This window comes from Nomascus leucogenys, chromosome 12 (assembly GCF_006542625.1).
Source record: "Nomascus leucogenys isolate Asia chromosome 12, Asia_NLE_v1, whole genome shotgun sequence".
Lineage (NCBI taxonomy): Eukaryota > Metazoa > Chordata > Mammalia > Primates > Hylobatidae > Nomascus > Nomascus leucogenys.
This window is the reverse complement of record NC_044392.1, coordinates 11,705,153-11,761,144: the sequence shown is the minus strand read 5'-3', so window position 1 is coordinate 11,761,144 and position 55,992 is coordinate 11,705,153. Positions and strand designations below refer to the sequence as shown.

The following is a 55,992-nucleotide window of genomic DNA, read 5'->3' as shown; positions in this document are numbered from 1 at the left end:
AGTTTTGGAGCCAAATGACCTGGGGTACCCAACTACCAGTTATCTTCTCTGAACTGCACTTTTCCTATCTACATAATGGAATATTTTCTTCCTCTCAGGAGTGTTGTTGAGAAATAATGTATGTAATAGATACTCAGTGTCTTAGTTCACTTTGTGCTGTTATAACAAAACCTCAGATTGGGTTTGGTTTTTGTGGGTTGGTTGGTTGGTTGGTTTTTTGAGATAGGGTCTGGCTCTGTTGCCCAGGCTAGAGTGCAGTGGCATGATCTCAACCCACTGCAACCTCTGCCCCTTTGCTTTCTGGCTCAAGCCATCCTCCCACCTCAGCCTCCTGGGTAGCTGGGACCACAGGCTTGCACCACCACACATACTAATTTTGTATGTTTTTTGTAGAGACAAGGTCTGACTTTGTTGCCCAGGCTGGTCTCAAACTCCTAGCTCAAGTGATCTACCCGCCTCAGCCTCGCAAAGTACTGGGATTACAGGGATGAGCCAACATACCTGGCCTAGACTGGGTAATTTATGAAGAACAGAGATTGGTTTCTTACAGTTCTGGAAGCTGGGATGTCCAAGGTGGAGGGGCCCACATCTGCTGAGGGCCATCTTGCTACATCATCCTGTGGCTGAAGGTGAAAGGGCAAGGGAGGAAGAAGGAGGCCAAACTTCAGCCTTTTATTAGGAACCCACTCCCAAGATAACTAGACTACTCCAGCAATAACAGACAGCATTAATCATTCATGATGGCAGAGCCCTCATAACCTAATCATCTCTTAAAGTTTCCACCTCTTAACACTGTTGCATTGGGGATTATTTCTAACACACGAACTTTGGGGGACATATTCAAACCATAGCATTCAGAAAATGTTACTTCCCTTCCCAGACACCTTTCAGATTGTTTCATGGGAAATGTTTTCAGATTTCACATAACCAGGAAAGACATGATCATTGTCTGGAAAGATTCTTAGTTGGGAACTGCTTGTATTAACATCGCTCAGCCTTGGATATATTCTTGTCGTGGAGAAACACTCTAGTAGGGCACAAGTGGTTGTAAAATCAGTTTAGTAAATTATGACCAGCTTTTCTTTTTAATGAAATAACAAATTAGAAAATACCACATGTGGGGCCGGGCACAGTGGCTCACGCCTGTAATCCCAGCATGTTGGGAGGCCGAGGCGGGCGGATCACGAGGTCAGGAAATCGAGACCATTCTGGCTAACGGTGAAACCCGGTCTCTAATAAAAATACAAAAAAAAAAAAAAAATTAGTCGGGCGTGGTAGTGGGTGCCTGTAGTCCTAGCTACTCAGGAGTGTTGGGAACAAGCCCCCCAAAATCTGGCCATAAACTGGCCCCAAAACTGGCCACAAACAAAATCTGCAGCACTGTGACATGTTATGATGGTTACAACACCCACGCTGGAAGGTTGTGGGTTTACCGGAATGAGGGCAAGGAACACCTGGCCCGCCCAGGGGTGGAAAACCGCTTAAAGGCATTCTTAAGCCACAAACAATAGCATGAGTGATCTGTGCCTTAAGGACATGCTCCTGCTGCAGTTAACTAGCCCAACCTATTCCTTTAATTCGGCCCATCCCTTCATTTCCTATAAGGGATACTGTTAGTTAATTTAATATCTATAGAAACAATGCTAATGACTGGCTTGCTGTTAATAAATACGTGGGTAAATCTCTGTTCGAGGCTGTCAGCTCTGAAGGCTGTGAGACCCCTGATTTCCCACTTCACACCTCTATATTTCTGTGTGTGTGTCTTTAATTCCTCTAGTGCCGCTGGGTTAGGGTCTCCCCGACCAAGCTGGTCTCAGCACAGGAGGCTGAGGCAGGAGAATGGCGTGAACTCGCGAGGTGGAATTTGCAGTGAGTGGAGATCGTGCCACCGCACTCCAGCCTGGGCGACAGAGCGAGACTCAAAACAAAACAACAAACAAAACTACCACATGGTAAGGATATTGTTTGGTGAAACTTTTGTTTTAGCCTTATATACACATGAATGTGTATACTGCATTTGATGTAAAAATTATTCCTTACTGTGGGTTGTGGTAAAAAAAAAAAAAAAAAAAAAATCGAGATACAAGAGGATGCCTGAACCAAGACAGCAATGGGTCATCTTTGTATTCCCCCTTCCTGTTCTTTTTTTTTCCACCTTTAAGTCAGGATCTTGCTCTGTCACCCAGGCTGGAGTGCAAGTGCTACAGTCGTGGCTCACTGCAGCCTTGAACTCCTGGGCTCAAGCAATCCTCCTACCTCAGCCTCCGGAGTAGCTAGGAATACAGATGTGTTCCACCACACCCAGCTAATTTTTTAAAATTTTTTTGTAAAGATGGGGAATTGCCACATTGCCTAGGCTGGTCTCAAACTCCTGGCCTCCCAAATGCTGGGATTACAGGCATGAGCCACCATACCTGGCCTTTTATTCACATTTTAGAAGGAAAAAGATTTATCTTCTACCTCTAAGAAATACCAGCGTAAGGGGTCCAGAGGCCATTGTGTCCATAATTGGAATAACACTGAATGCTAAGGGTCTTATAAGCATAGTCAAAGAAAACTAGGAACACATCATCTCTGCTTACCTGCCCAGAATTCCCTCATCCTGATGTGGTCCATCCCCAGTTTCTCAAAGGTACAGAGATATTTTTGAAGCTTTACATCTAAAACCAATAATGACAACACTGACTTTGGAAGTCAAGCTGTCTGGGTTTGACTCTAAGATCCACTACTTGGTGATTGTGTGGGCAAGTGTTAATCTCCCTAAGTCAATAATTTTTTTTTTTTTTTTTTTTTTGAGACGGAGTCTTGCTCTTTCACCCAGGCTGGAGTGCAGTGGCGCGATCTCGGCTCACTGCAAGCTCCACCTCCTGGGTTCACGCCATTCTCCTGCCTCAGCATCTCCGAGTAGCTGGGACTACAGGCGCCCGCCACCACGCCCGGCTAATTTTTTGTATTTTTAGTAGAGACGGGGTTTCACCGTGGTCTCGATCTCCTGACCTCGTGATCCGCCCGCCTCGGCCTCCCAAAGTGCTGGGATTACAAGCGTGAGCCACCGCGCCCGGCCTTTTTTTTTTTTGAGATGGAGTCTTGCTCTGTCACTCAGGCCAGAGTGCAGTGGTGCTATCTTGGCTCTGCCTCCTGGGTTCAAGCAATTCTCCTGTCTCAGCCTCGCGAGCAGCCGGGATTACAGGTGCCCGCCACCACGCCTGACTAATTTTTGTATTTTTAATAGATACAGGGTTTCACTATGTTGGTCAGGCTGGTCTCAAACTCCTGATCTTAAGTGATCCACCCACCTCAGCCTCCCAAAGTGCTGGAATTGCAGGTGCGAGCCACCGTGCCCGGCCCTTAAGTCAGTAATTCTTAAGTGTTTTGGTCTCAGAGCTCTTATATACTCTAAAAATTGTTGTATGTATCATATTTGCTTTATTAGAAGTTAAAAGTTTAAAAAATATTTACTAATTCATTTAAAAGTGATAACCCATAAAAAACATAAATAACATTTTTGTGAAAAAATTTCAAAAATAATCATTTAGTGAGAAGAGTGGCATCGTTTTACATTTTTGCAAATCTCTTTAATATCCAGCATAATGGGAAAAAGCTGAATTCTCATATCTGCTTCTGTATACTGGATTCTCATCTTGTTTTGGTTGAAATATATGAAGAAAATGCAGCCTCACATTGATACGCAGTTAGAAAAGGGAGGAGTATTTTAATAGCCTTTTATGATCATTGTAGATAATCTTTAATACTATACCAAAACTCAGCAAGTGGTGGTTTCTTAAAGGTTAGTTGCAATATAGAATCTGATAGCATGTCAGTGATCTTTTTGTACTTCATTAAAATCCTTTGGTCTTTGCATCTTTCCCTATGAACAGATCTTTCACCCATGCATGATTTTGTAACATCATGCACTGATCATTTAGAAAATGTTGGTTCACCGAGTTATACGGATTTTCCAAATGTTACCACATTGCATTACACAACGTCAGAAATATTTATTCATTAATATCCCCACTGATCTCACCAGAAAAGTCTGAGTATTGGAAAAGTGTCAAACGCACAGTGACAGTGAGTTTGGATACAAGTTTTCCAAAATTCTACTTTTCACTTGGAAGCTCAAATTTTATCCTTGGCAACAAAAACTATTTCTTGAAGCAACAGGCTCTCTCTGTTTATATTTTCAGAAAGACAAGTCTGAGCAACCCTAGTCTGTCAATCATCCCTTGGTGTTTCATAAGAAAAGAAGCGAGTTCAGCTCAAACTCAAACCAGTGCTTTTCCTCCAGAAAACCATCATCACTGCAGTATGCAGCAGGAATGTTCTATGTGTGCTTTCCATTTCATTCCACAGAATATTAAAAAGATGTGTACTTGGACAGGCACGGTGGCTCATGCCTGTAATCCTAGCACTTTGGGAGGCCAAGGCAGGTGGGTCACCTGAGGTCAGGAGTTCAAGCCCAGCCTGACCAACATGGTGAAACCCTGTCTCTACTAAAAATACAAAAAATTAGCTGGGTGTAGTGGCGGGCACCTGTAATCCCAGCTACTCAGGAGGCTGAGGCAGGAGAATCACTTGAACCCAGGAGGCGGAGGTTGCAGTGAGCCAAGATTACTCCATTGCATTCCAGCCTGCATGACAAGAGCAAAACTCCATCTAAAAAAAAAAAAGAAGTGTACTCAAGGGTAAAGGTGTAATAAAATTAATAATTTTTACTACTTCATCATGACATTCTTCAGTTTTTTGTTTTTTACTGTAAGCCTGCAGCAGTGAAAAGTACAATAACTAGCAGTACTGTTTAGGGCCACTGCCTTGATTCAAACCAGAATGTCAGGCATGTTGCCCACCATTGCTTTGCTCCATTAGCAAAAATGTCAACAGAGTGACATTTTAGTCCCAGTTTTAGGATTAAGAAAACACCGTGGCTCACGCCTGTAATCCCAGCACTTTGGGAGGCCGAGACAGGCGGATCACGAGGTCAGGAGATCAAGACCATCTTGGCTAACATGGTGAAACCCGTCTCTACTAAAAATACAACAACAAAAAAAAATTAGCCAGGCGTGGTGGCGGGCGCCTGTAGTCCCAGGTACTCGGGAGGCTGAGGCAGGAGAATTGCTTGAACCTGGGAGGCAGGGAGGCGGAGCTTGCAGTGAGCCGAGATCACGCCACTGCACTCTAGCCTGGGCGACAGTGTGAGACTCTGTCTCTAAAAAAAAAAACAAAAAAAACAGTTTTGACCCCGAAAGGGTCTCAGGAACCCCAGGGGTCCACAGACCACACTTTGAGAACTGCTGACCTAAAACCTGTGGTCACCTATCTCATTGGATTGTTTAGGGGATTATGTAAAATAGTAAAATTCAAGGAACGGTTCCTGACACATAGTAAGTTATATGGTATAATATAGTAAATGTTAATTATACATTTATTGTACATAGTAAATGTTAACTATTATTACTTTCTAAATTGAAATATGTATATATGGGAAGAGAAGAAGGCTAGAGGGGACAGAAAGCCATCTAACATTTATTTAACATATTTTACATGCCATTCATTATTCTAGGTGTTTTATGTTCATCCACATAAAACATCACGGTTGTTCAATCCACAAAACAACCCTGAAAGGAAGTAAATCCTCCATTTTACAGATAAGAAAATAGGCTTAGAGAGATTAAACGTTTTTTTGTTTTTTTTTTTGAGACGGAGTCTTGCTCTGTCCCCCAGGCTGGAGTGCAGTGGCGCGATCTCGGCTCACTGCAAGCTCCGCCTCCCGGGTTCACGCCATTCTCCTGCCTCAGCCTCCCGAGTAGCTGGGACTACAGGCGCCTGCCAACACGCCCGGCTAATTTTTTGTATTTTTAGTAGAGACGGGGTTTCACAGTGTTAGCCAGGATGGTCTCGATCACCTGACCTCGTGATCCGCCCGCCTCGGCCTCCCAAAGTGCTGGGATTACAGGCTTGAGCCACCGTGCCCGGCCGAGATTAAACGTTTTATTCAAGGTCACAGGGCTAAAAGAGTAGCAGAATTCTCAGTCACTTGACTCTGCTTATCAGACACAGAAGTAGGACTTCAGGTTAGGAAAAAGGGACTAGAAGTTGACCAGGAGGGAAATCTACACTCTCTATCAAGTTTAGGACAAAGAGAACTGCCTAAACCCCACTGGCTTCATGTATTCATTTGAGAAGTGCAGATTTTAAAGTCTTGGCCTTCTCCCTTGTTCCTAAGAGGAAGCCCAAGAAGAGACATTCTATTTTAGAAAACCACTATCTGAGGAAGCAAAGGCATTGAATGAGTAGCCTTAGTATCTGAGACCCTCAAGCCCATATAGAAGTATAATCATACTCTCAGAGAGATGCAAGGAAGTACAGATCCCTCTGTTAACTGGCTGTCAGCTGACCTATAACTATCCTAGTGTCATTAACCTACAAAAAAAACTGGAGGCAATTAAGTATGAATTATTGCCGTTACAATCAAGCCATAATTTACACATGCAAATGGGCATTTTACTTTTCAAAGCTGTCCTCCTGGGGGTCTGTATATTTAACTCTGCTGCTGTCACTTAAAATGGACATGGAAATTCTCTTTCAGAATTGCATCTTTTTCCTTTCAACATAGTTTCAAATTTTAGAAAGAGCCACAAGGCATTTGAGTCCAAATATGATATCTAATTTGATTTAAGAATATGACATAATTGGCTAATCTCAAATGTTAGGTTTTTGGAAAAAATTTAGTCAGTTCAGAATAAAACCTGTTTTTCGCTTTTTGGTGGTGGTGTTGTTGAGCACCTGTTTATTCAGGCATTGTTACAGCTGCTTGGTCCTTAAGAATTTATGTGAAGACCATTTTCAAATTGGAGTTCCTAAAATGCTTTGATTAAGGGGAGCATCACATTGAAATCAATGTATAGCATTGAAGGACATCGTATTGAAAGGTCTAAGCCTGTGTATATTTGTGGTAATTCTTACCACATTATAGAAACCTTGTATGTAACTCACTAGAATCCACAACTAAATCAATTCATATACAAAGTGAACATTTCTGAGTGTCAGGCACTATGGCAGATAGCAAAAATACAAAACTTAAACTGAAGGAGATATAAAGTCATGGGACACAGGCAAATCCATCTAACTAGGAACATATGAATGATTTAACAGGAAGGCACTATTCTGTTACAGCCAAATCTTACTTTGGGTTTTTATTTTTAAACATCTAATTTGAGAATAGATGTATATTTACCACATACATTGTTCTGGAAACTTAAAAATGTTATATCCAGGGTAGAAGGTGTTCTGGCACAGTCTCTGAGGGTGGAGCAGAACCAGCCATCAATCCTTTTTTCCACCATCTGGGAGGTGGAATGTCTATCTGCGCTGGGGGCTCAGTGGACCCGAGTTCTAGGTGAGGTACAACTTTGCCATACAGTACTGTTTATTTCTATTTGATTTGGATTTTAGAATATGAAATGGCATCTGAATAGCTAGAGTTTAGTAGTTTCCAGCATAGGAAAGAAAATTCACATGAGATCCTGCAAGCCAGATGATGCCCTGTGTCACCAATGTATCTAATTGCTAAACAAAGCAAAAGGCAGCAGCTTTGAACTATTAAAATACAGAATGTTGAAGTTACAAAATCCTACACACATTCAAACTGGGCAACAAGAGTCCTGTGATTAGCTCCATTCTCAGAGCCAGAGTCTGCAAGAGTAAGAAATGCTTCAGGAAGCCCCACCAGGCAGGGCTGAGGCCGAGGCCAATACCAGTTCTGAAGGCTCTCCTTTCCAAGGGATGGACCTTAGTAGCACACAGTCACCCGGCTGGTAATGGAGCTGGAACCCAAACCCAGCCCACACTGAGCTTGAGGCGGGGGGATATTCTGTTCTACATGACATAAACAAGTATTGTCCGCAAGGGAGTCAGAACCCTGAATAAAGAGAAGTGAAGGTCACTGACCCTGCTTTGGGTTTCTCACTTCATGGCAACAGACATACCATATATCTAGTATATGACAACACAGGTACATGCAAAACTTTAGTGCAGGCTTGACCCAATATGCTGACACAAACCCACAGAGGCCGGCAGAAGCTGGTAGAGCTGCTTAGCTTCCTCAGTGCTGTGGCGAAAGACAGGCTGCCTTGCCCCACAGAGCATCTGGAAAGAAGATGTACGAGAGCGACCACATCAGGCAGTAAAAAGCCGACAGAGACAATGGGGAGAAAAAGAGCATGATGACACCTGGAAGAAGAAAAAGTACAGACATTCAATTTCTAGGAAGCTGTCTTCTATGCTTTCTACCCTCTACTCTCCCATCGCCACCCTCCCATTCTTTATTTTTCACCCACAGTGCCTAAGAAACAAACAAAAAGAGACAGGAGCCCTGTCTTCAAGTTCAGTTTAATAGAGACAGGTAAGTAACTAGAGAAGTATGGCCCAATGCAGTCTCAGGTTCCATTGTGTCAAATTCACATCAGAAGTTCCAGCCAATAATAAATCTGAATTGCCTTTGTTAGGAAAAACAAAACAAAACAAGACAAAAACCAAAAACCCTTGTTAGGAAAAAAAAATCGTCCTCATTGTTTTAAATTTAACATGTGATAATGACCAATGCAATATGATATGTATGCAGAAAAGAGTTCACGTGCAGGCCTGAGACTGCTATCCTCAGAAAGGCCTTCTTGCAAGGCTGGCCCTGGGCTGATGCCTGGAAACTTGAATAGTAAACAGTTCCCTAGACCAACATAAAACTTTCCCCAACTGGTAAGAGTGTCTCACTGTTCCTAGACTGTCCGTATAAGCACAGTGGTAACATCTGCTTTCCTTCCGGGAGTCTGGAATTTTGGTACATGGTAGGCGCAGGGTGCTGACATGACCATCCCCCAGTAAAACTTGGGCACTGAGTCTCTGATCAGTTTCCCTGGTAGCCAACACTTTATTGTATTATCACAATTCAGTGCTGAGGAATTAAGTGCATCTCGTGTGACTACTGGGAGAGGACTCTCTGAAGCTTGCACCTGGTTTCCCCCGAACTTTGTCCCATGCACCTTTTCCCTTTGCTGATTTTGCTTTACATCCTTTTGCTGAAATCAATCTTAGCCATGAGTACAACAACAAGCTGAGTCCTGTGAGTCTTCTCAGGGGTGGTCTTGGGGACTCCCAACGCAATTTGCATCTCAGATTCACCACCAAAAGGCAAAAGAGCACTCACGTTTGTGGAATATCTATTTTGCACTAGACATTCCGCTAGATGTGTACATTTTTTTCATTTACACTTCACAATAATCCCGTGGTTTAGAACTAAGTCTGTTTTTCATAAGAAGAAACAGAAGTAACCCGTGCAAGGTCCTGATTCAAACCCACTTCTGCTTGACTCTTAAAAACTAGACACACTGCCTCAGGGAGCTCAAAAAGAGGACAAAGAGAGTGTGAGCCAGTGGTATTTCCATGGGAATGATCACCATGTATCCTGTAAGAGAAATCAGAACATATGATCTGATAGAAGACCACTTCTAAGAGTAAGAAGCAGTTAAGGATATGCATGGGCATTTTGGAATACTGCATTTCAAGAATAGTCATTGATCTGTTGAGGCAAAAAGACAATACTGAAAACCAGAGTTGTCTTGGAAAGTACATGGCTGGCGCGTTGGCTCATGCCTGTAATCTCAGTACTTTGGGAGGCCAAGGCAGGAGGATTGCTTGAGTCCAGGAATTTGAGACCAGCCTGGACAAAAGAGTGAGACCCCATCTCTACCATATATGTATGATATTGGGGTACTCTCTTTAAAAAAAAAAAAGTATACTATAAAAGGTCTCAGAGTGCTCGTCACACAGGCCAGTTCTCAGACATACGAAGCTCTGTGGGGTAGAAGGGACCTCAGTCTAAGAAGGTGACTGGCTGCACTCCAAATAAGAGGAATGTCCACAGAAGCCATTTTGAAATCTACCCAGTAGGGCTCTGGTATTAACTGTTGTCAAAATCTGTAAGGTGCAGTTTCCTCCCTTACTCACACAGCAGGACAATCTGAGGAAGGCTGAGGCCAAGTATGTGGTTTATTTTGAGAAGAGGGGGATCAGTAGTATCTACAGGAGCGAAGAACACTAAGCAATACTACTGTTAGGAGATAGGAGAAGGGGAGGTGGAGGAGAAGGTTGAGGCTAGAAATGGACACATCTGTGCCAGAGGATTTATATTTATAATCTCATTTAATCTCAGAAATCCTGCAAAGTAAGAATTAGTGGCTTCGTTTTACAGATGAATAAAATTGAGCTCAAAACAGTGAGGTATTAGCCCAAGTTCAACTAATATGTGCTAGAGTTAGAGCTTGGGCTCAGGTCTTCCTGAGAAGCTTCCAAACCCAGAAGCTTCTCACCACCATTCTGCCTCTACCACCTAAGGTGTAGGAGGAGCCTGGAACTTTGAAAGGGCTGTTGGTGCTAATGTTACAAAAGGTATAAACCTTAAGGGAAAGGTCAGGATGAAACTGAAGACCCTATAAACTAGAGTGGACTCACAGGGGAATAATGGAAGGAACTCTGCATCCCCATAGATGTTTGTCTTGTTTACAGGAGCACATTTTAAGAGAAGAAAAACTGATATTCCTTGAAGGAAGCCCTAAATCAGGGGAAGCTCTAGGGAGACTTCTGCAAGGCCCCAGTGTGACCAGGAACTCAGGGCCTGGAACCCAGTGCTCAGTTACTTCAAACCCAACCCGAAGAGTCATCCATGTCTCCTCTTCCTTCCTCAAGGTCAGTTCTATTTCCAACATTTATCTCAAATCCATTCACTTCTCTTTATCTCCACTGCCACCATCACCTCTCATCTGAAGAAAAAGTTTGTTTTCCTCCTTACATGCTCAGACCTACAATCTATTCTCCACATTGCAGTCAAAGTGATTATTGAAAACTGCTGCTCCAGCCATACCACTTCCCTGCATAAATCCCTTTAGAGGCTCCTCATTTGCCTTTGGTATCAAATGCCAAATCCTGCCAGGTCTGCTCACCTCATGGCCTCAGTCTGTGTCACTGGCTGTCTCGGCAAGTTTCAGCCACGTTGCTCCACTAATGTGTCCAGCTCCTGTGGCCTCAAAGCCATCACAACATACTGTTCCTCTGCCTGAACCTCCTGAGCCTCCCCACCCCCACCTGGCCACTCCTCTTGTAGGTCTCACTTAAGTGACACCTGCTTAAGGATCCTTTTCTTCCCTTCAGATCATCCCGGCCTGAAGTAGGTCACCCTCTGACACTCTCTCAGAGCACCCTGCACTTGCATAATACATACAGTAAAACTATATGTTTCTAGATATTTCTGCCATTATTTGTTTGATATCTGTCTCCCCTGTGATCAGGCTCTAGATTCAGAGGCAGGGACTGTTTACCTAGTTTACCAATTTGATTTCCAGTACCTGGCACACGGTGGGTGCTTCCTAAATCTCTATTGAACTTATTAACATTTAGCAAGTATATACTGAGCACCTACGATGTGATTGACACACTTCTAGGCACTGGGGATTATATTAATAGCATGAATAAAAGAGAGTCCTCTATTGGGGGTAGGTTTAGTGTTTATAGACAATAAGAAAACTAGTAAATATGTCAGATGATTATCAGTTCTATGGGGAAAAATAAAGCAGAGTAAGGGAGATAGAAAAATGCTGGGGTGAGGTACAGTGGCAATAAGCAACAGTGATAACAAACTGGCCATAGTGACATTTTCACTCACCTCCTATATAAACCAATTTTTTCCAGTTCTCAGACTCCAGGATTTTGTCATATGGATAGTAGCTCTGGTCCATCATGAAGAGAATCATGAGTGAGGCCATGCAGCAGAGGATGAACCTGTTGCCTTTGGTCAGAAGGGAGGTGGAAGCCAAGATGCAGGAAGCATAGGGGCAGGGTAGACCCTTGTATGCGAAGGGGACTCCTGCCAGGAAGAACACTGGAGATTAGCTGCTTCCCTCTGCTCTAAAGATACCAAAATGAAGCAAGCCCCTCTCTCTTTGGGTATTCCCCTACCCAGGATACAATATTCCCTTAAACTCAAAGGCAGTGGCAGGCTGAAAATCATTTATTCACAAAGATGATGCATGGGTTTTACATTGGGTTTCCAAGTGAAAGCAGGCAGCCAGCTAGGACCAGGGTGTGCCCTGGCTCCTAGGAAGTCTCTGCTGAAAGGGTCCTTTGAGACCTACTAGTCTAAGCCCTGTGCTGTATCTGCTCTCCCTCACTTTGTGACCTTAGGCAAGACAATTTCCCTCACTGGATCATGGTTTCTCCATCTGTTGTGAGGAACTGGAATACAACCTCCAGTTCTAGTCCAAGAATCAATGTGCTCCATCCAAAGGTCACAGGTCATGCATTGAGAAAGAGGCACAGCTGCTCCAAGAAACGAAGGCCCTTGCCTCCCAGCCCAGGGCTCTGCCAATGCAGCCTGCAGCCTCAGTGGGCGTGGGGCATGGGGCATGCAAGGAGGAAGGAAAAGGAGCTCCAAAAAAGGAGTAACTACACCCCAGGCTTCTGGCATCCGACAGCCCCCCGTTCTGTGCTCCCCTGCCCTCTGTTCTAAGGCAACCTTGGTTCCACTCACCAGGTGAATAAAAGCACAAGTGGAAAGAAGCAGCTGACACATAGATGATGGCCAGGATCCCACTCAGAAGTCCATCCACGCCTAGGAGCAGAGCGGAGGCCAAGCCGAAGGTGGTGAAGACGGCAAAGTCATTCAGCTCAGCTCCTGCCCCAGAGGGCCCAAGGTTAGAAGAACTTATACTCCCACATCTTGCACCTTAGCCCCCATCTAGTAGGGGAGCTGGGGTAGTGACAAGAGGGGTTCTGAGGCCCCAGAGAGCAACAGCTGCTCCCCTGGGGCAGTCTGTAGATCAAAGATCTGGATCTCCTCCTGGCTCTGCCTTGTGCTGGCCACTGGCCTTGGGCAAGTATTTCCCTCTCAGATCTTAGTTTTCCCATCCCTTAACATGCAAGGGTTGGACTACGATCAGATACAAACTGATAAGCTGTGGGACTTTTTTCAAGCTAAATCTTACATGGAAGCATTCTACTGTATTTTAAACCAGCTGCTCTGCTGGTTTAATTTTCATCTCCTCTCTGCCAACCTCCTCTCACCCCACCCCTACCCACTTCCACTCCAATACTTGGATGGGCCCAGAATAGGGAAGCAGGGCAGATGAGATAACTGAAAGCCAGGACAAGGACCGCCCAAAGGTCAATAAGTGAGCCAGCAGAGGAGCTGGAGCTGGACCGCGGGGCTCCCGAACTCCTGCTCCAGGGCTGCTGCTGCTGCTCTCAGTGGGGTGTGAACAGGGGTGGATGCCTGATGAAGGCCTGGGGGATGTTAGAGGATAGATGAAGGGGTGACCCCAGATGGATGCTACTGGGGGCAAGGATTAGGGGCCTGGGGCCTGAACTCACCCAATTTGGAGCACATGTTTATGTGGCTGGTCATTGCCCTGACTGCCATGTCTAACAGGAAGCTGACCAGGAGCATCCAGGAGGCATAGTGGTGTTTCCTAAAGTGCAGGCCAGCAAGCCCAAACAGGGAAGCACTTTCGCAGTTTCCACTGGAGACTCTCCCCCGTCCCCCATTAGTATATTAGTACACACTAATACACTTCCTACACACCTCCCACACTTGCACACATACACACATCTCTTCATGTCCCCCACACTCACATCCTTTCTGATATATGCTGCTTTTCGCACCACACATGCACACACACATGCCTACATCCCTCACAAACTCAATCTACAGTCTTAAAGGGGTGCCCCAAACCCCCTAGAACATCACTAAGATCCCTTCCAACTCTAACTTCCAGGCATTTTTGATGGCACAGGGGACCTAGGTTCTAGCCCAGCCTCTGCCACCATCTCCCTATGAATTCTTAGGTAAATCACTACCCCATCTCTAGGTCTGTTCCCCCATCTGTAAAATGAGGAGTGTGTGCTAAATGATTTGTTTAATAGATACAAACCTATTCAGATGACCTGTTTCTCCTTGTGTGAGTTTTGGTAACTTATGTCTTTTAAGGGATTATTTTCAGCTACGATATCAAATTTGTGGACATAGAGTTGTTCATAGCATTCTTTTATTATCCTTTTAATGTCTGTAGAATCAGTAGTAATGGCCCTTGTTTCATTTCTGATATTGGTCATTTCTGTCTTTTCATTTTTTTAACCTGGTTAGCCTGGCTAGAGGTTTATCGATTTTATTGATCTTCTCAAAGAACCAACTTTTGGTTTCACTGATTTTTCTCTATTAATTTCTTGTTTTCGATTTCTTTGATTGCCACTCTAATTTTTATTTTATTTTTTGAGATGAAGTCCCTCTGTCGCCCAGGCTGGAGTGCAGTGGCGCGATCTCCACTCACTGCAACCTCCACCTCACAGGTTCAAGCGATCATCCCTGCCTCAGCCTCCTAAGTAGCTGGGATTACAGGCATGTGCCACCACATCTGGCTAATTTTTGTCTTTTTAGTAGAGATGGTGTTTCACCATGTTGGCCAGGCTGGTCTCGAACTCCTGACTTCAAGTGATCCACTGGCCTCAGCTTCCCAAAGTGCTGGAACTACAGGCATGAGTCACTGCGCCCGGCCTAATTTTTACTTTTTACTTTTTATGCTTACTTTGGATTTAGTTTGCTTTTCTTTTTCTAGTTTCCTAAGGTTAAAGCTTAAATTATGGATTTTAAGTCTTTCTTTTTTTGAATATATGCATTCAATGCAATAAATTTCCCTCAAAGCAAAGCACTGCTTTCCCTGCATCCCATAAGTTTTGATAAATCGTGTTTTCATTTTTTTTAGTTCAAAACATTTTTAATGTTTCATGAAACTTCTTCTTTCATCCATGTGTCATTTAGAAGTGTGTAGTTTAATCTCCATATATTTCAGGATTTTTCAGCTACCTTTCTGTTATTGACTTCTAGTTCATTTCCATGTGGTCTGAGAGTATACTTTTTTGTTTTTGAGACAGTCTTGCTCTGTCGCCCAGGCTGGAGTGCAGTGGTGCAATCTCGGCTCACTGCAAGCCCCGCCTCCCAGGTTCATGCCATTCTCCTGCCTCAGCCTCCCGAGTAGCTGGGACTACAGGCGCCCGCCACCATGCCTGGCTAATTTTTTTTTTTTTTTTGTATTTTTAGTAGAGATGTGGTTTCACCATGTTAGCCAGGATGGTCTCGATCTCCTGACCTCGTGATCCACCCATCTCGGCCTCCCGAAGTGCTGGGATTACAAGCATGAGTCACTGTGCCCAGCCAAGAGTATACTTCTTTTAAATTTGTTAAGGTATGTTTTATGGCCCAGAATGTGGTCTGTCCAAGTGAGTCTGAGAAGACTGCATACTCTGCATGGTTGGATGAAGTACTCTATAGATGTCCATTTTATCTAGGTGACCAATAGTGCTGCTGACTTCAACTATGTCTTTGCTGATTTTCTGCCTGCTGGATCTGTCAGCTTCTGATAGAGGGGTGTGGAAATTTCCAACCTTGATAGTAGACTCATCAATTTGTCCTTGCAGTTCTGTTACTTTTGTCTCATGTATTTTGATGCTTTAAATGATTTCCATGAGCTCTTTTAGACCCCACATTCTTGATTCTGTGCCTCTGCCCAGCACATGCTCCCAGGTCCCTCTAAAAGCTGCCACCACAGCTGCAAGCAAACCTGCCCTGAGAGGCCCTGATTGCAATACTTGGGCAGCCCAGAAGTAGCAAAGGGCCTGACCTAGACCTCAGATGTCTCCAAACAACCACAGCGTTTCCTTTGTTTAGACCTAATCCTATGTATCTAAAGGGGACTGAAGCTAAATAAAAATACTCAGGGCACCATCATGGCATAAAAACAACACTCCCAGATAATTAGGCTGAACTAAGAAGATAGAAATTTTCTGGGCTAGGCACAGTGGCTCACGCTTGTAATCCCAGCACTTTAGGAGGCCTAGGCAGGTGGACCACTGGAGCCCAGGTGTTTGAGACCAGCCTGGGCAATATAGTGAGACCTCATCTCTAAAAAAAAAAAAAAAAGTTTCTTTAAAAAAGAGATTTTCTGCTGTAGGTATACCCTACCCTATTGTATTATACTCCAAAAACCAAGACTTAGAGAATTACAAAAATTTCCAGCTGGAAGGGAGCTTAAACATCATCAGGTAAAGTCATCTTATTTTATGGATGAGAAACAAATCCAAACAGAAGTCACTTGCTGATGGTTACAGACAATCAAGTAGATTAGGAGGATGTTACCTGCATCATAAAGGATTTATCTTTAAAGGACTGACATCCCAAAAACAGTGAAATGGGATTCAACTTACAGAAATAGAATTTGCTTACAACATTTTGAGGGAACATATACATGTCTTGGACCTCCCAGAACAGTGCTAATTTCAAATATTCTGCCAGGTCATATGATCTAAGAATTAGAAAATATGAACTGTGGCTTACTCAAAGATTGCATAAGGGCCACCAGAACAGAATCTATTGACTTTCTCATAAAAACCATTCTAGACTGCCATAGCTGGAATGAACTGGTACAGCTGAGTCTGGGACCTTGGCCCCTTGACTCCTAAGCCACTGCACTTTCCCCGGGTACACTGTGGATTCCTGTGCCTCAGTGCCTGCTCTCTAAACTCTCCCTCCCCTTCCCTCATGCCATTGGCTCCAGCTCTTGGCTAAGAGCTTGCTGGGCCCCAGACCTACCTGCTGAAGCTGAAGATGATGGAGAAGAGCCCCAGCACCATGTTGGCCAGAGATAAGGCACTGGTAACATCCTTCCAGGAAACCTCATTTATCTGGGAATGGCTCTGGTCATGGCTCAAGAAGAAACTGGTACCCTTACCTGGGGCTCGAGAGAGGGGCAAAGGGTTCCCAAGGTTAAGGAGTCCCAGAAGAGGCTCCCAGGGACCTGTTCCACTAGATCTCATCCCAGAATGGCACCCTCCCTACATTCTGCTTCACTGGCTGGACTAAGGGAGACAGGAGGTAGATGAAGGAGACTCAGGAGGTGAAGACAAAGGTGCTGAGGATCCAGCATCTTGGGAAAGCTCAATAGCAGAGTGGGTGAACCAACACAAGTGTAGTTTCCACTCCCTCTCTGACTGCACCTTTGCCCCACAGCGCAGACATCCCTCCAGTCCATATGCTGACTCTCCTGGAGCCCCATGGCCCAGAATGCAGGGGATATGGGCCCTTCTCCCATCTGAGAGGTGGGCCCTTGTCACTGACAAAGGGTTGGTTTGAGAGAGAAGTAGTGCCAGGAAGCCCTGTTGTCCCACAGTCCAAGCTCACTCCTTCTGAAGCACAGGGCTGCAGCCGAGGTGCCTCAAGGTCCTGGTTCTGACAGGCCCCAGTCAGAACAGCAGGCCTACTTCCCACAAGGGAAGAGACCGCAGATTAAAAATGAATGTGTAGCCGGACATGGTGGCTCATGCCTGTAATCCCAACACTGTGGGAGGCTGAGGCAAGTGGATCATCTGAGGCCAGGAGTTCGAGACCAGCCTGCCCAACATGTTGAAACCCCGTCTCTACTAAAAATACAAAAATTAGCCAGGTGTGGTGGTGCATGCCTGTAATCCCAGCTGCTCAGGAAGCTGAGGCAGGAGAATCGCTTGAACCTAGGAGGCAGAGGTTGCAGTGAGCCAAGATCACACCACTGCACTCCAGCCTGGGTGACCGAGCGAGACTCTATCTAAAAAAAAAAAAAGTGTACAACATTGAATAGTTCACAAAGATCTTTTCGCCATGTTCCCATCCCCATGTCTGCTTCTCAGATCCTGACAACCTCAGGAGATGGTGCTAGAATTCTCCCCTATTTTATGAATGAGGAAACTACGGTTAAAAGAAAGGAAGATACTTGCTCAAAGTCACACAGTAAGTAGAAACAAATCTCATCTGTTTGATTCTAAATCTGGTGTTTCTTCTGCTGGGGGCATAGATTTCAGCAGGAGGAGGTGTGTGGGATGTAGCAGTGGGGGAGCTCAATGGCCAGGCCTGCGAGGCAGCAGCAGCCTCCCTGTGTGTGCGGGACCGTGCAGCCCGGCCCCACAGTGCTCCCAGTCTCTCCCAGTCTCTCCCACAACAGGGAATTGGCTGGCCCCGCCCATCTTCACAGCCTGTCTTGTCTCTGTTTTCACTCTAAGGCCACATTTGTACACCTTACACTCAATCTGCTTGTGAAACTGAGTCTCTTGGAGAAAGAGCCCCATTCTTCCCCAAAACCGAGAAGCCCCACTGGTTGGGGCAAATGTACCAGCCACAAATAGATCCTGCACTTGAGTAAAATAAACAAGTTTCAAGGTGTTCCCAGATCTGTCTTCTCATTTAATCGTCACCCATTTCAGAGGTGAGGATTAATCTCACCTCCAGCTCTGCCTCCATCCATCCCCTCTGTTCAGCCCCAGGCCCATCTGGTCTGGACAAGAGCTGAGACAAACCATGGTCCTTTCTCATAAACCCACCACCAAGATGCCAGCAGCTGGGAGGGCTGACTTGGAGTTTGGGACTAGCGTTTATCAGGGCAGCACTGCTGGGCTCACTGCCTCCATGGGCCAGCCTCACTCACCAAAGGGGATCAGTAGCTACATGGCCAGAGCCATTGGGATTCCTAAGACCTTCTTATGCCAGAGCCCCTCCAAATCTAAAACAAGAAGCAATGCAAGCCAGGGAAATCTGGGAAGGGAAGGGAAGGGAAGGGAAGGGAAGGGAAGGGGGCAAAGGACTTGCTGCATACTCCCTCCCCATGAACCTGCTGCAGTGGTCTCTCCTGGGTCTCTGGGCTGACCCCAGCAAGATTAGACATCCCAGTGTCTGCTGCTCAGAGCCAGTTAGCAGGTGCCCAGGGTCTGTCTACCAGCTGTCAAGCATTGCTACTGCCTCTGTGCTACTTCACACTGGTTAATTTTTAATTAATGGTCAATTGTCTACTATATCATCTCTTTCATTATCTCCTCCATTCACAAACCACTTTCACATTTAGGATTTCCATTGGCCCTGTGAGCACTGTCAGGCAAGCGTTCTTATCCCTACTTTCCAGGTAAAGCAAGGAAGACTCAGAGATGGGAAGAATCTAGCTCAAGGTCACACCAGAAGTGGCAGAACAAAACTTACAATTTTGCCTTAAGTGTTCTTTCCCCTGTGCTCTGCTGTCTACTGACAAAGAGGACTGAACATTGCACTGGTTATATGCTCTGCCTGAGCTGGGTGCTGGTAGAAACCTTGGTCCCTGCCATCACAGAGTTTACAACCTATCCAAAGAAATGAGTCTCTTGCATACATGTGGAGACTTAAGACTATTCATAGTGGTACCTTATCTTACAGATGGGGAAACTGAGGTTTCAGGAGAGTTAAGTGACTTGTCCAGTAAATGGTGGAGCCAGGATTTGATTTGGGTCTCCTCTTTCCCAGTTAAATGCTGTTTGCAGCAGAATGCACGGGTCCCAGGTGTGAAAGGATGTGGAATTGAGAGTAAGGGCTGTAGAAGACAACAGAAATAAGGAACTACCCATTCATTCAGCAAATGTTTGGCTAGCGGCAAGATGTGGTGCCTGGTGCTTGGGACACAGAAAAGATTAAGACCAAGGGACACAGTTTAGCCACAGTACCTAACCCTGCACAGAAAAGAGGTGACTGGGCTACTAAAGGAGCACCAAAAAGGGGCTCAGCCTGCCACGGGGTGAGAAGGCTCCCAGGAGGGGCAAGGGCTGAGGCTTGGCACAGCATGAGCCTGCAGGTGATGTAGTCACTCCCCAGCTTCTTGAATGCCCTCAGGATGGAGTTCAACTCCTGCGTTTGGTATGCCAGCCCTGCTCAGCTCTCCCAGCTTCCTCTCAGCCTCCCCACCCTTCTCAGAACCTCCCTTTGGTCTTGGGTTGGGTGGTGCTCCTCTTTAGGAAGCCCCTCTGACATTTCCCCTGAGCACATTAGGTGCCCCTCATCTGTATGGTCTCGTCTTTTTGTGCTTACCATGTGACACTTGGCACTCTGTTTTGGCACCACCTACACTGGCTTTCCTACACGGAATGCAATTTGAGTGCTGGCCTAGGTCCCTGTGCCCAGTATGAGGCCTGACAATAGAAGTTGTTCTGTGTTTGTTAAATTAACATCACAGGTCACTCTGGTGCTTCCCTGACGCCCTCTCGCTGCACCAAATCTATTGACCCTCCATCTAACCCTGCCCAATGTGGCCTCTAAGAAGCCTCAGATGAACACTCAATAGTCCAGCCCCTTCCGCATACCCAGCAACTACCCAGTTCTTATGATCTTCCACTTACTCATTTTTTAAAATGCTGTTTATTTATTGCTGATGGCTGCTGTGTGCCAGGCCTTGTGTGTGTGGGGATGAGGAGAAGAACAACAGCCAGGCCGCACCCTCCAGCAGCTCAGAGTCTGGTAGAGGAGGCAGCTGTGTGTAGGGACAAGTGTAATGTTCAACAAGGGGATGTGCCAGCTGTTGTGGGGAGACTAAGTCTGGGGTGGGGCAGGGGAAGTTCCACTCCTGTGGTGACATTTATCAGGGTCTCTAAGGATGAACAAAGAATTAGGAGGGGCATTCTTGGCCCAGGGAATGAATCGCAGGTGTGGAAGCACGATAAGGAAGCTGGATCCTGGGAGAGAGGGGTGACCGGAGATGACACTGGCAGGTAGGCTGCCGGGGGTGGTCGTGCGGATGTGACCTTGAGTGGCAGCCCGTGGCGGGCACTGTGGTGTTCAGTAAGGGAGGAGAGTCTTGGTCAGACACGGGCAGGGAGCGCAGGGCGGCTTGGAGGGGACAAACAGCAGAAAAGGAAACCGGCCAGGAGACGCAGGGGGAGGGGGGATTGGGGGGAGAGGGTGGATGTGAGGAGAAAAGCAGGGCTGTGGCAGTGGGGCTGTGGCAGTGGGGCTGTGGCAGTGGGGCTGCAGAGGAGGGGAGAGTTGAGTATGGCTCTGAGGTTTCTAACTGAGTGGCGGGGCGGCGCCTCCGCGGAGTGAAACCATCCAGGCGGAGCTCTCCAGCAGGTGACACGCGTGGCACAGGCACGGCGACGACGCCACTCATGCCAGTTACAGACCCTCTCCCCTCCCAGCCTCCGCTCCTTTCCTGGAGACTGGAAACCCTCCGACGGAGGGCCGGCCTCTGGGGACGGGACGTGGTCCCCTGGCCCACTCTGGCTGTCCCGAGGCTGCCCAGGCCCGGCTCCAGCCGCGACCACATCGGGAAGGAGCCGGGCTGGTCGCCGACATCACCTGGGCAGCGGCGCTTCTCGCCCCTTCTACGCGGCCGCGGAGGCTCACCTGGGGGCTCACCCTGGGGACAAGGCATTCCTACATGAGATGGGGGTCTGCCCTCCTGCCCCGTTTCCTGTGCGGTGGAGGGGGCCAGCCCTGGCGAGAAGCGCCTCTCGCCCCCACCCTAGCTCTTAGCTCACAATCCCCAGAGCAGGGGAGGGGTTGCGGGTCTGTAGTCGGGGAGAAGGGCCTGTTTCCAGGGGAGCCCAGGTCTTGTAGTGGGGGCGGTGGGGAATGGAGGAGTCCCGGGGGAGGGGACGTCTCCTCTACCTGGGCCAGGCTGGGAAGGCTTCGTGGTGGAGACGGCCCGGGAAGGCTTCGTAGGTCCGGAGTGGGGCGGGAAGTGCGCTGGGGAGGCGAGGCTGTGCCGGGATGCTGGGCCCAGCCTCTGCTGGGCCTCTAGAAGGTAAGCTCCACGCGGGCAGGGCTGCTTGTACGTTTGCGTCGCTACTGTTCGCTGTGCCTATAAGAAGGGCATAGGCACATAGGAATACTATTTGGATGAATGACAAGCTAAGGAATTTGGACTCAATTCCTGAAGAAAAGTTTTTCAGTAGGAAGGTGACATGGTCAGGTTGTTTCAGGAAGACTAACCTGGCAGGCATTGTGGAGGAAGGATCTGCAATCCTGCAGGGCAGGAGGCAGGTAAGCAACAGACGGGATGGGAAGAAGGAGCCCCCTCAGGAGCCCATGTGAGATGGACTCCCAGGGGTGAGAGCAGCGAGAGGGAGGGGATAAGAGCATCTCAGAGGTGAGTTATCTTTGGCAGTTGGGCTGACAAAGTGCTACAGAAAGAAACTTTTTGGTATTGGGTAAGGATTTCAGGCACGGGTTCTCAGATAGGGCCCCATCCTCACCAGCCCACCGGAAGCAACACTGGAGCAGGGATCACTGTGAGGACCCCACAGAATATAAAAGGGCAAGGGAGCTAGGAGGTCAAGTGACACTTTGCCTCTCCTTGCAGCCAGCCCGGGAAAGAGGAGTATAAGACCGAGCATGTTCTGAGGAGAACAGCATGCAGCAAGTACTGGGCTACATGTTGTACAGACATTCTCATCATCTCACTGGAACTTCTCAGCTACCCTGAGGCTAGTGTTAGCATTCCCATCCTACAGAAGAGGAAATAGGGGATCAGAGAGCTGATTCTACTGAAGAATACACCATTAATAATTAGTGGAGCTGAGACCTGAAAACAGCGATACCAAGTCAGACCTAGGGTGTGTGAGAAACCGGGTGGAGGCAACAAAAGGTTTGCTACACACCCCAGCCTGAGTCAGGCCAGCTTCCTTTGATCATCCATGTGTTTCTCTTCATTGCTCCCTGCCATGTGGCAAGTGGCAAATTAGCCAGGCACGGTGGCTCACGCCTGTAATCCCAGCATTTTGGGAGGCCGAGGCAGGCAGATCACGAGGTCAGGAGATCAAGACCATCCTAGCCAACATGGTGAAACCCTGTCTCTACTAAAAATACACGAAAAAAAATTGGCCAGGTGTGGCAGTGCGTGCCTGTAATCCCAGCTACTCGGGAGGCTAAGGCAGAAGAATGCTTGAACCCGGGAGGCGGAGGCTGCAGTGAGCCGAGATTGAACCACTGCACTCCAGCCTGGGCAACAAAGCGAGACTCCATATCGGGGAAAAAAAAAAAAAAGAGTGGCAAATTAAAAATTGTAGCATAATGATTATACCAGCTGACCTTTAAACCAAGTTTACATTCCAGCATTAACACTTACCAGATATATAAATGTGAACAAGTTACTTTTTCTGAACCTGTTTACTAATCTGTAAAATGGGATTGTTGTCAAAATTAAATGAGATTATATGCTTGGCAGAGAGTAGAAGCTCAATTATTAGCATTATTAATCTAAGGATATGATCATACATCTATTAGCCCGGACATCCCCAAAGTTTCCTTCAGGAGAGGGGAAGGAAGCAGGGTAGCTGAGAAAGATACCCCCCTAACAGAAGTTTCTAGCTTCCCTCATTCGGGATCTCACAGAAGTACAGAACACAAACAGTAAGTGAGGCTACTTACGCTTGTGCTAATATGGTAGCCAGAAGCCACATGTGAAAGGTGGCCAGTCTGAATTGAGATGTGCTGTAAGTATAAAATACATACCAAAGTTTGAATGCTTAGTTTAAAAAAGAATGTACGATAATTTTTTTTTAGTAATTTGTTGAAATGCTAATAGTTTGGATATGTTGGGTTAGATAAGATGTATTTATTTTTTTGAGACAGGGTCTCACTCTGTCACCCACGCTGGAATGCAGTGACATGATCATGGCTCAAAGCAGCCTGGACCTCCCGGGCTCAAGCAATCCTCCCACCTCAGCCTCCCAAGTAGCTGGGACCACAGGCACATGCCACCATGCCTGGCTAATGTTTTCATTTTTTGTAGAGATGAGATCTCCCTATGTTGGCCAGGGAGACTCTTAGGCTCAAGCGATCCTCCTGCCTCAGAGTTCCAAAGTGCTGAGATTACAGGCATGAGCCACTGCACCCGGTGATAAAATGTATTCTTAAAGTTAATTTCACTTTTTACTTTTTGATGTAGCTACTGGAAAAATTTAGATCACACATGTAGCTCACATTATATTTCCATTAACTGCATTGACTTGGATCCTTTGCAGGATATAGGTGCAGAGCTGCAGATGTCCATCCATTGATTTATTCTTTTTTTTTTTTTTTCGAGATGGAGTCTCACTCTGTCGCCCAGGCTACAGTGCAGTGGCGCAATCTCGGTTCACTGCAACCTCCGCCTCCCAGGTTCAAGCAATTCCCGGGCTGAGTAGCTGGGATTACAGGTGCCCGCCACCACACTCAACTGATTTTTATATTTTTAGTAGAGATGGGGGTTTCACCATGGTGGCCAGGCTGGTCTTGAACTCCTGACCTCAAGTGATCTGCCTGCCTTGGCCTCCCAGAGTGCTGGGATTACAGGCATGAGCTACCATGCCTGGCCCACTTATTCATTATTAAGAGTATTTATCATGTGCCAGGCACTATTTTAGATGCTAGAGACAGCAGTAAACAAGACAAAGACAGTCTCCGTCCTCACAGAACTTATAATCACAGAACTTATAAACAGAAGCAAAACATAAATCATTTCTGGTTGTGCTAAGTGCTGTGGAAAACAAAGCAGAATCAGAACCACTTTAATGTGAGAAGGGCTGGTATTTCTGATAGGGTCATCGGGGAAGTGGTATTTCAGCAGGGACCTAAAGAATGAGAAGACACAAACCTGCAAAGATCTTGGAGGCCATGCTCCAAGCAGATGAGACAGCAAATGTAAATGAGCAGCAGTGAGCTTGGTGTGTGGGAAGAACAGCAAGATCAGCAAAGCAGGAACATGCTGAGTCCTGAGAGTGGCAGATCACACAGAATCTAGGGAAGAAATGAGAAATTCTGGGATTTTTTTCTTAACAGAGGTGTTGTGATCTGGCTTGTAGTTTTTTGTTTTGTTTTTTTTGAGATGGAGTCTCGCTCTGTCACCCAGGCTGGAGTGCAGTGGCGCGATCGCCACTCACTGCAAGCTCCACCTCCCGGGTTCATGCCATTCTCCTGCCTCAGCCTCCCAAGTAGCTGGGACTACAGATGCCCGCCACCACGCCCGGCTAATTTGTTGTATTTTTAGTAGAGACGAGGTTTCACTATGTTAGCCAGAATGGTCTCGATCTCCTGACCTCATGATCCACCCGCCTCAGCCGCCCAAAGTGCTGGGATTACAGGTGTGAGCCACTGCGCCCGGCTTGTTATGATTCTTTTATGTAGCTTTAAGAAAGAAAAAATGCCACTTAAACTGTGACATGCCACTGACTTTTAGAAGTGTCCAAGTTTGACAGACACCAAAATGTGTGTGGGAGGGGAAGTACACCTTGTAATTGGTGAAATACAGGCCCTCTCATTCTACCACTACTTAATTCAGACTCCCATCATCCCTTGCCTTGATTAGGGATGGAAGCTCCTGTCTTCCCTCTACCCAGCCTCTGCTGCCAATATTACCAACCTCCCCAAATCCTTCCATTAGTTCTTCTCCCATAGTCCCCAGTCCACATTCTCCTGTTTAACTGCCTGCGATTCCCCAAATGTCGTATCAATTCTGGTCAATGTCCCTTCCATGTTATTTTTTGTCTGGAATGTTTTTTCTTCCCCGTCTTCATCTATCTCCTAGCTTTTAGACACAAGGATTTTCTAGCCAGGACATATCTCACTCCACCCCTCCTCATTGCCAGGACTGTTTTGATTGATATGGCTTAAATGGATGTCACTTTCTTCATTCACAAATAAACTCCATCCAAAAATGAACTTCACCCCAACCCCCAAAAGACAAACTTCCTATGAAAGGGCAATTGGAGCCTCCAGAAAGTTCTTACTTGTATGGTTTTCAACACCAAGCAGGCATCAGCTCCTCCAAGAGTCTTCCCAAATTCTCCAAGCTCAATAAGGAACCCCTCCCCGGAGCTCCACAGTATTCCATGCATACCTCTATCACACCCCTTCTTAGAGCATCTTGTAATTGTTAACTTGTTTCCTTCCCTACTATACTGTGAGCTCCTTGGAAATCGTGATTTCTTATTCAGCTCTATTATTCACCAGAACCTGGAACCTGGAAGGTACTTAAAACTAATGAAATTATCAGGTGAACAGATGGATGGGTAAATGAAAAGTGATTACTGTATATAATCACTGGGTCCTAGTTTCGCATTCTGAGGTGCCCCAAATCACCTCACATTGCCACTAGCCCTTCCCAAGTGTGGTAACTGGCTTAACCAGGAAAGAGCAATGACACCCCTTGGTGGTCAGTGCAGGGAGGACATCTTACTGAATGGAAGGAAGTTTCTCTTTTCAATCACTGCTCTCCCACTCCTGAGGTTAGGAAATGTCAAGAGTGAGGGAGATTTGCATTTTCAAATGATCAAGCTGATGACTGCATGCAGAATGGATTGGAGAGGGGATAGAGGAGGAAGCAGGGATGCCAGCTGGGAGGCTGTCTTGTCAGAGTTGAGAGTCAAATGCAGATCTGTGACTTTGATACCATCACACTTAACCACTTTGTAATATTGCCTTTTTTACCTAGAATTTTCCTTTCTTCTTCTCAACTGAGCACTGTGGCAGATAGATTCTAGGATCTGTTCAATGATTCAGTGATGTCTGCCTTCTGGTATACATGCCTTTGTATAACTCCCTCCCTTGAACATGGGCTGGCCTAGTGACTTGCTTCCAACGAACAGATTACAGCAAAGGTGATGAAATGTCACTTCTGTGATCAGGCTACATGAGACTGTAACTTCCATCTGGCCAGCAGCCTCTAATCTTTGTTTACTTTGCTTAAGAAAGCTGCCATGTTATAGAGGCTCGTGTGGCAAGAAGTGAGGGCAACCTCCAGCCAACAGTCAGCTAGTGGAACCCCTGAAGCCAGCAACCCTTGAGGAACTGAAATTCTGCCAACAGGCCAGGTATGGTAGCTCAAACGCCAGCACTTTGGGAGGCTGAGGCAGGTGGATCATGAGGTCAAGAGATAGAGACCCTCCTGGCCAACATGGTAAAACCCTGTCTCTACTAAAAATAAAAAAATTAGCTGGGCATGGTGGCGTACGCCTGTAATCTCAGCTACTCAGGAGGCTGAGGCAGGAGAATCACTTGAACCAGGAGGCGGAGGTTGCGGTAAGCTGAGATTGAGCCACTGCACTCAGGCCTGGCAACACAGCGAGACTCTGTCTCAAAAAAAAAAAAAAAAAAAAAGAAAGAAAGAAAGAAAAGAAATTCTGCTAACAATACAAGTGAGCTTAGAAGCAGATCCTTCCCCAGTCAGGCCTTCAGATGAGAGCAGCCCTGACCAATAAGTTGATTTCAGCCTTACAGGGTTTCAGAGAAACCATGACGCAGAGGACCCAATGAAATGGTGCCTGAACTCCTAACCTGTAAGCTCTGAAATAAATAGGTGTTGCTTTAAACCATTAAGTTTGTAGTAATTTGTTTACCTGTAACTAATAAAGCACCTATTCAAAATGTGTCATCATCATGCAGGTCAGAACCTACTGAAAACCTGGGAAACTTTCTGTAGTCAGAATCCACTAGTGTACCACTAATGTCTCTTCCCTCTGGCTCTGCAGCACCTCAGCAAAAGACCTCTGCAGCTGAGTCCAAAGAGCATTCCCATGTGAACCGAGCAACCAAGTATCATCTAAGTGAGCTTGTTACATTCTAGCCCCATCCTGTGCTAGGCCTTAGGTGGACCATTTACAGCTCACAAGAAATGCAGTTTATGAGGAAAGATCATGAAAGGGGGGGGAGGGGGAGGGGGAGGGTATTACCAAGCACATCAGCATCAGGAACATCCATTCCCAGAGAGAAATTTGGCCAATTGTCAGTTCAAGTACACATCTCTCCCTCCTTTTACAGCATATTGCAATAGATTATAGCCATGCTAAATATTCCATAAACTTAGCTAATTCCACCAAACAGACAAGAAAGAAGGTAGAGTCCTACAAAAGCCTAGTTAGAATAAGAACTACAGTAATTTTGCCAAAACCCTGTTAAGTTCTTGAATAATTCTGGTCAAAATGAATTTCAATCTGAGTTAACTCACAGTCAACAATTTGGCTGTTCTTCTTGTTTCTCCTCTACTGCCTTAACTCTCTTCCACAGTGTTAAGTAGCCATTTAAGTGGGTTTGTTCTGCTGCAGGTGGCTGAGCCTGCGATCTCCTCCTTGGGAGACTACACAGTGGATTCTATAATGATTCGTGGCAGCATCTAATGTCTCTTCCAAGTCTAAAATTTGTGAGTTTCAAAGTTGACTCTCCCCAAACCTGGCCTTTGCTGCCTCAGATTCTTAGTCACTCTAGCAAGGCAGAGAGAGCAAAAGGTGCAAGACAAACCTCATCAACAGCACAGAAATCCCAGAATCACAACTCTCTGGTCCAGTCAAGCCAAGTGTTTTTTTGTTGTCATTGTTTTTTTTTTGTTTATTTGTTTTTTTAAATCACCCTCCATTACCCAACATTCTCGTTCCCAGATGAATTTTAAACTGGAGTTGCACCAACTGTGAGACAGCCTCAACCCCAATGTTAAATACTACCAGTTATATATAAAAAAAAAAAAAAAAAACAGTTCTCTCTGGAAAACGATCCACCAACCTTTTTATGGGAAGAAGGTCTTCTCTAACACTTTAACTTAAGGGAAGAAGTGATGGAGAGGAAGAAGGAAAGTACATTGGCCAATACTCTGAAACTGACTGACTTGGGTATCTGTGGTCCAAAGAGGATCCCGAAAGACAGTGACTCTGTCTCAATGATTATTACCATCCCAATTAAAAGTCATAATGACAGCATTTACATTCACACAGGGTCTCTTTTCAAGAAGTTTGTGATTCACCTACATGTCCTCAATTCTTAAGGCAACAATGGGGGCAACAAGGAAGTTGACAGCCAGGTCCTGTGAGAGCTGTTTGTCAGAGCCCACTCTCAATGAGTCAGTCCCTGGAAGTTGGGTTCAGTGCATGGAGGCAGGGCCACTGACTGGCTTAGCAACTTGTCCATCATGCCGATTTTAGCATCTTGCTTCTCAATGTCCTCATACGGAGTCCAGGACAAGTCATGCTGTAGTTTGTAGGCACCAAGGAAGTCATGTGGACAACTTGTCCCCCATTCCTAGAGAAGGCAAAGGAGGCAGTTCCCATCAGGGTGGGTTGTAAACAAACTGAGCTCATTTCCTAATCATGCCACAATCTCTTTTTTGGCTTTTCACTTCATACTAGTCAGAACAACCTTTGGAAAGCAGTTACCTTACACATCAGATCCCTCCCTTAATCAAGAAAATGAGTGAAATAATTTAAGCACAGGTATATTTTTTAGAGTCATGTCTGGGCTCACATCACCCCCAATTTTCTAAGAAACCATATACCAATCCACATGTCTACATTTTCACACATATACCAAGAATTTCTCAGAGGCTGGAGTGGATTTTTGGACAAACAATGTAGTTCTTACCTTTGGAGAAATGATGGAAAAATACTGCTGACCACTCTCCCGTTTATAGAGGTAGTAAATGTTGCCAGGTTTTTTCACTATATTACAAGCTACATGGTGCAGGCTGGCATCTCTGTGAGCATCTTCCAGTACCTATGAATCACAGATATGTAACAAATTAGGTATTGGAGATAACAGGCACTCACATTTGGTGATCATCCAATTAAAATTTGGAAACCATTCAATGCTTAGGATCTTGCTCCCCCATAGCAATGAATCACTTCTGAGATCCAGATTATTCTGAAGAAACAAAAATTAGACTAGGATGCTATGCTGTAAAGATGCCTTTAGAAAAATTATATTTTAAGCCAGGCACAGTGATTCATGCCTGTAATCCTAGCACTTTGGAAGGCCATGGCAGGCGGATCACTTGAGTTCAGGAGACCAGCTTGGGCAACATGGCAAAACCCTGTCTCTACTAAATATACAAAAAATTAGCCAGGTGTGGTGGCATATGCCTGTACTCCCAACTACTTGGGAGGCTGATGCTAGAGGATCACTTGAGCCCAGGGGGCAGAGTTTTGCAGTGAGCCGAGACTGCACCACTGCAGTCCAGCCTGGGTGATACAGTGATACCCTATCTCAAAAAAAAAGATATTTCAAAATGTTGAGCATTAATGACCCTGGGTAATTTTTAAGTTTCTTTCCTATTTTTCTGTGCTAAGTACATTTCTTTTATAAATGAAAACATATTCCCCTGTTAAAATGCTTTACCTCATGAAACCTTCTCCTGGAAAAAACAAAACAAGGGAGGCTGAGGCAGGCAGATCACCTGAGGTCAGGAGTTCAAGACAGGCCTGGCCAACATGGCGAAACCCCATCTCTACTAAAAATACAAAAGTTAGCCGGGTGTGGTGGCGGGCACCTGTAATCCCAGCTACTTGGGAGGCTGAGACAGGAGAATCGTTTGAACCTGGGAGGCGGAGGCTGCAGTGAGCTGAGACCGTGCCACTGCACTCCAGCCTGGGCAACAAGAGCAAAACTCTGTCTCAAAAACAAACAAACAAACAAACAAAAACTTATACTTAACCTCTTAAACTTATTCTTCTATTTTACTCAACACCTCTACATTTCTAGGAGGTATTAAAAACATAAAAAGTCATAATGATTATAAACAAGTTCAGCCAGTCCTGAGAACTAAATAAAGAAGATGAAAGCCTGTCTAACAGTCATTCCTTACCTTCCTGGCTTGTTCTTGCAAATGCTGGATTTGCTCAGCTATGACTGTCAGCTTGTTGGTGGCATTTGCTCGGATGAATTCATCAGCCTACAGGTGAAAAAAAACTAAACTGTGGGTTGAAAGAGGAAAAGACTTCTATGATGTTCTTATCTTGATCTCAGGGTTATGTTAATATTTTGCTTCTGCCTGAAATATTTTTCCCATTCTCGCCACTGCCCCATAGCCTCCCACTCATCCGAAGCCCCACTCAGATAGCACTGTCATGAGAAGGCCATCCTGACATGACTCCACCACAGAGTTAAGTGCTCTCTTCTATTTCCCACAGCTTTCCACCCCTTCACTATGAACTGCAGTTACACTGAACTTCTTTGGTTCTCCAACATGCCTTCTCTCTCTCTCTCTCTCTCTCTCTCTCTCTCCTGCTACCAAATATACTGCATATATCCTCTCCTCCAACCAATCCATTTTTCCTCCTGCTCTTTACCTAACAAACACCACACATTTCTCAGGTCTCCATTTTCTCATGTTTAAACACTTGTGAAATCAGGGATGGATTTTAAATAATTAACAGGCACTTGTGATCTGGCCCTTATCATCTGCTAAGGTAGAAATCTAGATACACATAAAAAGTATTTGGGTTTTTCTGTGTGACCCCCACACCCCCAGAACTGAGAAAGTATGCGTTAATCTGACCGTTTCCTCCGTTATTTACATCACAACTACTTAAATTTTAACTTATATGTACATTTCTAATTATTACTGAAAACATATTTTAAAAGACTGCATTATGATGTGGACCTGAAACAGAGTTATAATGTACACACAAGACTGCCTGTCATGTGCCACAAAGTGCAACTGAAGGCAGTGGAAAATTTTTTTTTTTTTCAGACAGTTTTCATTCTTATTGTCCAGGCTGGAGTGCAATGGTGCAATCTCGGCTCACTGCAACTTCCGCCTCCTGGAGTCAAGTAATTCTCTAATCTCAGCCTCCCGAGTAGCTGGGATTACAGGTGCCCGCCACCATGCCCAGCTAATTTTTGTATTTTTAGTAGAGGCGGGGTTTCACCATGTCGTCCAGGCTGGTCTTGAACTTCTGACCTCAGGTGATCTGCCCACCTCGGCCTCCCAAAGGTCTAAGATTACAGGAGTGAGCCACTGAGCCCAGCCAGGGCATTTCTTAAAATAGATCAAATTCTCAAAGCTAGGAGAGACTAATGTGACGAATTCATGTGCTGGGAAGGATTACCACTCAGGCAACAGAAATCTGTCAAAAACTTCCACCTTACTTTTAAGAAAAGCTGATTATACACAATTAAGGTAAAGAAATGAGGAGATTAAACTAGAACTTGAACTAAGAAATATTAAAGAGAATTTGCTGGTTAGTTGAGGAGTCTTAAGGCAAAGTTCAGGTATAAACCAGTGTTATGAGTGAACAGAAACCATACAAGTAAACTGAGTCATTTATCTGTCCCACAGATGTATATTAGGCAGCTACTGTGTGTCAGACACCACACCAGGCACTGGGTGTACTGGCAAACAGGAAAGAGAAGTCCCTGCCTCTGTCAAGATGGCAAGTCAAGTCTAATACTGTTCAACAGAAATATGAGGCAAGTCGCATATAAAATTTTAAATTTTCTAGTAGCCACGTTAATAGTAAATTAATTCTAACAATACTTTTTTTTTTTTTTTGAGGCAGAGTCTCGCTCTGTCACAGAGGCTGGAGTGCAGTGGTGCAGTGGCTCACTGCAACCTCCACCTCCCGGGTTCAAGCGAATCTCGCACCTCAGCCTCCTGAGTAGCTGGGACCACAAGCATGCGTCACCATGCCCCGCTAATTTCTGTATTTTTAGTAGAGATGGGGTTTTGCCATGTTTGCCAGGCTGGCCTCGAACTCCTGGCCTCAAGTGATATGCTGCCTCAGCCTCCCAAAGTGCTGGGATTACAGGCATGAGCCACCATGCTCAGCTAATACATTTTACTTAATATATCAAAAACATTTTCATTTTAACATGTAATCACTATTTGTAAGTTGTTAATGAAATACTTTGCATTTTTGTTTGTTTTTGTTTCTTTTTTTGGTCCTTCTCAGTCTAATCCATATTTTGCATTGATATTAAGCCTTCAAAATATAGTGTTTATTTTGTACTCACAGCACATCTCAATTTAGATGCTAAATTTTCATCAGAAATACTTCATCTGTATTTAAAGTTAATAAAATTTATATGTGAAAAAGTTGATTCACATACTCAAATTGTTCTAATATACTTGAGTTCCAATAATTGAAGTAATTATCAGGTTTTTTAAATTCAAATTAATTAAAATCAAATAAAATACAAAATTCGGTTCCTCAGCCACACTAACAACATAACACAAGTGTTTAACAGACATAATGTTGCTAGTGGCTACCTAAAGCACAGCTCCAGTGAGTAATAGATACCAAAAAGTAAAGATGATTAAAGCTAATATTATATGTACTCATAACAATGCACTATTATGAAGGAAATAACCACAATTATGTCGTAGAAGCAGGTTAAAGATAACACATGAGTTAAGTAAAAAAGCTACTTCATTTTTATGAAGTTTAATAATAGGGAGTGGTGGGGAATTGGAAAGTGTATGTAGCCTAGAGGTATTTGAATTCAATTTAATAGTACTGTCATTTGGATGGGGTAGGGTACAGTCTTCTTCAGACGAGAAGGCCTCAGTAAGGATGTAACATTTGACTTGGGTCTAAATGAAAGGAGAAGACCGACCATGCAAAAAGCTGGAAAAAAAAAGTTCGCAGGCATTTGAGGCCAGTGCAGCTGAAGAGTAGTTAGTGATGGGCAATGTGTAGAACAGGGTTTAAAAAGAGAGCAGAGACCAGATTTTGCAGTCTTGTAGCCCTTGGTAAAAGAATTTGCGTTTTGTTCCAAGAATGAAAGGCATGGTGGCTCACACCTGTAATCCCAGCACTTTGGGAGGCCGTGGCGGGTGGATCACCTGAGGTCGGGAGTTTGAAACCAGCCTGACCAACATGGAGACACCCTGTTTCTACTAAAAATACAAAATTAGCCAGGCATGGTGGCACATGTCTATAATCCCAGCTACTTGGGAGGCTGAGACAGGAGAATTGCTTGAACTCGGTAGGCGGAGGTTGCGGTGAGCCAAGATGGCGCCATTGCACTCCAGCCTGGGCAACAAGAGTGAAACTCCATCTCAAAAAAAAAAAAAAAAAAAGAAAGAAAGGAAGAGCCATATATGGCCAAGGAGAGAGTAGGTATTTCTAGAGCTAAGGTAGTTCCAGGTTAGGGGTGGCCTTATAATAACCCTCCCTTTTCTTAAGGTGTTAGCAGTAAATCTCATAAACAAAATTTGAATTTATATTTTGAAGAGTTAATATAAAATGCAAAATATGGATTGGGCTGAGGAAAAAAGAAACAAAAAACACAAAAAAATGCAAAATATTTCATGAACAACTTAAAAACAAAAGAGCCTCATAAAAAAGAAAGGAAGGGAACAGTACCTACAACTACTAAGCACTAACCCTGGCCTCAACTACTCTGAGGCCCTTTACATTCATCTCATTTACTTCTCACAACACCTTTATGAAGTTGGAGATGATAACCTCACTTTCTCATTTTAGCAATTAAGACTCACAGACATGAGGCAACCTGTCCAAGGTTTCACAGATAATAAACAGCAAAGGATCTGAACACAGGTCAGATTCCAAAATTCATGCCTTAATACCAGGCCTCCTGAGCTTTCTGAACACACACTAATACCTGGGTCAGTCCTGCTAAAAAAAGTACTTTTTTTTTTTTTTTTTGAGATGGAGTCTCACTCTGTCACCCAGGTTGGAGTGAAGTGGCACAATCTCCACTCACTGCAACATCTGCCTCCCAGGTTCAAGTGATTCTCCTGCCTCAGCCTCATGAGTAGCTGGAATTACAGATGTCTGCCATCATGCCCGGCTAATTTTTTGTATTTTTAGTAGAGATATGGTTTCACTATGTTGGCCAGGCTGGTCTTGAATTCCTGATCTCGTGATCCGCCCGCCTTGGCCTCCCAAAGTGCTCGGATTACAAGCGTGAGCCACCGCACCCAGCCCACCACCCTTTTTTTTTTTTTTTAGACTTGCTCTGTCACCCAGGCTGGAGTGTAGTGGTGTGATCTTAGCTCACTGCAACCTCTGCCTCCCAGGTTCAAGCAATTCTCCTGCCTCAGCCTCCAGAGTAGCTTTGGACTATGGGCACACACTGCCATGCCCAGCTAATTTTTTGTATTTTAGTAGAGACAGGGTTTCACCATGTTGCCCAGGCTGGTCTCCAACTCCTGAGCTCAGGCAATCCTCCGGCCTTAGCCTCCCAAAGTGCTAAGATTACAGGCGTGAGCCACCACGCCCAGCCTCATTTTTTTTTTTTTTAAGAGTCTCACTCTGTCACCAATTCTGGAGTGCAGTGGTGCGATCTCAGCTCACTGCAACCTCTGTCTCCTGGGCTCAAGCGATTCTCATGCCTCAGCCTCCCAAGTAGCTGAGACTACAGGCATGAGCCACCACACCTTTTAGTAGAGATGGGGTTTCACCATGTTGGCCAGGCTGGTCTTTAACTCCTGACTTCAAATGATCCACCCACCCTGGCCTCCCAAAGTGCTGGGATTACAAGTGTGAGTCACGGCACTGGCCAAAAAGTACATTTTAGATAGTAAATATGTTTGATTCAATTTGTTTGTCTCTAAAGTTTTTTTTTCTTCAGCTTCTCAAATACAGATTGTATTGGGGCAAACAGAGGCAGCATCATAATGCATCCTCTGTATTTCACAAGATTATAGGATGAAAGACAAAAACTATGTTCTTTCTTCCATCTGTTCAGGCCATTGTAATAAACATGATAGTCATTCAATAGCACATGAATATGTTGTGTGCACAAGATTCTGTCCCTACCAACCTCCCTCCCAATAAGAGTAATCTGATTAACTAGATGCATATTCTCTTAATCCATAAAAGTTGCACTTTGCTCCCCAGCTCTTCAAAAAGAAGAAAGCCAAGTTTTGAATTAAAGGAGCTTTCCTGCGTATCTGAATTTTTCTTAATTTTAAAAGAAAAGGATTCGAAGGATTTCTAGGATTATTGAAAAAAAAAAGAGATGTGAGGGAATTTGAGCACATTAAATAATTTTGAGCAAAGCAAAGACCTTGGAACATAATCAAGGCCAAATCCGCTAGTGTATACAGGGATAAAGGGCCATCATAATCTTTAAAACAGCAGGATCCTCCATCTGTGCACACTGAAGAGGGTGTACAACTGGAAGTCTTGAGAAGAGATAAGAAGGAATCTGGTTTTTCATTGAACAACGACAAAACTTTAGATCTTGGAGCTCTCCTACTTCAAACCTTTCACTTCACGGATAAAACAGTTGAGGTCCAGAGAGAAGTAATCTGCCTTACGTCGCACTGCAAGTTAGTATCAAAAATGGGATTAATACTCATGTGTCCAAACTTCCAGTGTTTTTTCCATTATTTCACATTTCCTCCTTATTTGACTTATTTTGGCCATCCATATATAAACACTGGGCTTGGGAATACTGTTTAATGAGGACTAAACTTGGAGTCCTTGCCCTGCTAGAAGATGTTTAAACTCTCAGGTAACAAAGATCTTATGGGAAGCAGCTTAAAATAAGCGGACCTTGAAACTTCCCGGGGAACTTTTCTTTGTGTCAAATGGGAAGAATAACTCTGTACTGCCTACCTCACAAGGCTGTCCTAAAGTGCAAATGAAATAATGAACACGAAAGTGTTGTGTAAACCTTCCCACGAAGGAAGATTATGGGCACTCAAGTTGCAGTTAGAGGACCCTTTGGTCCCAGAAGGTCATTCGAATCAGGCCATCGACTCACAACGACAGTCGGCTTTACTCGTCTGCAAAATGGAGACAAGAGCAAATGCCACCCCCACCACAGGTGGTAGTGAGGTCTGAGCCGAAAGACGCAGAGCACAACGTGAACGAAGATGGTTATTCGCTGCCCCGGCCGCGCCTCCTCACCTTCTGCACCTGCTCTGCGAGCGCCACGAGGTCTAAGGGGTCCCCGGCCCGGTGGGTGTGGTAGGGGCTCACCAGGGCCAGGCCGCCGGGGGTCGGGGTGAGCTCCACCAGGGCTCCTGCGACACACATCCAGGAACACAAGCCGTGAGCTCCCACCGTCGGCCTCCCGCGGAGCCCCGAGACCGGCTGCCTCGCGAGGGCTGACTTCCCCCTGCTGACTCCCGCCCCGCATACCTCCCTGGCCTGCAGCTGGCGGCGCTCCTTGCCTTTCAAGGACCCCCTCGGTCCGCCCCGGCGCGGCGGCATCCTCCATGACAGCGCCTTATCCTCCCCACTCCCTGGCCTGTGCGAGTCGGAAGAGCCTGCGCATAAAGGCGCGTGGGCGGAGCTTCCGTCTTTCTTGTCTACTGGGCGTCAGTTCGACTGAGCAAGGCCTGAGCTCGGAGGCGGGGCTCCGGCTGACGCGCCGGGATTCGCTGAGGGCCGGTGGGTGGATCCGGGTTGACTGAAAGGAAAAGAGGCGGTGCAAGCCTCTTGGGCATGCGCCGCCCGGCTGGGGAGATGGGGCTTCGCGCGGGGACGGGCCTTCGCCGGGGGTGGGACTCCGGCCTCCGTGGCGGGTGGCTGGCGGTCCCGTTAGGTCTGAGGGAGCGATGGCGGCACGCGCGTTGAAGCTGCTGACCACACTGCTGGCTGTCGTGGCCACTGCCTCCCAAGCCGAGGTCGAGTCCGAGGCAGGATGGGGCATGGTGACGCCTGATCTGCTCTTCGCCGAGGGGACCGCAGCCTACGCGCGCGGAGACTGGCCCGGGGTGGTCCTGAGCATGGAACGGGCGCTGCGCTCCCGGGCAGCCCTCCGCGCCCTTCGCCTGCGCTGCCGCACCCAGTGTGCCGCCGACTTCCCGTGGGAGCTGGACCCCGACTGGTCCCCCAGCCCGGCCCAGGCCTCGGGCGCCGCCGCCCTGCGCGACCTGAGCTTCTTCGGGGGCCTCCTGCGCCGCGCCGCCTGCCTGCGTCGCTGCCTCGGGCCGCCGGCCGCCCACTCGCTCAGCGAAGAGATGGAGCTGGAGTTCCGCAAGCGGAGCCCCTACAACTACCTGCAGGTCGCCTACTTCAAGGTGCAGACCTGCCCGGAGCCGGGCGGCCGGGGTCCTTCTGGGGAGAGGAGTGTTGCAGGGGACCTGGGGAGCTTGGGGGATCGGGGAAGTGTCCGCAGGGAGGGGAAAGTGGCCTCCTGGCTAGGGAACTCTCCTCGGAGCCGGGGAGAGCTGCTTCCTGGCAGGAGACCTTCCTCGCCCAGTTCGCATGGGCAGATGCTAACCCCAAAGGTCCAGCCTGGGATTAGGGCACAGGCCAAGCAAAACTCATGGCCATTTTGTTCCCTGGGAAATCTGGAAGGAATTAAAGCGGCAGTTTGGGTCTCCCATCCTGATGTCATTGTAAGTGTCCGAGTGAGAAGCTAGTAGCGGTCTACAATATCTTCCTTCCGGTTGGTTTTCCAGTGGTGCTTTTCCTGCTGTTTGATTCAGCAGCTCTCTTTCAGGATGTGAGGTTGCCACGTCGCCGGCAGGGGCTGCCTGACCCTGCTTGTTGGGGGGGGGGCGGGGGGGACCTTCTGGCTAGTCTGTCAGGTTTACAAAGAAAATGAGTATTTTTAGGAATGCCAGAGTGCAATGTGTCCAAGTGTACAATTGGGCTTGGAGCGTTCCAGGCTTGTTTGGTGGTGGTGATGATGACGATGATGATGACGATAGCCAGCACGTACTTCCAGGCACTATTTTAAGCAGTTTGCATTTATTAATGCATTTGCCCTAATCTTCGCAATATCCTGTCAGGTAGATGCTGTTATTAGTCCCACTGTATTGGGAGTGGGGGGAGAAAGAGTTGTGCATTATATCTGTTATATCTGTAGTTTAAAAGACCTTCGATTCGACCTAAAGAGAGACTTAGAGATTCTTGGGGACCTCAGATTTCCACCCCCCCACAGCATTCTACCTACACAGTTCCCCTCATTTTTCCTAGTTACTCGGAAGAGCGCTGGACTTGAAATCAAAATAATTGCATTATGTCTTTGGTTATGTCGCTTCATCATAGCACTTTCTAAAACTATTTGACAAACATGTATTGCATACCTACTGCATTCCAGTTCTTGTACAAGTAATTAAATGCTCGACTAACGTCTTTGCTTTGTCTTGCTTTACGGTTAAGAGTTACTGTAGTAAGGGCTACTGCAAGGGCATATACTTAGGGCTGTGGGAGCACAAAGGAGGGAGACTCTAGCTTTATCTCAGAGAAATTAGACTTCAAAGAAGAGGTAATATTGAAGCCTGTCCTAAGTATTGCCAGGGGGAGAGGAAAGAAGGCTCCTCCAGCTAGAGGGAAAAGTAGAACCAAAGCATGATGTATTCAGGAAAAAAAAAAAATGAATTGTTGTGATTGCAATGTCGAGATGTGTGTGGGGAGTAGTAGGAGAAGAGGCTAGAAAGGTCAGTGAGGCCAGATTTGGAAGAGAATTCTGCGGACTGCAGGGAGCCATCCTCAGATTTGGGTTTTAAAATGCTTATTCTGGAAGCCATGGTGAATGAGCCTTGGAAGAAGGAGAAAGTGGTGGCACATGATTAGGAGACAGGCATTTGTCCCCAGAGAGGAGGTTAAGTACCTCAGTGCTTAGGGAGTAAAGAAGGCTGGGGGTGGAGAGAGGAGTGAGGACATGAGGGAGAACAGAGAAGGGCAGGGGCAGTGCTGAAAGACACGAGAGATAGAGTAATTGCATAAAAGGGACAGACCTGAGAAAATTTCTAATTTTACAGTTAAAGAAACTGAGGTACAGTGATGGGGAGTTATTTACCTTGGGTCACCTAACCAGGGCTGACTCTTTTAGTGTGACTTTACTAGTACCAATGGTAAGAAAATAAGTTTTCTTAGCATATTAATCATACCACCTAAAATTTATTGAGCGCTTAATCTGTGCCCAGCACCATGTATTACAGGCAGCACGTATATTATCTCGTTGAACTCTCAACAATGCTAGGAGATAGCTAGAGAACGCTATCTCCAGATGATAGAGTAGGGAAACTGAGTTTAGAAAGTAAACTTTAAGTATCTTGTCTACTGCCCAGCCAGTCAGTGAGTCATTAAGCCCAGATGTGCTGCTGGCTGGTCTCTTTTCTTTCTTTCTTTTTTTTTTTTTGAGATGGAGTCTCGCTGTTGCCAGGCTGGAGTGCAGTGGTGGCCTCGGTTCACTGCAACCTCTGACTTCTGGTTTTCTGGTTCAAGTGATTCTCCTGCCTCAGCCTCCCGAGTAGCTGGGATTACAGGCACGTGCCATCACACCTGGTTAACTTTTGTATTTTTAGTAGAGACGGGGCTTCACCATATTGGCCAGGATGGTCTCGATCTCCTGACCTTGTGATCCACCTGCCTTGGCCTCCCAAAGTGCTGGGATTACAGGCGTGAGCCACCACGCCGGCCCTCTTTTCTTTTTTTTTTTTTTGAGATGGAGTTTCGCTCTTGTTGCCCAAGCTAGAGTGCAATGGTGCGATCTCGGCTCACTGCAACCTCCACTGCCTGGGTTCAAGCGATTCTCCTGCTTCAGCCTCCCGAGTAGCTGGGATTACAGGCACACGCCACCATGCCCAGCTATTTTTTGTACTTTTAGTAGAGATGGGGTTTCACCATGTTGGTCAGGCTGGTCTCAAACTCCTGACCTCATGATCTGCCCGCCTCAGCCTCCCAAAGTGCTGGGATTACAGGCGTGAGCCCCCGTGCCCGGCCACGGCTGGTCTCTTTGATACCAGTGTCCACATAGTTAATTACTAGATCATCAGTGATTTACTTGGTTGGATTCTATATATGAAACCTGTGTTACTTTGACATGCTGGAGTCCATTGCTGTGGGCATTGAAATAGGTCTGTAGCCTATTTCTCCCCCTTGGATTTCTTTTTTTTTTTTTTTTTTTTTTGAGACAGAGTCTTGCTCTGTCACCCAGGCTGGAGTACAGCGCCGCGATCTTGGCTCACTGTAACTTCCGCCTCCCAGGTTCAAGCGATTCTCCTGCCTCAGCCTCCTAAGAAGCTGGGATTACGGGTGTGCGCCACAACGCCCAGCTAATTTTTGTATTTTTGGTAGAGATGGGGTTTCACCATGTTGTCCAGGCTGGTCTCAAACTCCTGACCTCAAGTAATCTGCCTGCTTCGGCCTCCCAAAGTGCTGGGATTATAGGCGTGAGCTACTGCCCCCGACCACCCCCTCTGATTTCTTGGAGCTATTTGTTTGAACCTCATGAGCCCTGAGCTTTGAGTCAGAAAATACTATGTCTGGACTTAGTAAAAGACCTTAGAATTTTTGGCCATCCACCTTTTCCCTAAATGTCTCAAAAATTCTTCATTTTATTTTATGCAAAAAAAAAATTTTTTTTTCTAGAAAAATTCTTAGGCATAGTCTGTTAGCTGCTCTTTTTTCTCTACCCCTAAATCCTTGAAGTCACAGAATTTCTTCAGCTCAGGCATTACATTTGAATCATGAAATATATATATATGTGTATTCTTTTTTTCTTTTTTTTTTTTTGAGTCAGGGTCCTGCTCTGTCACCCAAGCTGGAGTGCTGTGGCACCATCTTGGCTCACTGCAACCTCTGCCTCCCAGGCCCAAGCGATCCTTCCACCTCAGCCTGCAGAGTAGCTGGGACTACAGGCATACAGTACCATGTAATTTTTGTATTTTTTGTAAAGACAGGGTTTCACCATGTTGCCCAGACTGGTCTTGAACTCCTGAGCTCAAGTGATCCACCTGCCTTGGCCTCTGAAAATGCTGGGATTACAGACCTGAGCCACTGCGCCCGGCATGAAAACATATTATGTGGGCAGTCAGTCTTTCACAGCACTCCCCATACAGTATGACCTTTGTTTTAAAATAGAACATTGCTACTTCCTATAATCTGGGGAACCCCTAAATCTGACTTGGGAAAGAGCTACAAATCTGCCCAGGGCACTGTGCTCCTAATCTGTCGTGGGTAGTTCCTGCAATAGGTGTGCTTCCTGGGGCTGGCAGGGGCTGGGCATGCTGAGTGGAGGGCTCAGGGAGGCAGGGATTTCCTGTTTATGTGGACTGCTCATGTGGACACAAACGTTCAGAGTTTGGATGTGAGTACTACCTACCTTCTCATGCTTCATTCTTAGATCAACAAGTTGGAGAAAGCTGTCGCCGCAGCACACACCTTCTTCGTGGGCAATCCTGAGCACATGGAAATGCGGCAGAACCTAGACTATTACCAAACCATGTCTGGAGTGAAGGAGGCTGACTTCAAGGATCTTGAGACTCAACCCCATATGGTGAAAAAAACTTTATCCCCATCTTTCTCTCTTTCTTTTTAAATTTATTTTAGAGACAGTCTTGCTCTGTCACCCAGGCTGGAGTGCAGTGGCTTGATCATAGCTCACTGTAACCTCAAATTCCTGGATTCAAGCGACCCTCTAGTCTCGGCCTCCTGAGTAGTTGGGACTACAGGCATGCATTCTTTTGTTTTTTTTTAAATGACATTACTAAGGTTGTTTTCTAATTACATTACAGAAGTAATAAATGTTCATTGTATAACATTGTAGAAATGTAGGTAAGTATAAAACAAAAAGTAATCATTTGTAATACTGCCACCTTAAGAAAACCAGTTTATATTTTGCCCTATTTTTTAAGTCTTCCGTATATGATTTTTTTCATCTAATTTGGTGTTATATTGTGTATGCATTTTTTATCATCTTTTTTATTTTTTTTGAGGCAGGGTCTCACTTTGTCGTCCAGGCTGCAGTGCAATGGTGTGATCATGGCTCACTGCAGCCTTGACCTCCTGGGCTCAAGTGATCCTCCCACCTCAGCCTCACAAATAGCTGGGACTAGAGGCATGCACCACCACACCCAGCTATTGTTTTTATTTTTTGTAGAGACGGGGTCTCACTGTGTTGCCCAGGCTGATTTCAAACTCCTGGCCTCAAGCGATCCTACTGCCTTGGCCTCCCAAAGTGCTGGGATTACAGGTGTGAGCCACCATGGCCAGCCCCATCATCATTTTTTAACTAACATTATTATCATGAGTCTTTTCTCATGTCTTCAGTTTTATTTGAAAACATAATTGTTTATGGCTGCATGATAGCCCATCTTATGCAGAGACTATATTAATTCACTAGTCACATTTTTTTGTCATGTATGTTTTTGATTTTCACTACAATAAATGTTACAGTATCCCTCAATGTTCTTATTCTATTTGTTTAGCAGGAAAAGTCTGTTCCAAAGGAGAGACTGTCTGTGATGATATAGCATTTTATAGAGAGCTTACGGTTCCTTACATTTTAATTATGAAATAGGAATGTTAGAAACAATATAAGAATGACTTTTAGGCCAGGCGCAGTGGCTAACACCTGTAATCCCAGCACTTTGGGAGGCCGAGGTGGGTGGATCACTTGAGGTCAGGAGTTTGAGACCAGCCTGGCTAATATGGTGAAACCCCATCTCTACTAAAAATACAAAAATTAGCCAGGCATGGTGGCGCGCACCCGTAATCCCAGCTACTCGACACGGAGGCAGGAGAATAGCTTGAACCCGGAAGGTGGAGGTTGCAGTGGGCCAAGATTGTGCCACTGCACTCCAGCCTGGGTGACAGAGCAAGAGTCAAAAAAAAAAAAAAAAAAAAGAATGACTTTTAAAAGTAAGTTGTGGCCAGGTGCAGTAGATCACACCTGTCATCCCAGCACTTTGGAAGGCCAAGGAGGGTAGATCACAAGGTCAGGAGATCGAGACCATCCTGCCCAACATGGTGAATCCCTGTCTCTACTAAAAATACAAAAATTAGCTGAGCGTGGTGGTGTGTGCCTGTATTCCCAGCTACTCAGGAGCCTGAGGCAGGAGAATTGCTTGAACCCGGGAGGCGGAGGTTGCAGTGAGCTGAGATTGCGCCACTGCATTCCAGCCTGGGTGACAGAGCGAGACACCATCACAAAAAAAAAAAAAAAAGTAAGTTGTGTCGGCCGGGCATGGTGGCTCATGCCTGTAATCCCAGCACTTTGGGAGGCCAAGGTGAGTGGATCACTTGAGGCCAGAAGTTCAAGACCAGCCTGGCCAACGTGGTGAAATCCTGTCTCTACTACAAATACAAAAATTAACCAGGTGCGATGGTGTATGCCTGTAATCCCAGCTTCTCAGGAGGCTGAGGCGCTAGAATCACTTGAACCCAGGAGGTGGAGGTTGCAGTGAGCTGAGATCATGCCACTGCCCTCCAGCCTGGGCTGTCTGTCTCAAAAAAAAAAAAGACTCTGTCTCAAAACAAAACAAAACAAAAAGTAAGTTGTGTTTATTTGAAAACTGTTAGCCCTACAAAAAAGTGCAAGAACCTGGGCCAGGCACAGTGGCTCACGCCTGTAATCCCAGCACTTTGGGAGGCCGAAGCGGGCAGGTCACCTGAGGTCAGGAGTTCAAGACCAGCCAGACCAACATGACAAAACCCCATCTCTACTAAAAACACAAAATTAGCCAGGCATGGTGGCGCACACCTGTAATCCCAGCTACTCTGGAGGCTGAGGCAGGAGAATTGCTTGAACCCTGGAGGCGGAGGTTGCGGTGAGTCAAGATCGCACCATTGCACTCCAGCCTGGGCAACAAGAGTGAAACTCCAACTCAAAAAAAAAAAAAAAGTGCAAGAATCTATCACTAATGGGAGGGGGGGAGGGGCGGAGAAAAGTACAAGAAAATCATAATGAACTCCCAGATATCTTTCATCTAGATTAAGAGTTAAATGTTTTTTGGCCAGGCACAGTGGCTCACACCTGTAATCCCAGCACTTTAGGAGGCCAAGGTGGGAGGATTGCTTGAGGTTAGGAGTTCGAGACCAGCCTGGCCAACATGTTGAAACCCCGTCTTTACTAAAATACAAAAATTAGCTGGGCACAGTGTAATCCCAGCTACTAGAGAGGCTGAGGCAAGAGAATCGCTTGAACCCAGGAGGTGGAGGTTGCAGGTGAGCTGAGATTGTGCCACTGCAGTACAGCCTGGGCAACAGAGTGAGACTCTCTCAAAAAAAGAAAAAAAGAGCTAAATGTTTTTAAATTTCCAGAGCTAAATGTTTTGTAAAGACCATTTACAAAAGGCCTTCCTTCTGTAGTGGTACCCAGGTCACCCCTTTCCATCCATAACCTGAGGAACAGGAAATTAGGACCCCTGTGAAGGTGGCTGAGGGCAAGGAGAGAGGGTTCCTCCTCTGTGGCCTGCATTTGAGTGCCCCTTCTTCCCAGTAGCAAGAATTTCGACTGGGAGTGCGACTCTACTCAGAGGAACAGCCACAGGAAGCTGTGCCCCACCTAGAGGCAGCGCTGCAAGAATACTTTGTGGCCTATGAGGAGTGCCGTGCCCTCTGCGAAGGGCCCTATGACTACGATGGCTACAACTACCTTGAGTACAACGCTGACCTCTTCCAGGCCATCACAGGTGCGTGCATTTCAGAGCCAGACCTTCAGCCAGGCCTCCTGGGACTCTAAGGTCACCATCTGATAATATAAATGGGGAATTTTCACCCTCATTCCTCAATTTATTAAATCTGAGAAGCTGATGAAAAATTGCTTCCATTTGGATTTGTTCATCTTAACCAGAATTTGAGTCCTAAAGAGTGACCTCATAGTTATTCCTTCTCTTTGATTCCTTTCAGATCATTATATCCAGGTCCTCAGCTGTAAGCAGAACTGCGTCACTGAGCTTGCTTCCCACCCAAGTCGAGAGAAGCCCTTTGAAGACTTCCTCCCATCACATTATAATTATCTGCAGTTTGCCTACTATAACAGTAAGGCCTACTTTCCTTCCTCCTTCTCTGCTGGCTAACTAAGTAACTAAAGGCAAGGTGGGCAGGGATTACAGCCACTTACTTCCTCAAGGTGTTTGGCTTCTTTCAGTAGCTATGGGAGGCACCATGCCAAGTGATCCCTGGGTAGTTTGTTATAAACAACTGGCCTAGGAAGCCAATACCAGCAACCCAAAAAGCTGGGGGAGGGAGACTTAGGACCTCATCTCTTGTCCCTTCTATAACTTGTAATCTATTTTTGCTTTTGAATTAAAGTTAACAGCAAAATAAGGGTATGCCACTGTTTAAACTAGCTCAGAGGACATTTGCCAGCCCTGTCCCTGGTATAGCACTGATGCTTTTGTGGGGCTGCCAATTAATACCCAGAAAACCAACTCTTTGCAGAGTTCCTACTGTGTGCTAAGCATTACAAACATATTGATGAGTGTACAATATTTACAGTTGAGTTGAGGTGACTAACAAATATCAACAAGAACTATTTTGCCAAAGAGACAATCTGCTATTGTAATCTTCCCTGTCTTCTGAAAATCTATAGAAAAAAGAAGGTAGGAAGACAGGGAGATTGATCTAATGATTGACTGTATTGAGGCAAAATATTAAGGGGTATTGGAATTATTTGTGAATCTTAAAAGATGTAGGCATTCAGAGAATTCTGATTCTTTTCTCTTTCATTGTTAGGCAGCCCTGAGGACATTGACCACCTCACCTTAAAATTAATCACACATTCTATGTGTATTCCATAACTCCTGACCCTGAAATCAGGCCATCATGTTAAGTAGCAGGCACCACCTTGTCATATTGCCATTGCCTCAAGCTTTGTGGAGACTGAACACTAAGTGGTCCCTGGTGCCAGGATTTGATCCTTTCCTTTTGACTCTTTCCTCTCAGCCATTCTTCTTTCCACTTTGCAGTTGGGAATTATTCACAGGCTGTTGAATGTGCCAAGACCTATCTTCTCTTCTTCCCCAATGACGAGGTGATGAACCAAAATTTGGCCTATTATGCAGCTATGCTTGGAGAAGAACACACCAGATCCATCGGCCCCCGTGAGGTGAGAGACTTCCTTCTGTTATGACAGCTGCCAGCTGAACTCAGACCTGAGGGCAGAAGAGTGGGGTAGCAGAGAGGATTCAGTGCTGCACATGCAGGGCAGGGGCCAGGTGTCAGTGTCGGGGCCAGATGTGAGTTCACTCACTTGGCTTGTTATTCAGAGGAGAAGGGAGCACAGGGAGGGAGTGTGGGGAGTACATAGGAGCCTCAATTAGCGTTATCTGGGCCCAGAAGTCTATTCTCTGAGTCCCGCAGAACTGCGCAGCAGGCATATTCTTTCCCCTCTTGGCACCCCTAACTTGGACACTCGATATTATTTGGCCAAGATCTATCATTTTTCACTTAATACTGGGTTTGTTTTTTTTTCTGCTCACCTGTTTTCTGTCTCCATTTTCTTTCCCATCTCTTCTTCTTCCTGCATTGTTTGTTCTCTCCCATCTTTCAGCATTTTCCCTGTCTCTCTCCAAAACCAGGAGAAATATCTGTATAACACGAAGACTGCTGCGCTGAAGGGAGACACCCAGGCTCTTCCTTCAGAGCTCTGGAGCCTGAGTGCCTCCGGTAGAAACAGCCTCTTGCTGCCCGTCCCATGTGGGTTGTCATTGTAGTTGTCCTCTTTAGCCACTAGATGGTGACCATCTGGCTTTAAGATGGCACTTCCAGTCTCTTTTGTCTTGCTTGGTTAATACCTTTTCCCTGCCTTCCTTATGGCCATTAAGGGGAGTCTGAGGGGAGTGAGGAGAAATAAACCCATGTGGCCAATCTAGCATTTTTAACTAGAAGTCCCCTTTTGGAAAGAAGGTAACTAACATTTGTTGAGCCCCTGTCCAGGCAAAGCTCTGTGCGGGGTGGGCTGTATCCATCATCTCATTTAATCATCACAGCCGCCCTGCAAGGTCGGCACTCTTCTTTCCACTTTGGGGATGAGGACTGTTAGCATCTGAGAGATGAAGTAACTTGTGCAGTGGCTTGTGGCCAGTTAGTGGTGACCAGAATCTGTTCCCGGCTTGGCCCCAGTGCAGGCACAGCTCCAGACACATGGCTGACACTCAATAAATCAGCATTGAATGAATAAAGGATGGAAGTGGGGTTTGCTTCATAGCAGCTTTATAGGGTCATTGGAGAGTGTTAAATGAGATAACATAGCATTGGTGACAGAAGCCAGTAATGTAAACTCCTGAGGAGAAAACGTCTCTCCTCCTCTTAGGTAAATATAGTAGATGACATAGGATTCGTTGACTCCTTTAATTCCTCCTTGAACTGCCTCATGTTTTATTTCAACTGATGATGTCTTTTTCTCTTCCTTCCTCCTCCTGCTGCTTGGAGATTAGCAGGGCACCTAGGGAAAGATGTGACCCTGGAAGGTACTCAGTTTCCCTGCCCTGGGTAAGCCTTGCCCGGGAGTCCATGTGGGAAGGCCAGAGTGCCAGGCCCTCCCACTGCAGCTGCTCATCCTCAGGGAGGGGTGTGGTCTGGTTAGGGTCTGAGAGGAGGCAGGTGGCAGAGCAGGAAGCACATGGGCTTTAGGACTGTAAAGACCCGGCTTTGTCTGTCCAAATGCACGTTCTGCTATGAAAAAAAAAGAAAAAGATAATAGAAGACCTGGGTTTGACTGTAGGTCGCTGCTCTCCCGTGTCCTGTAGTGTCACCTTAGACAGTGGTACATCTCCTCTGTGCCTCAGATGCTTCCTCTGTAGAATGAGCGTACTAGTATCAACCTCAGATGTGGCTATGAAGATCAAATTAATAACGTGTCAGTTGCCTAATGCCTGATTCCTTTTCCTGCTTTGTGCACTCCTGTACAAGTCAAGAAGGAATTCTCCTTCTTTGAAGAATATTTCCACTTGTGAGAATCATCAGATTTTCTGTCCTAGAGACTAATGGGGGTTGGGATGGGGGAGGAGCAGGGCTTTTTCCCTTAAGGAAAGCCTGGTTATTCCAGTACCTCAGAGGTACTGTTGCTTGTGCCAGGCAGAGGAGCCCTTGGACACAGAAATTAGACTTTTGTCTCAAACTGGGGAACAGACAGAGAGCATTGGTAGGGAGAGGAGGCCTCAGGTCACATGGGAGCGTCAATGTGGGGTGCCAGGGAGGGGAACTCCCAGAGGTTAAAAGACAGGGCTGAGTTCTGGGGGATTTGTTTGCCTTTGTACCCTCAGAGTGCCAAGGAGTACCGACAGCGAAGCCTACTGGAGAAAGAACTGCTTTTCTTCGCTTATGATGTTTTTGGAATTCCCTTTGTGGATCCGGTGAGCTAGGATACAGGAGCCGGAAGGGAGCGGGGAAAGAGTGAGCGGGGGAGATGAATGGGGAGGAGGGGAACACTGTGCGATTCTGAGAGAAAACTTGTTGGAGGCTGAGCCTAGCTAGCCTGGGATCTGTGCAAGGCAGGGATGAGACACAGATGAAAGGGGAACACTGGGCAGCTAGAAGGGACTTAGATATGGAAACCTCCCATTTTGTCTCCTGAAAGGAAGAGGGTTTTAAGCTGGATTACTCCTGTGGGCCTTATTTTATGCACTGAGACACCTGGAAGATTAAGTAGATCATCTTACCTTTTTCATTTCTTCCTGACCTCCTTAGGATTCATGGACTCCAGAAGAAGTGATTCCCAAGAGATTGCAAGAGAAACAGAAGTGAGGACCTTGAAGAAACTGCATGGTTGGATCAGTCTGATGAAGCACTTGAGGCTTCCTGAGCCCAGGCAGATGTGAACTCCTGGCAAGGGGTGGGCAGGTCCAGTTTGGGAAGTCGGGGTGGAGCCCAGGGCTGGCCCTGGAATGCAGTCCTCAGAGCGGCTATGCTCATAGGTCAGAACGGGAAACAGCCATACGCATCTCTCAGGAGATTGGGAACCTTATGAAGGAAATCGAGACCCTTGTGGAAGAGAAGACCAAGGAGTCATTGGATGTGAGCAGACTGACCCGGGAAGGTGAGAGGACGGAGATAGGGGCATGTCTGGCTGTTGTCAGGGAGCCAAGCAGGTCACTCCACATTTGCCAGGCAGCACTCCACCCCAGCATTGCAGAGCTCACCATGAGCCAGCCTTAGAGTGCAAGTTCAGTGGGCATCCTTCCTAACTCACCAGCGGGACTTTCAGCTGGAAAGAGCACTGAGAATCATCCTTTGGTTTAGAAATCAGACTCCGGGATGTCATGGTGTACACTCGTAATCCCAGCTACTCAGCAGGCTGAGGCAGGAGGATCACTTGAGCCCAGGAGTTTGAATCCAGCCTGGGCAATATAGCAAGACCTCATCTTTAAAAAAAAAGAAAAGAAAGAAATGAGACTCCTGTGTCACAGAAACACGAGTGACTAGTGTCCACTTCCATAGGTATTAACTCATCCTGTCTCCCCACTCCCAAACTGTTTTCTCCCAGTTTTTACCATTTGTCCCGTTACTGAGACTCAACGCCTTCAGGCCTCCTTTGGCTCTTCTTCCTCCTGTGCCTGTTTTCTGCAAGCTGCTGGGAAGGCCTACTGATTATGGCTGTGCTCTGCAGTGCTTCTCAGCTGTCTCCCCAGACTTTTCCGTTTTTCATTGCCTCAGGCCTCCTTCAGGCCCTGGCACCTCCTATCTGCACCCACCCTCTCCTCGTCTGGCCTGTCCTTGCCCTTGCCCACACATGGTAGCTAGGCCAGTCTTCCAGACACTGGTCTCTGACCCATCCTCCGTTCCTGCCCCTTAACCGAATGTTCTGCTCTTGTCCTGTTTACACCTTCTCTTCACACGGGACTGCACCTTGTTCTGTGAGTCCGCCCACTGCCCACCAGTCTGTGTTTATGCCTGGCTGTCCTAGTACGCTTCCCACCATCCCTGCCCATGAGGACATCTGAGATACACCCTGCAAAGCCTTTCTTTTTTTTTTTTCGGAGACGGAGTCTCACTCTGTCGCCCAGGCTGGAGTGCAGTGGCGCGATCTTGGCTCTCTGCAACCTCCACATCCCGGGATCATCAAGCAATTCTCCTGCCTCAGCCTCCCAAGTAGCTGGGATTTCAGGCACGTGGCACCATGCCTGGCTAATTTTTTTGTATTTTTAGTAGAGACAGGGTTTCACCACGTTGGCCAGGCTGGTCTCAAACTCCTGACCTTATGATCTGCCTGCCCCGGCCTCCCGAAGTGCTGGGATTACAGGCGTGAGCCACTGTGCCCTGCCGTAAAGCCTTTCTTAACCTTCCAGATGATTGGAGTCCCCTCCTTTCTTTTGAACTTCTTAGGGCATTTATGGTCTGTCTTGTGCTAGTTATTGGCATAATTGTTAGAGAACAGGTACTGTCTTCTAGGATTCATCTCTCACCCTGTCTGGCACAGTTCCTGGTACACACTGAGGCTTCAGTTATTGAGTGGAGTTGAACTGAGTCTCTAGTGTTTGTATGTCCCTAGCACAGAGAAACACCATGAGAACTGTAAGAAAGAAATGTTGACCTTTACCCTATAGTTGCTTAAATTAACAGTGGTTAATTAAACAAGATTAGCGTATGAAAAGAATTTGTCCAGCATTCCTTTGTTTTCAGACCACATTCACTTTGTTATTTCTCTTGATTCTTATAACTGAGAGGTGAGTCATGCAGATTGCAAGATCCTTATTTTAAATGAATAATGATGATGATATCATGGTAGCCAAACTTTTGAGGACTTACCATGTGCCAAATATTGTGCTAAGCTTTTAACTTGCCTTCCTTGTTCTTAACATTATACTGGCATCAAACATGTAAGGTAGATGCTGTTTGATAGATGAGAACATTTTAATTAATTAAAATTAACCTCAGGGAGATTAAGTAACTTGCCAAGGTCACACAGCTAATCAATGGAGGATCTAGGAGTCAAAGTCAGTTCTTCCTCATTCTGGAGCTCATGTTTTAGGATTGTGTTTCTGATGTTTCCTCAACAGTGTGTCATGGCCCAAGAGCCAGCAGCTATTTGGTCATGGAGCTGGGACTGGGAATCTCATCTTTCAGCTCTATGTTCTGTCCTCTGGACCATTCTACCTTTGAAAATGACCTAGCAGGAGATTTTGCTGGTGAAGAGGAAACAGCTGGAATTTCTATTTGTGACAAGGAGGCAATATCCAATGGAGAGTCTTTGGTCTAGCTGCTGCTAGATTTAGCTAGAGTTTTGTCATTGCTTTGCAGGTGGCCCCCTGCTGTATGAAGGCATCAGTCTCACCATGAACTCCAAACTCCTGAATGGTTCCCAGCGGGTGGTGATGGATGGCGTAATCTCTGACCACGAGTGTCAGGAGCTGCAGAGGCTGACCAATGTAAGGGAAGCCCAGTGACTGCCCCTTCCCCTGAGGGTCCAGCATCCCCCCACCAAGTGCCCCTTGGGTGGTAGCCTTTGCCTTCCTCTTCCTGGCCACAGTTGACCACCTCTTCTCAAGCCCTCAGCTGCCCTGGCTAACATCACCTTGTGTTTTGGGCCTTGTAGGTGGCAGCAACCTCAGGAGATGGCTACCGGGGTCAGACCTCCCCACATACTCCCAATGAAAAGTTCTATGGTGTCACTGTCTTCAAAGCCCTCAAGGTAAGATCAACACCGGGCATTCTAGAGTGTGGAGAAAGGGGTGGGGAAGGGGGAAGCTCAGGCTTTGAGGAAGAGTTGGGGCTGGTGACAGGAAAGGTGAAGAGGGTCCCCCTGCCAACATTCCTGTTGCCAGGAAGCGAGGATGAGTTATGTTGAGTGAGGTTCACTTTTGAATCCTGTTAGACCGAGTGTAATCAAAACAGAGGGAGCAGGATAAGACTGTTCGCCAAAGCTATGAGAATGCTTTCTTTAGAAAGGCTGATTCCAGAGGGCTGTGCTTCTGTGCAGGATGCACAGCGTGCTCATAAAGAGAGATAGGAAGGAGAGGAGGAAGAGGAATATGGTAGGGGTATTGGGCGTGGGCAGCAGAGGCTGCAGCTTCAGTGGGGATGTGGGGACGTGGGATGGGCCTGGTCCTCACTGTCTCTGGCGGCCTAAAGAGGGGCATTGCGTTAGTCCGTTTTCACGCTGCTGATAAAGACGTACCTGAGACTGGGCAATTTACAAAAGAAAGAGGTTTAATTGGACTTACAGTTCCATGTGGCTGGGGAAGCCTCACAATTATAGTGGAAGGCAAAGAAGAGCAAGTCACGTCTTACATGGATGGCAGCAGGCAGAGAGAACTTCTGCAGGCAAACTCCCATTTTTTTTAAAGCCATCAGATCTCGTGAGACTTATTCACTATTATGAGAACAGCATGGGAAAGATCCACCCCCATGATTCAGTCATCTCCCACCGGGTCCCTTCCACAACACATGGGAATTATGGGAACTACAAGATAAGATTTGGGTAGGGACACAGAGCCAAACCATATCAGGCATTCAGGGCAGCTGACCACCTGTCTCCTTGGCAGCTGGGGCAAGAAGGCAAAGTTCCTCTGCAGAGTGCCCACCTGTACTACAACGTGACAGAGAAGGTACGGCGCATCATGGAGTCCTACTTCCACCTGGATACGCCCCTCTACTTTTCCTACTCTCATCTGGTGTGCCGCACTGCCATCGAAGGTGGGCCTCATTACCCCTGCAGCACCCCCCACGCATGCTGCACCTCAGCTCTGTGCTGGATGCTGAAGACACAGAACAGGATGTGGTCCCTTTTCTCCAGTTGGGGAACCCATGTAAACACGTGGGTGGCATCCCAGTGTGATGCATGCCACGGTAGCATGGAGGAAGTTATAGTCAACCTACCTGGGGATCAAAGAGGCTTCCCAGAGGGAAACAGGGTGCAGCCAGAAAGGCAGCCACCCCTCACTCATCACACAATGCACGTTCATGGGGAAGCTGGCGCTAAACCATTCGTAGAGGACCTGCTTCCAGGTTGGGGTTTCATACAGAGCTGAGCAGCTCCCTCGCTGCCATCTGTTGAAAGACAGCCCTCAACAGAAGGGTTTGTTAAAAGCAAAAATAATAACAACAACAACAAAAAGAAGGCCATGTTTCTTTGAGACATGGTCTTCCTCTGTCACTCAGGCTGGAGTGCAATGGAGCAGGCTTGACCTCCTGGGCTCATGATCCTCCTACCTCAGCCTCCTTAGTTTTGCAGGATGAATACGATTATGGAGTACTCCGGGTGGTGGGACGGTGTTTGCACAGGAGTGGAGGCATTGTGCAGCCCGGTAGTCAGGGGAACTAAGAAAGGTGCCAAATCCTGGAGAGCTACATTCAAGGGAATTTTTATCCTTTAGCTCAACCATAGCTATATGGCAGATTGTCTTTTACTAATTGTTAAATACCAAATTTGTGAGAGAGCTGCGTGATCTACAAGTGAGAGTCGCCTGGAGGTTATTCCTCATTCCCTCGCCCACCCACATTCGCTTTTGCATGTCCGAGAAGGGGAGAGGTTCGGTCAGTGCTGCAAGGATCCCATGTGACCCAGAGCCGGCTCTGTCATACTGGAGCCTCCAGCAGGCCCCTGGCACTGACGGCCATTGGTAGGTGGCACAGATCAGAGGGCTTTCCTCTGCCTCAGGATGTTTGGAATTCTGTCAGAATCTGGGCACACCCAAAGGGACCAGTCAGACACACAACTGGGTGTGTCACAAGCCCCCGGTGGGAGAGCACGGGCACAGGCGCCAGGAGGCCAGGGAGGCCTCATCAAGCAGTGAAGGACGTGGTGAGGCCTTGGCTTTTAAAGGATTCATTTTGCTGCTGTGTGTGCGGAGAGATTTCAAACCAAAAAGGGAAGCTGGTCGGCAATGACCTCTGTGGACAAGGGCAAAGCCCTAAACTCAGGAAGTGGCAGTGGGAGGAGGAAGAAGCAAGGCCCCGGGAAGGTGCAGGAGGTGGATGGACAGGTGCAGGAGGTGGATGGACAGGACTTGGTGACTGGCTGGACAAGTGGGAATGGAGAAGGAGGCACCCACCACGACGTGACGGTGCCTACACAGAGCATGCCAAAGGTTTGCGTTGGGGAAAGACATGGTCTGCCTGGCATTTGACAGTGAGCCCGGTCTGTTCCCTCTCGTGACCTTCTCCCTGCATGGTTTCTCCACCCACCCCACCCTAGAGCCCCACTGAAGTTCATGCTTTCCCTTTGCTAGCCAGCTCTTCTCTGCTCTGCTTCCTGCCACTTGGCCCCATCTCCTGCAGTCCTGATGGAGGGCTGACCCCCTCTGTGCTATGTCCTTCCCACCTCCTGACCCCTCATTCTCGCTTCCCTGGGCCTTTGTATTTTGTAAAGTCCAGCTACAAACCAAGGTTGTGCCATTCTGCCCATGATCTGTCCTTGGATGGAGCCCTTCATTCCTGCTTGCCACACCCTGCTTACTTCTGCCAAGAACTGTCCTAGGAAGCCTGCAGACTTGTCCTGACCCCTAGGCTTGTGGCTTAGCAAAAGACACCCCCCTAGTTCATTGGGCATTCCATAGACTCAAACACATTTTGGGAAGCACCTCCCCTGCCAAGAAGAGAGCTATGCTGTCTCCCGAGGTGCTCCCTTGCTAACGTGTGATGTTCGCCCCAGAGGTCCAGGCAGAGAGGAAGGATGATAGTCATCCAGTCCACGTGGACAACTGCATCCTGAATGCCGAGACCCTCGTGTGTGTCAAAGAGCCCCCAGCCTACACCTTCCGGGACTACAGGTGAGTGCGGGGCAGGTGCAGGGTGGGGAGGTCTGTGCCCTCCTCAGAGGCCCCACAGTGCCCTGCCCTCTACCACCCCCCCACCCTAGCACACACACACCTCTACCACCCCACCCTATAACACACACACCTCTACCACCCCACCCTAACACACACACACACCTCTACCACCCCACCCCCCCCCCCCCCCCCCCCCCCCCCCCCCACCCTAACACACACACACACCTCTACCACCCCACCCTAACACACACACACCTCTACCACCCCACCCTAACACACACACACCTCTACCACCCCACCCTAACACACACACACACCTCTACCACCCCACCCCACCCTAACACACACACACACCTCTACCACCCCCCCACCCCCCCCCCCCCCCCACACCACCTCTACCACCCCACCCTAACACACACACACCACCCACCCCCCACCCTAACACACACACACACCTCTACCACCCCACCCTAACACACACACACCTCTACCACCCCACCCTATAGCACACACACACCTCTACCACCCCACCCTAACACACACACACACCTCTACCACCCCACCCTAACACACACACACCTCTACCACCCCACCCACCCCCACCCTACCACCCCACCCTAACACACACACACCTCTACCACCCCACCCTAACACACACACACCTCTACCACCCCACCCTAACACACACACACCTCTACCACCCCCCCACCCCCCCTACCACCCCCCCACACACACACACCTCTACCACCCCACCCTAACACACACACACACCTCTACCACCCCACCCTAACACACACACACACCTCTACCACCCCACCCTAACCACACACACACACACCTCTACCACCCCACCCTAACACACACACACCTCTACCACCCCACCCTAACACACACACACCTCTACCACCCCACCCTAACACACACACCTCTACCACCCACTCTATAGCACACACACACCTCTACCACCCACCCTAACACACACACACCTCTACCACCCACCCCTAAACACACCACAACCTCTAGCCACCCC

The 55,992-nt window shown here is 46.8% G+C and overlaps 3 protein-coding genes and 1 long non-coding RNA gene across 5 annotated transcripts; 2 read left to right on the top strand and 2 right to left on the bottom strand.

Moving 5' to 3' along the window:
- Positions 1–5,915: 5,915 nt before the first annotated feature.
- Positions 5,916–28,466, bottom strand: TMEM269 (transmembrane protein 269). Its single transcript, XM_030823624.1, has 7 exons — positions 28,385–28,466; positions 24,489–24,631; positions 16,685–16,829; positions 13,414–13,511; positions 12,575–12,718; positions 11,711–11,911; positions 5,916–8,229 (listed from the first exon to the last, which is right to left on the bottom strand). The coding sequence occupies exons 2-7, from the start codon at positions 24,508–24,510 to the stop codon at positions 8,102–8,104; spliced, it is 738 nt and encodes a 245-aa protein (XP_030679484.1). The 5' UTR covers positions 24,511–24,631; positions 28,385–28,466; the 3' UTR covers positions 5,916–8,101.
- LOC115837560 lies at positions 9,841–17,825 on the top strand. Its single transcript, XR_004032571.1, has 3 exons — positions 9,841–10,737; positions 12,578–12,737; positions 17,755–17,825. It is a non-coding gene; the product is annotated as an uncharacterized LOC115837560 (long non-coding RNA).
- On the bottom strand, positions 28,366–36,829 carry C12H1orf50 (chromosome 12 C1orf50 homolog). The gene is made up of 5 exons (XM_030823625.1): positions 36,712–36,829; positions 36,478–36,593; positions 30,456–30,542; positions 29,237–29,368; positions 28,366–28,897 (listed from the first exon to the last, which is right to left on the bottom strand). The coding sequence occupies exons 1-5, from the start codon at positions 36,788–36,790 to the stop codon at positions 28,712–28,714; spliced, it is 600 nt and encodes a 199-aa protein (XP_030679485.1). The 5' UTR covers positions 36,791–36,829; the 3' UTR covers positions 28,366–28,711.
- A 194-nt stretch (positions 36,830–37,023) lies between these two features.
- Positions 37,024–55,100, top strand: P3H1 (prolyl 3-hydroxylase 1). Of its 2 annotated transcripts, XM_030823623.1 has the most exons (12): positions 37,024–37,595; positions 41,654–41,806; positions 44,753–44,942; positions 45,160–45,291; positions 46,221–46,360; positions 48,519–48,608; positions 48,943–48,995; positions 49,170–49,291; positions 51,493–51,620; positions 51,788–51,883; positions 52,737–52,887; positions 54,845–55,100. In XM_030823623.1, exons 1-12 carry the CDS (start codon positions 37,131–37,133, stop codon positions 54,964–54,966), a joined length of 1,842 nt encoding a protein of 613 aa, XP_030679483.1. In that variant the 5' UTR covers positions 37,024–37,130; the 3' UTR covers positions 54,967–55,100. The 2 variants fall into 2 exon arrangements, with proteins under 2 accessions (XP_030679483.1, XP_030679482.1); XM_030823622.1 differs by lacking the exon at positions 54,845–55,100 and having other exon boundaries at positions 52,737–53,329.
- Positions 55,101–55,992: the final 892 nt, after the last annotated feature.

Excerpts from the sequence above, each read along its gene's own strand:
- TMEM269 (XM_030823624.1), bottom strand. The coding sequence starts at position 24,510 with ATGGCCTCCAAGATCTTTGCAG. Across the intron at positions 12,719-13,413 it reads AAACATGTGCTCCAAATTGG|GAGCTGAGCTGAATGACTTT; the intron begins GTGAGTTCAGGC and ends CCTCTGGGGCAG. Across the intron at positions 8,230-11,710 it reads AAAATTGGTTTATATAGGAG|GTGTCATCATGCTCTTTTTC; the intron begins GTGAGTGAAAAT and ends TTCTTCTTCCAG.
- C12H1orf50 (XM_030823625.1), bottom strand. The coding sequence starts at position 36,790 with ATGGAGGATGCCGCCGCGCCGGGGCGGACCGAGGGGGTCCTTGAAAGG. Across the intron at positions 36,594-36,711 it reads GCCAGCTGCAGGCCAGGGAG|GAGCCCTGGTGGAGCTCACC; the intron begins GTATGCGGGGCG and ends TGTGTGTCGCAG. Across the intron at positions 28,898-29,236 it reads TTTCCATCATTTCTCCAAAG|GAATGGGGGACAAGTTGTCC; the intron begins GTAAGAACTACA and ends TGCCTTCTCTAG.
- P3H1 (XM_030823622.1), top strand. The coding sequence starts at position 37,131 with ATGGCGGCACGCGCGTTGAAGCTGCTGACCACACTGCTGGCTGTCGTG. Across the intron at positions 41,807-44,752 it reads TTGAGACTCAACCCCATATG|CAAGAATTTCGACTGGGAGT; the intron begins GTGAAAAAAACT and ends TCTTCCCAGTAG. Across the intron at positions 45,292-46,220 it reads GCAGTTTGCCTACTATAACA|TTGGGAATTATTCACAGGCT; the intron begins GTAAGGCCTACT and ends TCCACTTTGCAG.